At 38.3% G+C, this 72,089-nt stretch overlaps 1 protein-coding gene across 1 annotated transcript; it reads right to left on the bottom strand.

Annotated features, from left to right (window-relative positions):
• Positions 1–29,022: 29,022 nt before the first annotated feature.
• On the bottom strand, positions 29,023–71,026 carry ADAM7 (ADAM metallopeptidase domain 7). The gene is made up of 24 exons (XM_047761382.1): positions 71,000–71,026; positions 69,709–69,964; positions 68,253–68,356; positions 63,209–63,285; positions 58,623–58,701; positions 57,206–57,282; positions 55,989–56,181; positions 54,511–54,564; positions 50,384–50,449; positions 49,278–49,447; positions 48,393–48,477; positions 47,063–47,193; positions 45,285–45,459; positions 43,048–43,137; positions 41,787–41,982; positions 41,200–41,302; positions 39,901–40,087; positions 35,617–35,697; positions 34,435–34,513; positions 33,562–33,667; positions 33,098–33,197; positions 31,859–31,924; positions 30,333–30,389; positions 29,023–29,306 (listed from the first exon to the last, which is right to left on the bottom strand). Exons 1-24 carry the CDS (start codon positions 71,024–71,026, stop codon positions 29,262–29,264), a joined length of 2,604 nt encoding a protein of 867 aa, XP_047617338.1. The 3' UTR covers positions 29,023–29,261.
• Between the last annotated feature and the right edge of the window lie 1,063 nt (positions 71,027–72,089).

Here is a 72,089-nt window from a genome sequence, read left to right as displayed (position 1 = left end):
GTAAAATGGGACCATTTTGGAGGATTTGGAGGAAGGGCGTGGCATAGCTGCCTTCTTTTTAAAAACAATTGCTCAAATTGTTGTGTGAAAAACAGACTTTATGAGGACAAAGCCATGAACAAAGAGAATAGTTAGTAGGTTACTGCAATAATCCTGAGGAAAAATGACAGCAATTTTTACTAGTACCATGGCCAAAGAAATAGTGAAAAGGAGCTGGATTGTGGATATATATTGCTGATAGATTCACAGTTGGGAGAAGGAAAAAAAAAGAAAAGAAAGAAACAAGGATGCTTCCAAAGTGTTTTGTCTTAACAATGTAAAGACTAAGATTACCACTTTTTAAGATGGGAGAAGTGGCGATTGTGGAATGTGGGAGTTGGGTAGTAAAGATAACAGGAATTTGCTTTTGAATGTGTTAAAAATCTATAACCAGTGCTGTCTCTTAGAAAAGAAATCTGTTGCATTTTTTTTTCTTGCCAAGATAGCAAGAGACTTAAAGCTGCAGATGTGCCTATGCAGTATAGTGCACACTTAGATGGTTAGGCATTATAATGCGAAGTGGGCTCCTTGCCTCAAAACCCGGTGGATTTGAAGGTGAAAGTTAAGTGTCCCAGTGTCACAGACAGCCCTTCCGTATTTTACAAAGATGAAAGTGGTTTTCTAAATAGATAATTAAGCCCCAAAGCAGTTTGGCTTAGATAAAATTCTGTCCAAAGAAAGCCTGCATCTTTCTCCCTAGCATTAAAACACAGACAGCTTTCTCAGCTCTGGGGATTCTTCAACATATGGAAGTACCACTTCTAGCCAGGTTTTCTGTGCTTGCTTATAAAGGCTAATATTGCCCGAAACAAAAGAAATTATCAGTGTTGTCTTCCTTAAAATGATAGGCAAGTCTGGAAGTTGAGGTAGAAATTTACATCTTTTAGAATTCTTGCACATACAGTAATTAGATGTTCTTGCATGTAAAAACTCTATGAAGTAGATTGGACTAACACAATTATTATCATTGTCAGCTAAGAAATCCAAAGTCCAAATAAAAAAGAGGAAGGAAAGAAGGAAGGGAGGGGCCAAGGGAGGGAGGAAAGAAGGAAGGAGGGAAGGAAGGAAGGAACAATAAAAAACAAACAAACAAACAAACAAAAAAACACTGTGTTCTAGAAGTAGTAAGTAGCAGCCCAAGGTTGCAAAGGTGATTTTATCAGAACTGAGATGATGAAAAGGTATCTTAACTTCTGGTGCAGTATTCTTTACACTATAGCACACAAATATAATCGCTGAGCATTTAACTCTGCATTTCTTTTTCTCTTATGTAGGTTTTCTTTTGGACCCAGCAAAAATTCCTGCAGTCTAGTTTATGTATGAATGCTGTTAGGAAATAATTCAGAGGAAGCTAATGGCAAGTTGAGGAGGGACTTGCTTTTATTGAGTGATCATAAAATATCTTATATAAGCAATTGGAGACTATCCAGTTCTTCCTGGTTGCAGAGAAACTTACCCTTCAACTCCTGGAAACAGAAATATTAGACTCAACCAATGAAGCTCAAGCAAATAGCATTACCTCATCCAAAGAATATTTCATTGGCTGTTCACTTTCAAGTTGCTTAAAGATAGTTTCTAATACTTTAACCCTTGTGTTTATAAACCCTATGCAATGAGTGCAGTGTTGGAGCTATCTCTTGATACTAAAGGCATTCTATGTGATATATGTATATAAACCATATGGTTGGATTAAAGAAGCAAGTGCCACATTTCCATTAAAAACATGTTATAATTCTGTTGGTCAATTTGACCAAAAAAATACCCTAATTTTATTTCTTGCTGAATCATAATATCTCTATTTGCATGCTACAAAAATATCAGTCCTTGGAAAAAAAGAGCAAAGAAAATCGTGGGTGGTTTGCTCTGTGCACCATACCCCATGACTTCTGAAATAGCCAGTATTTTCCATGGATTATACTTTTTGATACATTTGTCTTTGGCAAGTTGGGGGTTAGAATTGGGTTAAGTGCTGGAGAGGGGAGTATGCAGGAAGAGATGATGAAAACAGCTAAGGGATAGGAGGAGCTTTAAAGAGGTCCAGGCAGACGGAGGCTCATATCATGTTTATCATGAGCACATACTTGCTCTTCTCTGTTCAAGAAACATCCTCCCCATTATCTCTCTTCCTCTTCATTCTGATCCTTTAAGCAAAAGTAAAATCCCATTTATTTTATTTAGAGCAGTTCTAACTAGTCTTACCTTATATCTGACCCCGTACATAGTTCTTTTGTCCTGTTTCATTACAGTTATATATTAGTATTTTGACCTAGGACATTGTTGTCTAACCATTTTTTATCTCATGTTGTTGATTAGATTGTAAATTCTATGAGGTCAAGGTGTAGGAGTTACAATTTTTTACATCTTGCTAAGAACCTGGCACAATAAACATATGAAGACTAGTTAATACAGTGATGATCTGAGTCAGAACTTTGGAGTAAGCACCTGACCATAATTCTCAATAGCTAATAGGATCAGGAAAGTTCACTCCAGAAAAGAAGACATGAGTCATTTGTCTCTTTTGCAGTTCACATACCTAAGTTCCTCCAAGTTTTAAGGAAGCTGAAGGTGTAATAATCTTGGAAAAGATGGAGATTTGACCTCTAGTTGTGTCACTTTCTGTGTCATAATTTCAGATATGCTATTTAAATTACACAAGCTTCAGTTTCCTTGTCTGGAAAACCAGGAGAATTTGGAAGTTCATTTACAAACAGTTGTAGGGGTTACAAGAAGTTGCACAGATCCTTCCAGCTTGCCATCTTCTTTACCATCTTCCCTTTGTCCTGGGCGAGATGTATTCATTCTGGATGATAAGAATTTTGTTCTTAGCAGGAATTTCGTGGTATCATCTCCTACATTACCCATCCCTGCTCAGCTTTGAGATAAAACTTTTACTTGTGGTTTAACTACTTTCTAGATCTCTAGCCAATCTCCATCAAGACAGAAAAACATTGACAGCATCCAACTTCTATACTAATGGATAGCAAATTGAATTTGTTGTCATTTATCTGCTTCGCCACTGATAAACCTCAAGCATCTGAATGTCACAGGGCTACAAGCTTTCAGCTTTACTTCTGAAGTATACCTCTTTGTTCCAGATGGCTGTATCTTATCTTACTGTTCAACGCTTCAGAGTCTCATTGCTGACTCTTAGGCATTGTTGCTGGCACCTGCCTTTCCTTAAGAATGACCTATCATCTCAAACAATAGAGACTCATGTCATGAACTGCAGGCTTGACCTGGTTCTGTGTTATCATTGCTAATAGTAGCCTATTTGTCTTGATCTCTTTGGACTTGAATTTGGATCACAGGGCAACCAATTAGCATACATATCCCTCAAGATTAGTTAATTCGTTCACTCTTTCATTTTCTCATTCATTCTCTCATCCATTTTCTGAACATGTCAACTCCACTTGAGACCCTTTCCTAAGTTCTAGGTTGCAGAGTTAAATATAATAGTGTTAGTTCCATTGGTCTCGATCAGACCATGTCTCAGCTTCACCTCCTTCTGCACTTATCCCAACATGACTCATAGCTGAGCCTGAATTATCCTTAAATGCTCCATTTTACTATTTATAGGAAAAGATGTTCAAATGGGAAATGAAAAAAATGTTGTTAACAGATCCAAATGCATATCAAATTGTTTGGATGTTTCCTGAAGTCTTTAATTGACCTCAAAGCAAATAAGAAAATGGTCTTTTCTAAGTAGAATTATTTACATTAAAAATAGATTAGAAACACACAAATCATTAGAAGTATTTTTAAATAACACACTGTCCTTGCCTAGGGAGAGGCAGAGCAGGAGACAAAACAAATTTAATGTGGGACTCTGTCTTCTCTACACAAATGCTCTAATCCTAATAATGGGCTGATTTGTTATAGTCCTAATAAAGTTGTCCTAATAAAGTTAATGGAAATGATCAAAATCTTTCCAAGTATTTCTTGCTTTTATTTAAAAAAAAAAATCAATACCCAGCTTTCCACTAAATTGCAATAAAGAATGAAGCCAGTATGTAGACTTTACAGAGTCTGCCAGAAATGTCTATTTTAAATGACCCAATGCAAGGACAAATACTCTAATGCCTTTGTGATTCTCCAGTGGTTGATCCACTGGCAGCCTGACTTGGTGTTCTCTTAGCCAGTCCTATAAGAACAGGGGTTGTCTATGGCAGTTGCTCCTTTTTGGTCAGACTTGGGATTACATCATCGTATCCTTCAGTCTGAATTTTAGTGGTCCCATGGGGGAATCTCTTTTTCGGAAAAGTTGACTTTGGATTTTGTATGTGGAGGTGAGTGCATACCACAGCCAGAGTTTCAGACTGGCCCCTTGGACTCCAAACTTGATTTTCCTGTTACAGTTTTCTCTCCCTGAATTGTCAGTTCCCTTCTGAAATGGTTTTTCTTCTTCTATCCTGTCTAGTTTCCATGGTTAAGATTCTCTTGTTCTATGTAGCTTTTCAATTCATTTATTTTTGCTTTTCAATTCATTTAAATATTGACTGAACCCTTATAATATGCCAGCTAAGTAGTAGATTATAGCAGAGACAAGGTGAGTTTTCCCCTACCTTCATAGAGTTTATAGTCTATTGAGGCAATAGCTGTTTAACAAGATATTATTATAAAATGTATTATCTCCCCTGCTGGCTCAATCTTGAATTCTGCCCAATGAGGAAATTTTCTAGAATCATCACAATAGTTTACCTAGTTGTCAGGAGTCCTGCCCCTCTCCCCTTTGATTTTTCCCATACCATGTCCTCCCTACCTGATTCTGTTCCTCAACACTAATACTTAGAAACTCATAATTGAGTCCTGTTTCACTCTGTCACTATGCTTGGAGCTGCCTGGCTAGCTCCTGGGCCCGCCTTAGTTGCAAGATCTGTTCCTTATAGCAGGGTTGTGGCACTTTGCCTTGGGCTAGCTGCTGTGTCTCACTTTCCCTCCCAGCTCTACAAGCAAAAGTCCCAGAATTCTATGCATATCAGCATATATATGCAAACTGATTTGGAACTGACTTTCTCTATAGTTAAACCATGTCAGCGTCTTAAGATACAGTGCAATGTTTCTTTAGGGAACTTGCAGTCTCTAACAGAGTCTGATTCATTTTAAGGCCACTGCTGTACTTTATACTTCCTTAATGAGGTATGCACTGTTTTCTCATGTGCAAAATGGAAGTAATGGGTGTTGAGTTGAGGATTAAAAAGAGATAATACATGGGAAAATACTTGTAATTTCCATGTGTCATACCCATGTGAAGTATTTTATAGCATTTACTAAGGAATACCTTAGTAAGATGAAAGCAGCATTATAACCATCAAAATTGGTTTACTTATGCCCAAGAGAGTAAAATTTTTTCCTTTCTGGGTGTTAGTTTTCTCTTATGTTCAATGAAGGGATTGGACTGAATGACTTTCTAGCATTAATATTGATTGCATGATATAGTTTTCTATCTTATTGATTCTTAAATATTTAAGATAAATCAATAGAAAAATCCATTATCAGCAAACATTTATTACACAAAGAGTGAGTACAAGGAAGCATATTGAGTGCTTGGGACATACAACAATTTCACATCTCATCATGACTACTGAGGAACTTCTCTGATCTGGAAGAGAAGCAGCATGCTTGGAAAGGTATAATGGTCAGTAGGCAGCTACATGTTAACTAAGAATGATACCAGAAGTGAAGAAAGGAAACAAACTTTACCAGTAGCCGGTGGTTCTCCATTACTTGACTCTCATGTAACTGTGCAAGATTTACATTGGTATCCCTATTTTACAAATGAAAGATATGAGACTGACATAACACTCATAATTTAATCAAGCTCAAAGAACTGGTAGCTAGAAACCACACTTGTCACTTTTATAACAAAGTATAAGGTTTTACACTAAGTCAAAGGCTTTGGTAGCTCAGAAACTATGAGTTCCTGACCATATAATCTACTACTGAAATTGGGAAGCTTTTGAGAGTGAAAGGGATACTGTTAATAGTTACTCAGAAACAAAAAACATAAAACAGGAGTGATCTGGGCACACTGAGGTGTCTGGTCCTCCTAGCTACCATGTTTTATTTAAACAATGTCATTGGGGGTGGGGGTGGGGATATTTTAGAGCAGAATTGAAAGCAAGAATCCTAATCAGCAACTTGAGGAAAGGGCCATCTCTGCTCTCCCACCATCCTCAGATAGGATATCAGACCTCAGATGGGGTACCAGACCTCTCTGCTCTAGCAAGCATCCTCAAATGGGGTATCAGACCTCTAGTACCTGAGTTTAATATTCTTTAGCTGCATAGTCTTGATAGCTTATAATGATTCTTCTTTCATGAACCCAACAGTTATTTACTATGATAATGACCTGGGGAGTCACAGGATGGGTCCCCAAATGAACCCGTGACCTTGCATAGTCACCCCGTCCCTTATTGCTGGCTTGCTGCCTTATACTTGTTACATCAAACCAGGAGTGTTTAGGAGTCACCAGCTGGTCTAGACATGAATCTTCACTTTCCCTCTTAGGAGTGTGGTATTTGGCAAGTTACTTAACTTGTCTTTCCTGAGTTTCCTCATCAGCAAAAAGGGGCCTATGTGATAAAACATGGCTTCCAAAAGTATTAGCTACTTTTAGTATTATATTAGATAATTAGAATGATCACTTCTTTCTACCAAGTAGAGGATGGGAGTAAATAGCTCAATAAGTATAATTTACTGACACTCGATAAAGAGAAGCATTGGATTTGAAGTTGTAAGTCTCAGTCCCAGATTTTCCATAGAATGCTTTTGGGCAAGTCATGTTACTCTCTGTGTCTCAGTTCCCTCATCTGTATAAAATGTAGCTAGGGCTTACCTTCACAGAGTGATGTCTACCTCACAGGGTCATTATGAATTTCAAAATGAAATATTTTATATTTTGAAAAGTGTTACATACAACTAAATGGTTATAACTTTAATTCTAACATGTTTTATTACAAATGATTTAATAATTTGTTCAATAAAATGCATACGACATTTGGACACTTTCAAATATTTTTAAGTATAAAAATAGTCTTAGTGCTTTTATCACTTGTAACTTAACAGGTGATTTATCACTGGCATAGTTGGATTAAGATCTTTTAAAAAAAATGATCAGTTTTTGGTGAAATAAACAATGTCCAGAGTTTGCCTTTTGGACAAGAGTTGTCAGGAGAGCAGTTGGGTACAGTCTGTTCATCCTTTCCAAGGCTTTTAAGAACAGCAGACTGCATCTTCTTAACATGTGGTCCAACATTCCCAAACCAAAGTATATTATACATTAAAAATACAGAAATGAAACATTACCAAGATTAGGGCTAGCTCTGCCTGGAAGAGATTTTTGTGGTGCACTGCAGACAAACAGGAGCAGCAGTGCTGAATCTAGTTATAGAATCAGCTTCGATTTCCACTTGCTACCTTGGTCAAGCTGCAAAGACACTAAGAGAATGAGAGTTCAGCAGTGGGCCAGAAGGGGTCCTGGGGCCATTTTCCAGGGAAAGCCGATAAATCAGGTGAGAGAGAAAGGCCTCTATACTGTTTTAAGTTGCTATAAAAATCAGATTAAAAGTGGAACATTCCAAGTGAAAATGCTGTTAAGGAAAATAATTTCAACAAACGTATTTTTTAAAATCTGTATTCTAGAAGGATATCCTGAGATTAATACTTACTCACTGCCTTTGAAAGAGATGTGAGTGCTTCAGTCAGCTTTCCAGGGCATGTGTGGACTCTGAGTGTCTGGTGTTGTAATGTCATTACCCTGCTCATCATTTCCAACAGGCAGGATGGTCCCATTTTCTAGTTGGAGAGATGGATTGGATTTACCTGCCCTAAGCTCACAGTTGCTGGTTTCCAGGCTTGCTCTTTCTCACCACTAAGCTCCACCATCATTCAAATCTGTCAAGTGGAGAAATTTTATAAAATGCACTTAAAACTTAAGTGGTTGAGAGAGAGCTCATGGTTGCCTAGCAACGGAGCTTCCAGAGGTAAGCAATGTGACAAGCCGAAGAAATCTCTAGAGGAGAGAGGAAACCTTGCTTTTAGCTGTAGCTTTCTTGCTACATTAAGTGGGGAAGGCATTTCAGCACTTGAGGGAACTCACATATAAAATGACGTGCTTGAGCTAGATGATCGCTCGAGTTCCTTACACTCTTTTATCTGTGATTGGATGAACTATCAAGTTATTACAGTCTCAGGCTCTGAGACCTGATACCTGGATTTAAATCCTGATTTTTATCAGTAATTACAGCACTTTTTACTATTCCCAATCAAGTTCCTTACTCTCTATATAGGATACTGTCCTGCCAATATATGGTTCTTTTACATGATTTATTTAACTATTTCTTGAGCAAGTATAGTATGTAAGGCACTGTTCTTGTGCTAAGGGAGTAAACATGTAAATCACAAACTCCATTTTCTAGTAACTGTGCAGAGGGTAGGGTAATGTATACAAACATCCATAAAACATGGAGAAGTTGATGAACCTTGGAATGACCCTAGAGATCACTTAAAAAGTGTCCTTTATTCAGCTCCCATGACTCCCTAGAGATGGGGAAGGTTTTTATTTTATGATAAAGTTTACATTGTGGTGCATCCTGGAAAATCTTAAGCATCTTTCATGTCTTGACAAAAAAGGACAGTGAGGCTCCAGTTCAATGACTTGTCCCAAATCACACAGCTAATAAGTGGCAATGGTCAGATTCAAACTCATGTTTTCTGATTACGCATTTGGTATTTTTATGCATGTTAGGCCCTTAATGTAAAATGAAATTTGATAGATGCACATAGATGCACACAAGAAATATGGAAATAAAGTGATAATATTTGAAAAGAAGGAGAAGTTACGTCAGGAATGAGTTAGAAAACAAATTTCATGGAAGAGGTGGCGTTTGACTGAGACATTGTAGATCATATTAACTTGGGTCTCTGAAGTTGGTAGGAAAGAAGTTCTTGGCAGAGGAATTTTTATGAACAAAGGAAACAACAAATAGATAGTAAGGCCATATCATTCAGAGGCCTTAGTTTCATTCAATAGGCAGGAATGAAAAGTTTTCATTTTGCTACTCACTGGAGGAATTTGTGTAGAACTGACACGATTAATTATTAAATATTTGGTAGAACTCATTGCTATTGCTTCTGGAACTGAGGTCTGCTTTGTGGAAAGTGTTGGGTTTTTTAACTATAGTTTTAATATTTTAAGGTACCAAAGATTATCCATATTTTTTATTTCTTCTTATGTTGGACCATGTATCCTTGATCTTTGATTCTTCCCCTATTTTCCAGTACCTGGCATAATGCATTTGCTCAAATAATGTGTATTGAATGAGTAAATTAGTAAATGACTTAGAAGTAGATTTGGCATATGAATTCATGAGAAAATATCTCCTAATAACCCAGATTGTGTATGTGTGTACATATGTACATGTGTAAACATACACACATATACATGTGCACGTATCTAATTCTTGTGTTGGATGAAGTTTGGCTACGGGAGGCTCTGCGGTGGGGCATGATAAATCCCTTACAGCTGCTCAGTGAAGAACAGTAAATAAGCAGACGCTGGGCCAAATCTAACAAACTTAAATGTAGTGCTAACCTCTGAGAGCGTACATAAACCTGGGTGAATTTATCTACAAACAACATTAATCATATCTAGATCTTGATTGTCATTTAAACACAAGAGAGTCTGATCTGATGGAGAGTGCAAAATAAGGAGAACCTCCAGATAGTAGAGATACACCTACCTCGTCAAGTGAAATCCATATTTTGATTGCAGGTGGTCCATTTAGTTTAGAACAAAATAGAAACCAACAAAGGAAGCAGAGAAAACAAATATAATCCCCCAAGTAAATGCCAGTTTATAAGTCCTACTACTACTACTACTACTGCCAATAATAATAATAGTACTTGAGGTGGGCTTCAGTTTCCAAGGCCACCAGTAATTGGAGTGTCAATCAGGAAATAGAGACAGAAGCCCAGGCTTGAGGCCTGGAAACTGATGGTAGAGGCTAATGCAAGACTGTAGCACAACTTGCAAGCAGATGCCTATGAATAACCACAGAAGAAACAGACCCTGGACTTGCTGAAGACCAATACTTGACCCTAAAAGTTGCAGCTAGTGTCCTTATAGGCTTTTTTGGTTTTGTCTAACTTGGCTCAGAGGTGAGTCTTCACTTGGTAGGCCCATGAGCTACAGTTAGGCCTGCATGACTGGGGCAGGAATGGACTCAGAACCATGATCTTGTAAAGGCTTTCAAGGAAGTTCCACTCTAAGTCGATGACCTATGTGTTTTAAGGACAAAATTAGAAATTGTATTGCCTATTCCTTTGGAAACAATTCCCTTTTCTCAGTGGAATGTGAAAATAAGACTGATAAAAACTCTAAGTTATGTGTAAGATGTAGAATCTGAAATAGTGCTTCCCCAGGAGGACTGTAATGAGTATACATGAGTAGGAAGTGCCAGCAAATTAATGGCCTCAAAAACAAAGTGTGTAAAAAACATCTTATGTGCAGGATATTCAAGTCAAAAAGAATGCAAACAGTAATACTGAATTCAAGCAAAGGAGTTAGATAGCAAATATGCCCTCTAGTCCTCTTTTCTAGTTGAAATAAGATGCCTTTTATTTTCCATCACCTACGTTAATGAGTAATACATTGTGTTTTATAAAAGAGTAATTGTTAAAATCCTTTATTTGTTTGTACTCTAGGACATGAGAGCAATCTGGGGGGTCTGGGATGTGGAGGATGTTTATTTGTGCTTACTCTCTGATTATTAATCATTGCCTTCACTTTCCCTTGTTCTTCACTGGGCATTTCAGTATCCATAAACATCTTTAGTAGAATATTATAAAATAGGATACAAGGATGCATAGAGTTAATGAAGCTATTTTTAACATGGTAATATTGCTGACATGCACTAACATTTTCCATGTGCAGGTTCTGTCCTAATTTCTTTACATATATTAACTCCTTTAATCATTATAACAACTTTATGAGGTGGGGACTGTTACATTTTGCATTTGAAGAAAGTCAAATATAGAAAGGTTTTAGAACTTGACCAGGTTTACATGTGTAAAGGAGTTTAATTAAGACTCAAACATAGGATTTATGAGCCCAGTCTGTGTACTTACCCACCAAACTGTGCTGCTCCTTGATGTTGCTGTGTGCTGTAGGCAAGCAGAATATCAAACTTGAAATTATTTGTAACCCTAACTCTAGTATCATGTATGAATTAGACAGTGCTGTGCTCTAGATGTGATGAATATGAGTAAGACATGTTGTCAGCAGGGCAGAAAGATATGTGCCCCAAACTACAGATGTGGAAATAGGTACCCCCATTCAGATTTTATGTTTAGGATTACTCAAAAAAAAAAAAAATCAGTGCTGAACTAGCATTAAGTTCATCTTCTTCTAGTGCCTGCTTCAGGCTTGAGTTGTAGCCCTGTAGATTTTAGCCACAATGTTTCACAATAGAATTTGTTCCTGCAACCTTTTCATACCTGCTGGTAAAATCCCTTTTTATCACTATTCCATTTCTTGTTTTTCTTTCTGCTTATGATCTAAATCGTCTTCCACAGTCTATTTCCGTGGCTGGAGGTGGGTGGGAAGACTAACTCCCACATCTTAGTTCAACCTTGCAGCACCTCAATTTTGCTTAAATATACTATTCTCAAATATTCAGGGCTGGGAACTCTGAGAATTGTGTTCCTAAGCAGAGGTCACCACAGTATAAACCAGACTAGCATCTCTGCTTTGTTTATGCAAATTCATACAGCATAATCAATAGAGCCAAAAAAAAAAAAAAAATGGATGGGAAAGCAGTCAGTGTATTGGCCACTTCATAGAAATCTTGTAACACAGTGACACCATCTCCTGCTTCCCCACCACCACCAGTGGATTTGTAATGTTAGGTGTACGGTTGATGGCTCATTAGATTCCATGGAGTCACAGTCACTGATGTATCAGTGGTGGCAAAGGGACTTCTACAAATCACAACCACGAATTTCTGTGACTCCCAGATCTATCTGTAATATTTTTCATTTTTCTAACAGAGAGACCTGGTATTTTAGGGACTAGTTCTCAGTGGCCCTGGCAATCCTGTACCAATTCTGGACTTGAAACTGATGGGCTTATCAATCTAAGACATTAACAACACGCAGGGAACTTTAAAAGTTGTAATCCGTCTCTGGCTCTGAGACCATGGAATGCCAAAACCATCCCTGCTCAGGGCTCCTACTCCTCACTTTTTTTTAAACCTCTATGACTTGCAAAAATCACTTATAAAGATTTTCCCCATCCAGCAAGCAATAAAAAAGGATGCAAAGCCTTTGGGATATAAAACATGCTATGGAAATTCAAGCACGGTTCTGTTCATTGTAAACCCAGAACCGTAAACACCTGATTACCTTGCATGAAAGCGAATATTACTTTTGCTTAATTTAGGGGCAGAATTGATGCATTCAATAAGGAAACTGGTGCAGTGGAAAGAGCATGGATTTGGGTTCAGAGAAAGCAGAGTTTGCTTTCAGCCTTGCTAATTACTAGGTATGGGACCTGGAGCAGATCAAACTCTCAGAGCTTCAGTTTTCTAATCTACATAATAAAGATAAACACAACACGCGCGCGCGCGCGCACACACACACGCACCCTCCCTCAGAGATTTGTGAGAATTGAATTAGATAACAGGCAAAGTGTCCAGCAGAATCCCTATCTTACAGTCTTCCTAATGTTTTGAATGTTAAATCACTAGAGCAAGCTTTTCAATAGAGAGGCCAAAAAGTGGTGCATGCAGTGAATTTGCCAAAAAAGGAAGAGGAAACCCTGTTGATGTCTCCTTCTTTTTCATCCTAACTGTTCTGCTTGGAATAAAAATCCATACAGACCCAGAATACTGTTGAGTGAATAGAGGAAACATTTCCTGACACCGCTCCTTGAAGAATCATCACAAGTTCACTAACAATGGAGAAGGCATCAAGAAGCATGGTGCAGCAGAGCAGTTCTGGATATGTGCCAGGTGTTGTAGAACCTGGTTCCGCTTGGTTGCAGGCTAGCCAGTTACCTAGCCTCTGTACGTGTCAGTCTCCTCACCTGAAAAAATAAGGAAAATGGCCCAGTGGACTTTGATAGCCTGAGCTGCTTTTCCAATCCATGAAATGAAATTCCTTCATGAAAGAGAGATTTTCTGCAGTTCAGCAAATGGGCCGGCTGCTAAAGCAAAGCTATAAGCTTTGCTCTAAAAAGAGCAGGAAAGAAACCTATCTCTATCATTTCCTGGATAGAAATTTAGTTTCAGCCATCTCTGGAGCACTGGCTTTGGCAAAGCCATGGGCTCTGTCACTGAGGAGTAGAGCACAAATGACCTTAGTTCAAGTGAGAATGCTGCCTGTAGATATGGCATTTTCTAACAGAATCATTAAGGGAGTTTCAGACCTGGAGGATTTTACAACAAAGTGAAAAGCTTAAAAAAAATTTTTTTTTTAAAAAGAAGAAAAACCTCTCTTAGTTTGAGCATCCTCTTTGACAAATGAGAGAACGGAACAAAGTGATTTTAAAAGCATCTTCCATTTTTAAATCTGTTTTTATTCTATGTACATAATGGAATTCTTTATAATCTCACAGTTGTTTTTGGAAATGACACAGATTTAAGGCATGCTAAAATCACTTTTTTTGCTCAAAAATATAAAATGACTCTTCAGTGTCTAGATAAATTTCAAGTTCCTGAAACCTGGTATTCCAATCCTTCATAATATACAACTTATCATAATATACAACTTATCACTTCAACATATTCTGTTTTCCAGAGAGAGTTACTTTCATTTTCATCTCTTTGCCCTTTTCTACATTATTGCTTCTTATGGGCTGCAAATCAATCTATATATACAATCTTAGAGGATCAATAGTGTTTCTTGTTACACTTGCCCATTCCTTAAATCATTTTTAAAAAAACTTCTGAATAAAAGATTGAAGTTTCAGTTTTCTTTTAGTTCTTATTAATGCCTTGCATATAGGAGGTGATAAAATCTATAACAATATAAATGAATAAATGACATAAATCTTTTCTTTTTGGAGTTCCCAGGTGGCCTAGTAATTAAGGATCCAGCATTGTCGCTGCTGTGGTTTTGTTTCAGTCCCTGGCCTGGGATATTCCAAATGACACAGGTTTTTTTTTGGTCAAGCACAAAATCAAAGAACATAGAAAGGAAAGAGGGAAGAAAGGAAATGAAGGAAGGAAATCCAGTGGAAGTGTCAGGAAAGGAATAGAGAGTGAATCTTCTTTAACTAGAGGCTTAATTTAGATCAGAGAGATAATAGGACTGATTGTAAGCAGGCAAAGACTTGGCTCTGCAGCATACCTGTTTGAAAATACTTGGAAGAAAAGTCAGATCTATTGAGTTGAGCATGCATAGACTCAAACAAACTATTTCTGCTCAGTTATACCAGATGAAAAGCACAAAAAAGGCATTGATTGTTGAAGATGGCACATCCTAATTTTAAAGCTGGTGCTGTGTGATCCTGAACAAACTATTTAACACTGCTGGGCTTAATAAAGCTGATGTTAAATGAGAAAATGCAAAGAACATAACAAAGAGCTCAACCCTTCTTAAATGTTCAGAAAGATGCTAGTTTTTCCCCACCTCCACTAATTTTGTATTTCGGATCCTTCTCTGTGATATTAAAATGAAAAAGTCATGTGCAGCCATTTAGGTGATCAAAAAGCATAGGCCACTTTATAACCTGTAATCTTACTGGGGTCCATGCCAAATTCTGGTCATTTTCATCTCTTTGCCCTTTTCTACATTATTGCTTCTTTTGGGCTGCAAATCAAACAATGTGTCATAATAGATGTAGCATGAACCTAAAGAATTATTGACTCATTTTTTTCAGAAATGGAAATTGGGAAACTTTGCTGTGCGGCAATCACTTTTGGATGAGTTTCTGGACACTTTGACAGCTTTGCAGTTTCCAAGCTCAAAATTGTGTCCAGGCCTATTTATCTGTCACCTCTCCTCTAACTGAGCAGAGACTTAGCAAAAATGCCATAACTCTCTTAAAGTGCCATAACTCTCTTACCTAAAGATTTCAGGATTTTTGGGAGTTCCCATCGTGGCTTAGCGGTAATGAGCCTGACTAGCAACCATGAGGATGCGGGTTCGATGACTGGCCTTGTTCAGTGGGTTAAGGATCTGGCGTTGCCATGAGCCATAGTGTAGGTCTCAAATGCGGCTTGGATCCAGCATTGCTGTGGCTGTGGTGTAGGCCAGCAGCTGCAGCTCTGATTCAACCCCTGCCTGGAAACTTCCATATGATGTGGGTGCAGCCCTAAAAAAAAAATAAAAGATTTCAGGATTTTCAAAAGGGCCATTATTGAAGAATTGGCTTGGCTTCTATTGGTTCCCACCTGTTCCTAAAATTTTAATACAGTGGTTCTGAAAATAGCACTGCCAAAACTCCAAAATCCTATTGAATTAACCAAAATTGCTAAAACAGAATTCCTCCGAGTGGTCTGGTCATGTTTAGATTATAACTTCCATGTTTTCCTGTTGCTGATCACATCAAATTTAAATATTTCTACCTCGCTTTCAGGCTTTTCTATTGAGTGGCTTCATCTACCCATTCAACTCCATCTTCCCTTACTCCCCAGCATCTGCTGCCCACGATCTGTACATGTTCTACCTTGTTATAGTTACATGAATTTGACCTTCCCCCAAAGTGCACGCCACACCCCCTAATCCCACATCTTTTTTTCTCTTTCAAGGGCAAGTTGGCCTTATCTTGTCCATGAGAGTTTTTCTGATTGGTCCAACGTTTGTAATTATGAGTCTCTAACCTCCCCTGCTAACATCCTCTCCCCCTCAACATGCACACTTTTATGCTGGAGAATGTGCTCCTTAGATCCAGGCCAAGCCTTCCCGCCTCATAACTCTTTCAGCCATGTCTCTTTGTATCCATATTTTGTGCCTGAAAGAGGTGCTGTGAATAGGAGCAGGGCCTGACAAGAAGGATGGGGAGAATGATTTGTTTATTTATTTATTTTGCCTGTTTTCCTAAGATCATAGGGAACTGAATTTCAAGAGATTTGCATGACTTAACTAGATATAAGCTGATCTGTTTAGGGTCCATGTCGTTGCATGTGGCACCAAATGAGGAAGAAGAATGACTATTCTTCCTACCTCTGCATGAAGCTGAGCAGAATTTTGACATCATAGCCAGCAGGGTCTAGGCTGATCAGATGCCACACTCAAATGGGGAAAATTGGTGAGTATCAACAGAAAGCATAGCAAGAGGAGAATTTGCTATTTTGGAAAAAGGTGTGATTAGGGTTTCAGGAGAGTCAAAAAAGATGGTAAGGCATTGAAAATATATTTAGTGTCCTCCCAAATTTTTTTAAAGCTAGGATTTCACTCTCGTATTAAATATTCAATACAAAGGCTGGGGACACGATGCCCTTGTTACAGAAGAGAATTATTTGTCCTGATTCTGACTCTGCTTTAGGACATGGACAAGCCATTTTCTATGCTGAGAATGAAGATGGGAAGTCAGGCATGCTTCATTTTTCTCTCTTAAAAATCTATTATTTCTTTTGAAATTACAAAAAGTAATCTCCATTGGTTTTAACTAGTAAACAATGCAAACTTATAAAGAGGAACTTAATTACCTGCTTTATTTTTCTCTTTCCCCACAATAACCAAAGCTTAGAGCCTGAAACACAGTCCTTTGCAAGGTCTTTTAGGTTCAAACCCATACATGCTCACATGTGTGGTAGTTTACTCTGTGTTCCTGGTCTATCCAAGGTTAGTGCTTGCCACTTAACATGAGATTTTGCTCTTGGCATATCATCTTTTATTCCCAAGCTATTATAAGTGACTTGAGAACAAGGAGGGATTCAAGTATCTTTTATTTCCTATCAGATATACCCTCACCTCTCAAGCCAACCCAAACCCACGCAGTACCAAGGTGCACCACAGACCATGTCTTGGTCTTTTCCACTGTTGTCTGGTTGCCTTAGAAATACCAGTTTCCTTGGCTGTCATTGGATTTATAAAAAATACTAACTAAACCAAAACAAAACTTGTAGTTCTTTTACTTCTTGCACCTTGCCAAAATGCAAATGCCTTAAGGAACAACTTGTAGCTCTTTTAATTAGGGGGGAAAATTATACACTTAATATGCATACATGAAAACGTTGGAATGAAAAAGGCAAGGATTTTAATCATAGGAATGCAAGTATTACCATAATTAGCTCAGTGTATTTTAAATATTTTCTGGTGACGTAGCTATTCCTCTTCTAAAAACCATCTCTGCTATACATATGTGCATCCTCTGTATCTGCTAATAAAAATTATTCACAGCGATAGGAAAAAAATTACGCTATCATCTTCTAAGTACTGTAATGTAAGGCAAGAGAGTCTAATCACCTCCACATCTAATTAAAATAGTAAATCACTTTTAAAAATTCTTGTGCTATTATTGAAGACTTGATTATAACAGTCCTGTGTCAGCAGTGCCCCTTAAAGCAAAGAAGTAAGTAAAGCTATTACCCAGAAGAAACAAGACCTCAGTGCTAGACCTTGTAGTCAAAAGCAGGATGTTCTGTCAAGCCAGTCAGATTTCTAGTGAAACTGTCATCCTGATTTGCAGCAAAGAGTTCTTTCTTAATCACTTGTAAACTGGTAATCTTATCTATTTCATTAATTTATGGTGGCTTACAGAGGCCATGCACACAATAAGAGAGCAGTTTACTCTGTGTGTGTGTGTGTGTGTGTGTGTGTGTGTGTGTGTGTGTGTGTGTGTGTGTTAAATTTCTGAGCCCTCCCCCATAGGATAGTCTGAACTTCTTTTCTATTCCATCCTCTTGGATTCCACGCCACCCAGGATAAACATCCAGGATTCCCCTCCATCCTGAATAAACTCACAGATGCTGAGGTAGATGGAAAATTCACACAAGCCTAGTGGCAGACATGGGCTTCTATCTCTAATTATCCCAAACCATCTTCTCTTCCACTCATTCCAGCCAATGCTCCCCAAACTGCCTAGCTCTGCAATTCTAGTTGGTTTCTTTTCCTTTTTTTTTTTTTTGTCTTTTTAGGGCCACACCCATGGCCTATAGAAGTTCCCAGGCTAGAAGTCCAAAAGGAGCCGAAGCCCCTGGCCTACGCCACAGCCATAATAATTCGGGATCTGAGCTGCGTCTTTGACCTATACCACACCTCACGGTTTCTAGTCAGATTCGTTTCCACTGTGCCACGTCAGAAACTCCTCATTGGTTTCAATATTAAGGATCCACTTGCCCAGGTCTCTTGGGCTCAGTCTCAGTTTTGTCTCTTAGTCACAATTTCACATTATCCCTCTTGCAGGATGGTGGTGGAACGGTCTTGGTACTTGGTGCTTTTCAAATCTTTAAGTTCTGGTCCCTTTTTGCTTAACAATGACTTCTTCACATACTCTTTCTCAGCCTTCACCAGAATCATCTTTAATGTCCATATTTCTATCAACCATCTCTTCAAGGCAATATATATGCCTTTCTAACATGTATTAAAACTTGTTCATTGCCCATTTCCAAAGCCACTTCCACACTTTTAGGTATTTATTGCAGCAGCACACCACTTCCAGGCACCAAAATCTGTATTAGTTTCCTAGGGCTTCAATAACACATACCACATGAACAACAAAAATGTATTTCTTCACATGTCTAGAAGCTAGAAGTGGAAGATCTTTGTGGGCTCATGATTCAGCCCATAACACAAATACCCAGTACACATGCAAGGCTGGGAGTAGTGCCTGCTCCCACTGGCTAGGCTGGATGCTTCGTCATTGGTAGGGGACTCAGTATTTCTCAGCAGCAAGGAATCAATAGCCCCAGACTGAATGCAACTCTGGTCCCGCTTATGATCTTAAAATCAAGACCTGAAAGGGTCAGGTTGTTTCCGAATATCTAACTGCTTTTCAGAACACAGTTCAATAACATTTATTAGAATATCATAAAACCCAGTACCAACAAAGGTGGGATCCAGATTGTATGCCATCTATTCAAACAATGATGGTGTATTAAAGAAACAGGAAAGTATGACCCTTGATGGGCAGGAAACTCCATCAAAACCAAACTAGAACAGACACAGATCTCTGAGCAGGCTAGGATACTGCAGTATTTATTATGACTATATTCCACACATTCAAAGGTGTAAGTGGAGACACAGAATATACAAAAGATGTTAAATGTTAGAGTTGTTCAGATGGAGAGACAAGAACATTGTCCTGGACAGAACTGGTTAAAGATGTCCTTCAAACAGAATACCTCTTCTCCCTTGCCTTTCTCCCTTTTTATGCTCTTATGGGGGCTTAGAGTAAGTTGTAGTTTAGTAAGGAGGATCATAGAGTCTGTGGAGTTTGGAGGAGAATTTTTGGAGTAGCTTTGTAAGTTCCTCTGATCCAGCAGTGCATCTGAGGATGAGCAGGGATTATGTAGTACATGAGCATCCAGGGAAACTGGGTCCTAGCCCCAGAACTATCACTACCTCAGTTATTTTTCACTGATTACCCAGCTACATTGGGCTTTATTTTTATTCCCTAAAAAAAGTAACACAACCCTTTTTAATCGAAATCAGTATTTGATGAGCATGTCTTATATTCAGCCCTGTGGTACCAGTCCAGGGTTCTGCTGGAGGTAACCAGCTTGTAGCACAATAATTGAGTAAATTGAATAAATATTTTTAAGTCATCTTTTTTTTTGTCTTTTTGTCTTTTCTAGGGCTGCACCTGCAGCATATGGAGGTTCCCAGGCTAGGGGTCCAATCAGAGCTGTAGCTGCCAGCCTATACCAGAGCCACACCAATGACAGATCAGAGCCACGTCTCCACCTACACCGCAGCTCACGGCAATGTGGGATCCTTAACCCGCTGAGCAAAGCCAGGGATTGAACCTGCAACCTCATGGTTCCTCATGGATTCATTAACCACTGAGCCACAGCAGGAACTCCTAAGTCATCTTTTTTTAAGGAAAACTGAGTAATTTTTCCCAGCTTTCTCTTGTTATCATATTAATTCACTATATTTATTTACATAGGAGATAGTTTTAAAAAATGTTTCCAACTTAACTCATTATTATCTCCAGTCTAAGCTGGTTTTCCCACTTACATCCTCTTTCTTGGCAAAGGAACTTATAAAGCCTCATATGTACAAGACAGAACCTATAAGCCAATATCATTTTTTCCCTCTACTTCATCCTTGTTCACTCATTCAGTAAGAAAAATGTTTTGTGCAGCCCAAATGTCCATCAACAGATGATTAAGAAGATGTGATACATATACCCAGTGCACTACTATTCAGCCATAAAACAGAACAAAATAATGCCATTTGTAGCAGCATGGATGCAGCTAGAGATTCTCAGTCTGGGAGTTCCATTGTGGCTCAGCAGTAATGAACCCGACTAGTATCTATGGGTATTCAGGTTCAATCCCTGGCCTTGCTCAGTGGGTTAAGTATCTGGAATTACCATGAGCTGTGGTGTAGGTCACAGATGCAGCTCAGATCCTGCGTTGCTGTGGCTGTGGTATAGGCCTGCAGCTGCAGCTCCGATTCAACCCCTATCCTGGGAACTTCCATATGCTGCACATGTGGCCCTGAGAGGGAGAGAGAGAGAGAGAGAGAGAGAGAGAGAGAGAGAGAGAGAGAGAGAGAAATTCTCACATGAAGCGAAGTAAGTCAGAAAGAGAAAGACAAATACCATATGACATCATTATATGTGTAATCAAATATAGTACAAATGAACCTATCTACAGAACAGAAATGTACTCACAGACATAGAGAACAGACTTGTGGTTGTCAAGAGGAAGGTGGAGGGAGTGGGATGGACTGGGTTAGAAGATGCAAACTATGACATTTGGAATGGATACTGTATAGCACAGAGAACTCTATCCAGTCTCTTGGGATAGACCCTTATGGAAGATAGTATGAGAAAAAGATTGTGTATATAAGAATGACTGGGTCTCTATGCTGTGCAGCAGAAACTGGCACAACCCTGTAAATCAAATATACTTTAAAAATTAATTAAAATGAAAATCTAAAAAAAAAGAAAAAAGTTTTGTGAAACCATCCTCTTCCCTCTATCCCTGCCATCCCCAGTATCTATAAGCTTGGTATCTTCTAATTTGGACAGTCCAGGTAGTTTCTCTCTAATCCACCTTTCATAATTATGACTGTCTTTCTCTTTTCCATAAAGATGCGTTTGACCATGTCATGTCGCTTTCGTTTAAATCTCTTTAATAAGTTCCATGGTCTTTAAGATACAATCAGCACAGATCACCCTCTACAGCCTGCCTTCAGCCTCACATCATGCTTTCTATACACCTTATAATTCAGCTTCACTAGACACTGACTGTGAAGGGACCCATTAGACTCTGGTGTCCGTAGACTCACCAGTTCTTCCGGGAATCCTGGAATGCTGATTCTCTGCTTGGCATGCCTTTGGGGATTTGTTAAGATCTTTATAAAAATGTGCCTCTTTGAAGGCTTCTCAAATCTCCCAGACAGTGTACACTTCCTCTTCCTTCCCCCAGGCAAGCCCATCAAATGCCTTCCTCCTTTGTGCCTTTCGTCACACTTTATAATCATCCACTTAGAAGCCTGTTTTGCTTTCCCATGAGGCTTGGGTTTTTTAGGGCAGAGCTTGATACATCTGTATATCTTCATGGACATTAAAAAATACCTCCAGTACAACAAGTTTGTGTGCAATGAAACCGTGTTGAAAAATGAAATAAATGGATCATTAAACAAGCAGAACATAAATGGTATCGATCCATAATTGTTATTTATTTTGTTATTTTTATGCCATTTTCCCTCTGACGTCTACAAGTATTATTGGTCTCTGCTTCTCGTTTTTGCTTGTTTGCTTTCAGAAGCGTCATGGGGCTGGGATGAGGGTTGGGGGCCAGGAAGGATCTTATAATAGATTACGTCTTGGCTCTTCTGTGATTCCGGAAATGATGTTCATTGGTCCTTCTTCTTTCTGAGTGTTCTCTCACTTGAAGATCCAGGTGAACTCAGGGAGGACTATGAATCAGGTTGGGTTGTGCCTGGTAATTCATTTCTGAAAGTAGGCTATTGAGTGGCACAGAGTCCAGCTGGCGATATTATTAGCATAGGAACCTGTTGAACCACCGGGGCAGCATTGATGAGATGGAATGAATTGATTCCTCTTTTGAATGGCTTGGCAATGCCTGAGGATAGAGGCATCCAGTTAGCTCAGTGTGCTACTTGAAAGACCACTTCTCCCTTCCCTCATCAGCCTAAAGCCTGCAGTAGCTCTTAAACTATGTCCTGCTTCAGAAAGAGCATCACACACACTTCTGGGATCGAATTAATCTCCAGCTACTTTCCCTGGAGGACCTGAAGAAGCACACCCTGAGTGAGGACCTGAGGTTTCTTTTTCTTTTTTTAATTTCACCAGCATAAACTTTTATATCAAGAGGCTGATCCTGATAAGGTGAGCAAATGGAAGAGAGTAAATAGGGAGTGAAAATTACTTTTAAATGCTGGAGGATTTGCCTAAAATCATTTGTGAGTTTTTGTTTTGTTTTGTTTTTGTCTAGTGATTTCTTTTTTGAGTCCTGTTGGAATGGCAAAAGACCTTTGAATATTCTCTTCACTGTAACTATTCATTTCATGTGCAAATGAAATCAGTATCTTCTGCTTTATAGCAAAAAGCAGAGCCATGAACTCCACTTTGATGGCCAACCCCTTTCTATTTTTTTTTTTTTGCTTTTTCTACTTATTTATTTATGTATTATTAGAGTATAGTTTGATCTACAATGTTGTGCCAATTTCTGCTGTACAGCAAAGTGACCCAGTCATGCATATATATATAATATATAATATAATATAACCTTGCTTTTATTATTTTCCAACATGGTCTGTCCCAAGAAACTAGATATAGTTCCCTGTGCTATACAGCAAGACCTCATTGCTTATTCATTCTAAATGTAATAGTTTGCATTGCCAGCCCCTTTCTAGATCAAAGTTGTCTTTCCCAGGAATAAACTTAGTCATTCAGTGGCCACCTGTGATATTGCTGTCATATTGGTGAGTGAATGGTCAGCCTCAAAACTGGAATGGGTAACAGTTCAGCTCATGGCTTTGGTATGAGGCCTATGATCAGATTCCTGCTTTGCCATTTACAGCTTTGTGTCTGAGGACCTCTCATCCTTAGTTTCCTTGTCTGTAAAATAATCCTTATCCCAGAGTCTTGCAATGGACAGCACAGGAGAAATGTATAAAGGTCCAGCAGGTGCCTGGAGTCTGAAAGGTGCCCTCTCTCCCTGCCTGTTAAAGGTGACCACTCACCTGCCATCCCCTGACCCACTGGCTGCTGCCCCGTGTCAATCATCCTGCTGGTATCCTTCCTTGCACATGGATGGTGGGGGCAGCATCAGACAGCTGTCCTAGGCACGTTAAACTGAATTGAAACATCACCCAGGGAGAGCCCTGTTTTGTTGAGAAAGCATCTTACAGAACCTGAAGTAGATGCAAAGCAGAGCAAAGATTCTAGGATCACGAGCACCCCCTATGGAAAGGCCAGGAGAACCGTAGAAGGTATTAAAGTCCCAGCTGCTTCCCGAGACATAGCTCTCCCATGGACAACAGCATCTCAACTAGGGCCTGGCTAAATTGGGAGGCAACCGTGCCTGACTTATATGGTATCACTTATATGTGGAATCTAATGAGAATGATACAAAAGAACTTATTTATGAAACAGAAACAAACTCACAGATTTCAAAACTAATCTTATGATTACCATAAGTAAAACTGTTGGGAGGGAGAAATTAGAAGGGTGGAAATAACATATACATACTACTGCATAAAATAGATTAACAGGAATCTACTGTATAGCACAGGAAAATCTACTCAATAGTTTGTAATAACCTACATGGAAAAAAAAAAAGAATAGATCTAATTTATAAGTGTAACTGAGCCACTTTGCTGTACACCTGAAACTAATACCACATTGTCAGTCAGTTATACTCCAGTTGTATTAAAATATAATAAAGTGGCATAATAAAATTAAAACAACCCCACCAAAATCCACAATAATATATGAAACTAGTTTATTTTCTTTCTTTTCCCATCATCACATGAAATACATGTGTTGATTTTATGTTTAAGAAAAGTGAATATTGTAATAAAGTGAGCCCATGGAAAAAATAAGAATGGGAATGAGATATATTTATTTTCTTTACAGGAGTCTGAACTTGGGGGGAAGCCTGGGCTTTTTCACTATCAAAATGATATTTCTGCCAGCAGCACGGCAGTGATTGAAAGTATGCTCTATGTAGTTAGAGTTCCAGGGTTGATGTCCTGACTGTGTTATTTAATCAGCTATCTCTCTTTCAGTGGATTATTTGACTTTTGACTTTGATTTTCTCAAACTGTAAAATGAGGATAATATTAGTTGACTCACAGAACTGTTTTAATTTCAAATGAAATTATACATAGGAAGTGCTTAGAATAATGCTTAACAAATCGTGTGCACTCAATAGAGGCCATATTTGCTCTCCGTGTAAGAAATCACTGGGAATAGGGGCGCTGGCTTCTGAATTCACTTATCTAAGATTCTCTAAGACACCTCTGGCATAGTTTCTCCCAAACTAGTGTGCCTGTGATGCTAAAGCCCTCCTTTTCTATGTCTTTCATCCTTGGAGACCCCCAAGGTTTAAAGTTATATGTATCTTCTTCTCTTGGCAATCAATATCCATTACGTATAGCTCACAATTGCAGCTTTTCCTGGAGCAAGATGTTAATGGATTCTGTCGAGGCCACGAGGCAGCCACTTCCTTACATAAGGGCTTTTGAGTTTCCTAAAAGCCTGACCTTCAGTTTGAAAGTGATCAGGAAGCTTCCAATAATCTCAGGAGCCTAATCAGTATTTTTCACTTCTTGGTGATGATTAATTGTCATCAGGAGTCCCTAACAAAGTCATATAAGTCATACAGGCTGCAGCCTTTCCTGACATTTACTATCCATTAGGTGTCCCTGGGAAGAGGGAAGCTCTATAAGTTTCCATGGCAACAGTGGCTAATCAGCTGGCCTTCAAAAAATAAACAGATAATATAAAATTAAAAAACAAAAAGCAGAGTAGTTTTCAGGATCCTGGGTCACTTGGGTCTGTTGACAGAGCAACTTCAAGAAGAATGGATTTCAGAACTGAGAATAAATAGGATTTGTCTTTCCAATTTAAAATCTCCAATTGAAGCTTTCAGGCTGCCACCAGTTCCCCTTTGTTCAGTGATACAGTCCTTACTTTTCTATCTCAATCCACGACCCTGCAGACAGGGAAGTTGTGTATGGAAAAATTCACCCAGAGTTACCTCCTTAACAATCAGGAGCAGGACTTTAACAAATTTCTTAATAAGTTTATTTAAAGTCGCGACTTTGACCGCCTGGTGTTGGCTGACAAAGGGACGAAACCATCCAGCAGTTTGCCAGCTCACAGGCGATTTAGCTTCCTATGTCGCCACCTACTGACTCTTCTAGGAACTTCCCCGATGGATTGTCAGGTACAGACAGACCTGCCACAGGTGCACTGGGTAAGAAAGTTATTAACTTTCTTTAGAATAATTTCCAAGTTTTAGCACATTAAGTATGCATTTTTAGACTGCATAATCACATGTAAGTACAACTGCCTTGAACAAAAGGCAAAGGGGCTACGTGGAGCTGGTTGATATTTGAGAATATAGTCAGCCCTCTGTAATCAGGAGTTCCCCGTCCAAGGATTCAACCAACTGCAGAAAAAGTATTTTTTTAAAAGTCCAGAAAGTTCCAAAAAGCAAAAGTTGAATTAGCTACATCCTATCTACTATTTACATGGCAATTGCAACTATTTACAAAGCTACTATTTCCATTGTATTATGTAGTTTAAGTAACCTAGAAATGACAATATAAGCAGGTGGACGTATAGGTTATATGCAGATTTTAGCCATTTTGGGTAAGGGACTTGAGCATGGGGGGTTGGTATTTGCAGGGGTCTTGGAACCAATTCTCCGTTGATACGCAGGCAGGACTGTAATAGATGTATTGAAAATGCTGGTTTTATTTTGTTTTATTTTGGGTCATTATCACTGTATGCCTGGCAGAACTGATATAAAAATATGCTTGAGATTCCTTGGCACAGTCGCATTTGAATAATATATTGCAACAAATACAGACTATGATTTATTTTTGGAGAATCTTTTTAAAGTGATTTGCAGTAACTTGAACCGCAGAATCGATCAACTGCCCTCCCTCCACCCCCTGTGAGGTACGGCCACTAATGTCTCTGCTCAGTTTGACTTCTTTTTATATTTCATATCATTTTCTATGGGTTTTCCTGGTTCTGCATCACTCATCAGTCAGAGGTTTTGGGCCTTGAGCAGAGGTTTTGGTCAGACTCTGGGAGCCCATAACCCTTTGGCCTTCAGCTGTTTAATCTGTCTATGGTTTGAGGAGCATAGTCAAAGTTCAGCTTGATTTCACTTTTGTTTTGGATTTTCTTCTCCACGCCACTCTCTAAGGTACTCATCCCCAGGCAGGTCTTTCCCTGGTCAGCTGGGAAGTTGAGAGGGGCTCATCAAACCTTCCATGCTTCTCTCAGGCCCACATGGCCCTCGACCCATTTCACTCTGGTGCATTCTTGCCCTCCCTGTGACTATAGCCTCAACCTAACAAAGATGCGTCCCTATCCTCTTTGTTTCCTATACTTCTCCTGATAAATTGTTTGAGCTCCCCAACCCAAACCAGTCCACCGATGTCATTAAAAAATGTAAATACAAAATTAGATAAAAGGTCCTGGAAGGAGCAGTATGTGTGATGGGCCCTAAAACCCCAGCTTCATGAGTTTCCAGAAACATCTGCTTCTGTTCAGGGCAGAGGGCACATGACCTGGCTGTAGAGGACGACCCAACACCCCAAGACACAGCATCCCAAGCTGTACCAGACTCCATGTAAGTCGAGGCAAATACCAGCACTAGGAAGTGTTATTTATTCACAGCTGGGCATCCATGGGGTCTGAGGTGGAAGGCAGGTGGGTCCATTCCTAAAAGGAGTCCTGCCAGTGGATGTGGGTTCAAGGGGAAGGATTCAAACCCTGGCAAGTGACAAAAGCCAAAAACATTTGGTCTATGAAATCATAATTGGCTTTTTAACCAGGGACAAAACTAGGCCAACAAGGGGACCACTATGGGGGTAGCTGTGAAGATGCTTCCTAATCTATAGACAGTACTGGAACCTTGAGTGATGATCTAGGCAGGAAGCAATGAAGCAGGGGGCCTTAGGGAATCTGAGACATGTTTATAATTGGAGAGAGAGAGAAGAAATTAAAAAAAAAAAAATCATTGGACGTTAGTAGTTAAATGATGTGAAGCCGAAGGTGGAGAAAGTGAGTGATGATGGGAAGTTTTCTGAAAGAGATATGGGAACGATAAGGAAAATAACAATTCAAGGAAATAATTCTTTTAAAAGGGGACTAAAGTATCACCAAAATGTATGTTGTTCATCAGCACATGTACTGTTCGGGTGACTACAGATAGGTGAACAAGTCTTCATTTTGGATGTCAGAGGGTTATTGTTTGCTTTCATGAGGCTGGTATAGATGATATGGAATTTCTTTTTTCAAAAATTTACATAAAGTATTTCAAGTAGCATATTTTACTTTATGCATGCATTTATCAGTATCCTTTCTTAAAGGAGTGGTTTTAATTAGAACCTCGGAGGCTTATCAAAAGCACACCAGGTCTAAAGTGCTGAGTCACTGCTGTCCTTTGTGGATTTCATTCCCTCCTCCCATCGACCAGTCAGCATAGCAGCAATAATACACCAAGAACAACGAGCTTTCTTCCTTGATTTGCAGCCTTTATTTAATTGAATCAGGAAATTTGCATTTAGCACTTGAAAACTTTACTTCAGTAAATGAAAAAATAATTGCAGGTAGCTTTGGCAGTGAACAAAAAAGAACATAGAGAACACAAGAGAACACTCTGAGAAGCACCCAAATAAGAAAGAGCTAAAAGCATTCCCAGGACAGCCCCAGGCATCATAACCACCTGACAGGGAGGGGTGGAGCCAGCATAGAAATTGCCCAGGAAGTGCTCCAACCCAAATATTGCAAGCATCTCAAAAGCCCTATGTGGGAATCATATTTCTTCTCTGCTGAAGTTAATTTTCTGAAATTCTTGTAACTCTGACTTTTCTGAAAAGCTCTTGAGGAATTCTAAAAATTTAGGATTTTGGAATTAAATTCTAGGCATTTAGAATTACTAGGAGCATTTCATGTCCTCTCTTGCTGCCACCAAAAGTGTAAGAAACTTTGTAGTTAAGGTGATTATTTTTTTGTTTTGTTTTGTTTTTATTTTTTCTATTATAGTTGACTTATATTGTTTTGTCAATTTCATATATATGTTTTGTCAATTACATATGTATGTATATTCATTCACATTCTTTTTCTCACATTATCATTCATCATGTTCCATCATAAGTGACTAGATATAGTCTCCTGTTGTATACAAGCAGGATCTCATTGCTTATCCATTCCAAATGCAATAGTTTGCATCTACTAACCCAAAAAAAGGTGACTATTGTTTTGCCTCCTTCACTACATTTCACTAGTAGGAAATGTACGGGACAGCCATTTACCTTTTAATTAACTGGTAGAATCTGATGCTTCCTGAACAGATTTCCTTGGCATTTCTTCAGGAGAGAATGTCATTTAAACCATACTTAATGGTAATTACATCAGGTTCAAATTAAGGTAAGCCTTTTTATGCTCCTAAGGAAATAACCTCTTATAAGAGATATTTTGATTCTTAGACTCAAGGTTGTAATTTACCATCCTCTAAGTTTTGACTCTTTTTGTGTGTGTGTGTGTGTGTGTGTGTGTGTGTATGTCTTTTCAGGGTCGCACCTGTGGCAAAAGTTTGGGCTTTTTTTTTTTTTTGACTCTTTTTTTAAATAATTAACATTATGTAAGAAAACTATGCAAGGAGACTGTTTATTTTTATTTTAAGCTAAAAAGCATTTGAAAAACGACAGACTTTTCTTGTAGCATATGTCTGCCCCATAGATTGTGAATTCTACAGGTAAATTTTTCAGGAAGATGTGGTTTCTCTTTAGCATTTTCTGTCTAGATAAAGAACATTTGAAAAACGACTAGAAATTTGTGTGGAAGATATCAAGAGAAGGTTACAAAGATTTTACATCCAGAATCTTCAGCTTAGCCTTGCACGGCCATTTTGAATATCCAGTTTCAAGCTCTAAATGAAAACAGATGGTTAAAAGTAAATTGTTTCCTGTAAAATCTATAAGCACGTTATATTTCAGTGACTCATTTATATCTACTAATTACAGTAACCTTTCTGGATTCTGTTGTACTACGTTTATCCACACTTCTCAGATCTCATCAGCCATGGCTAATTACCCAATTATTATAGAATCGACAAGCCTATCACAAAAGAAAGGAAATCGTTTTGTTTTTCATTACAGGAAGCCAGACCCTTTGCTTGAACTAAGGTGCATCTTTTCTACTCCCCATCCTTGTGGAGTGGGGGGGACCACTAGAAATGCCTTTCCTCCTCCATCCCAATAGGGAAAGTGTGTCGGGCAGGACTTCTTGAAAGAATGCCTTGTGGGGGAAAGCTTCCTATTAACCTGGTACATTTTAGGGACTCAAAAAAAGTCAATGAACGGATGAATGAAGGAATGAAAACAAAAACTCTGAAATGTAGCCAAACAGTGCTCATTGCATCTCTCTTTGGCAAAAAAAAAAAAAAAAAATCAATTTTTTTGATCAAATTTCTACCATTAGATATAATACTTCAAAAGTAAAATCATCCCTCGAATATAGTCAGTTATTGATGCATTAGTAACAAACTTTGGTAAACCAATTATGAAAAAAAAACTATCCTATTAGAAATGATACCTTTTCACTATTACCAATGCAATTATGTCCTTTAAAATACCTCATGAGAATCCGTGGGTATTATCCTCTAGCCAAGAAAAGCTTGAGAAAGAAATTTTATTTTTGTTGTTATTTCTAAAATCTATCCAGACTCTGACACCGTTGAATTCTAGCTTGCTCCTTTGATGGGGTTGAAAACTCTTGGACTAAAACATGCACTGCTGAGTTATCTGTTAGAAATGTAATCAGATCAAACAATGTCAAGCACCCTCATCTTTTAATGGGAACAGAGGATCTCACCAATCAATGAGTAGATAAAAACACAAAAGGAGACTAGTATTTAAAAACTTTTCAAAGGAGATCATCAGTCATAGAAACCTACCACTTTAGCACTTGGATTGGGATCTGCAGTTCCTCTTGGTTCTTTACTTGCAGGTTTCTATAATAAATAGATTTTGCTATTTCAGGAACAGAACTAGACATCGTACATAGACACACATATGCATGAGCACATATACACACAGACCACCTCTTCTCGATGCATGAAAACTCTTAAGACTGTAGATAGCTAGGGGATGGAGGGGGCGTGGCTGGGGGGATGGAGAAAGTTCTGATTAGGTCAAGTTTGTCAGAAATGATTTTTTCTTGTTAGCCTTGTTGTGACTCTCTCCAACACTGTATTTGGCAAAAGATTTCCAAATATTTTTCAAGTACTAGAGCTTATATTAAAAAAAAAATCTCAGTTGAAATCCCAGTAAAATCCTGGGAGTTCTTGTCATGGCTCAGCAGGAACAAACTGGAGGTGTATCCTTGAGGGCGAGGCCTTGATCCCTGGCCTCACTCCATGGGTTAAGGATCTGGTGTTGCTGTGAGCTGTGGTGTAGGTTGCAGACACATCTCAGATCTGGTGTTGCTGTAGATGTGATGTATACTGGTAGCTGTAGCTCTGATTTGGCCCCTAACCTGGGAACTTCCATATGCAGCAGGTGTAGCCCTAAAAAGACCAAAAAAAAAAAAAAAAAAAGGAGAGAGAGAGATCAGCCTGTACTAGCTGAGCAGGGCATTCCACGCCACCCTGATTGTATAGCACATTCTGAGATCCTTTTGTTCTGGAGGAGGATTCTGTGGAACCACAGACTGAAAACTGTCTTAATCACAGCCTTCTCACCATTTATAAAAAAGCATAATGAGAAATGCTGATTTTACAAGGATAAAGCTGAGAATCTTGGTGCTTTCACCTCTGTGACCTTGGGGCTACAGATGTAGATAGAGATTCAGGTGATTTTAGAGACCCTGTGATATCTTTTTTGTTTGGCTCCATTGCTCATGCAAGTGTGTGTTAAGTTAGCGAGTTTATTTCTCTCCCATCAATATTGATATAGGGAACATACCTCCTCTGCTGATCAAGGAAGCCATCACTGGGTTTGATGCCCAAGAACCGGGGCAGGGAGGAGGATGAGGTGAGGGAGACTTTGGTCTCAGGGGAAACATTTAAGGGGTACAGACTCTGTAATCACAGTAAATAATATGTAAATGTGTTGGTTTTTTAAAAAAAAATCAGAACTGGATTTCCCTGGTGGCCTAGTAGGTTAAAGATCTGGCCCAAGATCTTCCACATACCATGGGCACAGCCAAAAAAAATTTTTTTGAAGTCAGGACTAATTACCAGGAATTCATGATGAACACTCACTATTTCACATAAAGACAGTATCTGACTGAGCACTCACAAGACTCACTGATCACCCTAATCCCTGCCCTGCTGAGAAGAAGTTCCTATTTGTGTCTCAGATCGGAGAGCTGGGTTCTCTGATTGGACCTTTTCAAGGAAATGAGGAGCGGTTTGGATGATCAGTGGACTGGACACAGACTCATACAACCAACACAAAGGGGCCCAGGGACCGTCCTTACCAGCGTGATGTAGTGCGGACTCGAGAAGCTGGTTGGAAGTCTCGCCAGGGAATCCGCGGTTCTTCGCTGGGGAAAAAAAAGATACTATCAACCTGTAGTTAGTTCTCAAACAAATATGACCATTTCTCAAGCCTACACAATAAGTTTTCTTGGTCTTCTCTAGTATACAGTCCTAGTAAATGTGCAAATATTGAAACTCATGAAGACCATGTTGTTGCCTGGGCTGTTCTGTGATGGATGAGCCTGAGAACTTACCTCTACGGCAACATGCATGGGAGAAGAGTGGGAGTTTCTTCACAGGTTATGATCTGAGGAGCACAAGTCCAGTCTGCTAGCCTCCAAATTTTAGTATCTCTAATGGTCTGCATGCCTGAAATTCCACAACCAGCTACATCCCTTTGGATCCTGGCAGTCTTTGAGGATTTCCAGAACTCACTATTGTAATACAGATATGCCTGGCTGAAGTTACTCTCTTTGAAATGTTTTCTGCTAACCCCCATTAGATGTCAATACAACCAGAAAGCATGGTTCAGGGGAAACAGGATCCAGGAGAAGCACTGGGTGCCAGAGGGAAAAACTAACCAAGCATCCTAATTGCAACCGGGAGAGGACACCAAACACGGTTTTCTCAAACCACAGTTTTGCTGAGAACTGGCCTTTGACAGGTAACTAATGTAACAAACCGGCATCAGCTAAATCATTATTACTTCTATAATTTCATGCCAAATAATACAAAAAACATCAACAAGAGATTTGAGGACCCAAACTCTCCTAAACTGTCTATATTTATAATACAGTATATGGTGAATTAAATTCATTCATGTACTTAACAAATATTCAGTAAGCTTATTTTCTGAGTTCCCTCATTTAACTAAAGTCAAAAGCCCTTCAGGATTTTGTGTTTTAGAAGTAACACATATGCCCCAGGCTCTATAAATCTCTGGTGACAATTTATCATTGATCGCATGCTCAGGCTACCTTCACTTGTCTCCTTTCTCTGGGAGTGCAACTGTTTTGCATATTAATTTAAAGAAAATGTAATTAGGAAAGAAACTGCGACAGTGCAGCGCACGAGGCATAGTAGATAATTAACACATATTAAGTGCTAAATATATTCCAAACACTGTGCTAAATGCATTTACATACATTTTCTTATTTAAACCTGATATTAGCATTCTGCGTTTTCATATGGGGAAATCTCAGGGTAAGCTGAAAAAGTTATAAATGATATTTTCTTACATGTAGGGGATGAATGTCAGGTAAGATGGGCTCAGTTCTTGTCTGCTGCTCATCACCAGTGTATCCTTTATTTTCCACTCCCAGTGCTTCGCTAGGCGGTCTGTTAAGAAGGAAACTGAATATCGACACTGGCTATGGGATAAGCCTAGGGTTAATATTATATCGGCTAGGAGATTTTTAAAAGACAGATACTCATTTATACCCTGTAACAATTAAATCTGAGGGAGGAACCAAAATTAGTATTTAAAAAAAATCCCCTGTGATTCCAAGGTGCAGCAAAGTTTGGGAGCCTTTGGGATAAGCATTTGAATGAGAACAAAGTATGTAAAATCTAGACTTACTACTCCTCATACTTGATCTTCAGTAAGAGCATCTACTTTTCTCCCATCAAGCATCCTCTATGGCCACCAAGCTTACGCAGTCTCACTATCGGTCCCTTCAACACATATAGAATATAGACCTACCTTTGAACTTGCTTCAACTTAATACATTTTTGGTAACGAATTAATAATACAGCAGACAGAACACCAATAATAACCAGGATGAGTACAACCACCAGGATGGAGATATCTGCAAATTAAAAAACATGAGCTGCAGCCAGGACAGCAACTTCAGGGCCATAGAATAATAACATTTAACTGGTGATACAATCCTGCTTCTTCTTTCCTGAAAGAACTTTGATTCCCCCTCCTCCATTTTTTTTTTTTTTCTTTTTAGGGCAGCACCTGCAGCATATGGAAGTTCTCAGGCTAGGAGTCAAATTGGATCTGTAGCTGCTGGCCTATGCCACAGCCACAGCAACACCAGATCTGAGCTGTGTCTGGGACCTACACCATAGCTTGTGGCAATGCCGGATCCTTAATCAACTGAGCACATCCTCATGGATACTAGTCAGGTTCTTAGCTTGCTGAGCCACAACAGGAACTCCCCGCCGCCCACAGTTATTTTTTTTAAATAGGGTAAAAGACCAAAATACTGTACAAATTATTATCTATATTGGCAATTGACCATCCATACAAGATTCCATTATGTTTAAGGGAATCACAATCAGCAGGAGAATTTGTCCATTGTTGACTGTCTATAGAAAAGGCCGTACTGTGTTATGGGTTCTTAGAAGAACTCGTCTAACTTTAACTAGAAGAAGACACATTCATTCTAAAAAGCCATTGTAGTAAATTCAAACTTGGGTATTTAAATATGCAAAACAACAAAAAGACCATACACATTCATACAGAAATATAACATATATGTGGTAGAATTAGCATATAAGCAAAAAGCATTCTCACTGGCTAGGCTTTTGATACATGCAAGATATTATATTAATCTAGGATGCTCACTGGTAACATTTAAGGTTTCCTCCCAGTCCACAGATGCCTGTACTCCTTCACACTGGCACCCGAGATCACCGTCATCCACCTGGAAAAGCCATCAATCCTATCATTTATCAAATGACTGACACGAGTTGTGTTTTGCACCTCATTTAGCTTGTATTAGCTTTTCATCAAATGCACACACATAGATACACACACCCGCACACTCATGAACTTTTTATTAATTAATTCACAAAACTGCCTACCAGAATCGATGTTGGGAACAATAAGCAGACAAAAATGCAAGGAGCAGCTATGTTTGAAGATGGCCTTTGAACAAGAGAATGCTTCTGACAAATTCAAAACCAGATGAATCAAATGGTGTGATTTTTCTTTCCAGGAGCCGCTAATACTATTATATGCACAGACCCTGCTAGAGTTGGACATATCATAGCCACGGAGGAGACTCAAATAAGGCTTAGTAATAGTGGGATAATAATAATGTGGGAAAAAGGGGGTGGCATCATGTTTAGTTCAGCAAGGTCCATTGTGTAATAGTTAGGAACTCAAACTCTTTGTGTATTGAAATCTCAGCGTTTCCTTGCACATATCATCAGTGTGACTAATTCACCACTAGTAGTCATCTTTTAAGGTTGTTATGAAACTTTTAAAATTTAATATATCCATAAAGTATCTAAGGAGTACCACTCTATATGAGTGTTACTGATTCATTTGGCTTAGGAAAGATGTTACCCACAAAAGCAAACAGCTAGGTGTCGCTAGTATTGAACAGTGTTAACTGAGTGAAAAAAAAAATTTGTCTTTATTGCTCTTCTCAAAAGCTTTAGGTGAATGTTGATATTGGTATAGTTTAACTGTAAATGCAATTATGATAGATCCAATTTTAAACTTTAGGTTTAAACTTCATATTTACATAAGTTGCTGGGTTTCCAGATTACCAGTCCAATGATAAGACATGTACTTGCAGTACTGGCATTATCTATGTATAATACTTGGTTTGGCTCTTTGGATCAATGATGAGAGGGCAAAAAAAATGGACCCATAACACACATTTGATTAAAAAAAATCACTGTACATACATACATACACCACCGTCATGTGCCTGCACATGAACACAGGCTCAGGAAGGAAGTCTTATGTAAATAAATGACTGATAAAACATTAATTGAAAAAGGAGTCAAACCTTACAGCATTCTCATTGCACGGAGAGGGACAATCGGTTGAATTGTAGGCTTTTTCAATAGTCACGCATTCACTGTTGCTGCACACCTAGAAATGAAGTACCAATATGAACTAGAATGACTTGCTTTTAGAACTTACATCATTTATTCTGTTGTAAAAAACCACAAGTAGAATCTTCTGTGGAAGAAGGAATCCTCTGTAAATGTTCAATGGATATTTGAAAATGGTACTCTATATCAGAAATCGTTATATAAACATATTATTTATTTTATTTGTCTAGGTCCTTATTCATTCTTCCAAGTGTTAATCTATCCACAGTTCTGCCACTGTAATTGCAGCAATTTCTTCTATTATTTCTATCAGGTTTTCTTCTGACTTGATAAGGATCCATGTTTGTTATGCTACAGTTGCTGATTGGGCGTTTTGTCAATATCAATTCATCTTATTTGTACTTGTCACCTTTGTTTCAAATATTGCCCGCTTTTTTTTTTTTTTTTAATTTTGGTGAGTTTTACGACCAACTTACTGTTGGTTTTTTCTTGTGGTTATTGCCTGGCTTATCTGAGTTCATTTATTTGTTAGCTACTTCTAAAAAAGCTAACTCTAGAAATGTTTTTCCAACTCTGTCGAGATATAATTGACAAATATTGTATGTATTTAAAGGATATATCGTAATGATTTTACGTACTTATGCACTGTGAAGTGACTACCACAAACAACCTAATTAACACATCCATCACCCCAAATAGTTACTTTTTTTTGTCATGAGAACACCTAAGATCTACTGTCTCAGCAAATTTCAAGTACACATTATTGTGTTGTTAGCTATAGTCACCATGCTTTACATTAGATCTCCAGAATTTATTCATTTTATAATGGAAAGTTTGTACCCTTTAACCAACATCTCCCTGTTTTCCCTACCCCCAACCCCCACCCTGGCAACCATCACTCTACTTACTTCCTACTTCTGTGACTTGATTCTTATAGATTTCACGTATAAGTGAGATTATACAGTCTTTGTCTTTCTGTATTAGGCTTATTTTGCTTAGCGTTAAGTGAAATCTCCAAGTTTATCCACGTTCTTGAAAATGACAGGATTTCCTTTTTTTGAGACTAGATAATATTCATTTATATAATATATAAAATATATATGTCACATTTGTATATATATATGTGTGTACATATATAATATATATGAAATCACATTTTCTTTATCCATTCACCTATTTGAGGACATTTAAGTTGTTTCCTTATCTTGGTTATTGTGACTAATGTTGCAGTAAATATGAAAGTGCAGATATTACTTCAATTAAATTCATTTTTTTCAGTTGGCCGGAGTGCTTGACTATTTTTCCTTTTTAAAATATTTTATTGCAGTTGACTTAATGTTGTATTAGTTTCAAGTGTACAGCAAAGTGAATTCGCCATATATATATATATATATATATATATATATACACACATCCATTCTTTTTTCCCATATAACTTACTGCAAACTATGACGAAGATTTCCCTGAGCTATACAGTAGGTACTTGTTAATCATCTATTTTATACAGTAGCATGTATAGGCTTTTTTCTTTTCAGAAAATAAATGCTGTCTAATTTTACTGATATTGTCTTTTTTTTTTTTTTAGGGCCACACACACCGCATATGGAAATTCGCAGGCTAGGGGTCAAATTGGAGCTACAGCTGCTGGCCTACGCCACAGCCACAGCAACACAAGATCCAAGCTGAGTCTGTGACCTACATACACCACAGCTCATGGCAACACCAGATCCTTAACCCACTGGGCAAAGCCAGGGATCGAACCCGCATCCTCATGGATATTAGGTTCATTAACCACTGAGCCTTGACAGAAACTCCCTGATATTGTCTTAATCATAAGGTGTGTGAGAGTGTCATTCTATTACTTCACTGTCTGAATGATAGCTTGGTTATATTGTATGGTTCTAAGGTCCCCACATTTCTGTTTTCCAGAACTCTGTGGGTTTTGCTGCATTATCTTCTGGTATTTTTTTTGTTGAAGATAAATATCATGGTAACTTGATAATTTTTTTATTGAAAAATAATACTTGACTTCTTTTGTACTTATGGAACATTTTCTTTATTGTTGACTTCATAGTATGAGGTAAGGCTAAATACTCATTTAATTTTATGTTTTTTTCCTGGTACTGAGTTTTTATGTTATGCATTTCTCAGCTCAGAGACATTTTGATTATTATTTCTTTAATTATATTTTAAATCTTATTCTGTTTTCTTTACCTATCAGATTTCTTAGGACTGTTTTTCTTGCTTTTACTCATTTTCTTTCATTAAAAAAAAAACTTCATCTGATTTTTCCATGTTAAGAAGTTTGGCTTCCAATTTACTATTTTTTTTGTAGTTTCTATTCCATGGCTTACTGCCAAATTGCATATAAACCAGCAGTTATGATTCGTTTTGTTCTTTGAAGGCAGCACCTCTTGATTTCAAAGTATATCACCTTTATAGATTTAATATCCTTCTAAATAGTATTCAAATGTAAATTTAACCTTTTTTTTTCTAAAGGATTTTGTTCTTTTTAAAAATGGGAGACTACCATCTTTGATTTCTTAGACTGGTTTCCTTTGTTCACCACATTGAATTCTCATTGCCTTTTTTCCTTATGCTTATAGAAGGAGGTTTCTGAGTTTTCTCTATGCATGATTAAACACTGAGAAACATTGTTTTAAAACCCATGTAGACCTCTCTTCAAGTATTTCAGGCTCAACTAAAGGAAAAATACTGAAAAGTTTCTTATTTTGATTTTGCTCTTTTGTATGTTTAATGAAGAGATATCTGCAGAGACAGTTTTTGAGCAATTCTGTACCAGAGAATGAATGAGCAAATGAATTTCCTTCCTTTCTCCTCTTCTCTCCTCTGCTCTTATTCTCTCTACACGCTACTCTTTTTTCCTTCTCTTATTTCTCTCTTCTTTTTTTTTCCATTTTCTTTTTCTTATCTCTGTTGTAAGTTCTGTAGTATAACTAAGGAAAGTGGCACCCAGGGTAATGGAATATGTTTGCCCTTTTTTCCTATGCCAAAGTAAAATTTACCCAGAAAAAATAACTACTAAGAGAAATTAAAATGTTTTAATGCATTTTAAGTTCCTTGTGTCTACAAAATAGTATCTCAATGTAAATATGGGATGACAGATTCTGTAAGGAGTGTCTCTGTGATACGTCTGTAGGCTGGCATTTGCTAGGCATAGAGTCACTCATGAGGAACTAGGTTAAGAAGCGGCACCATTGTGAGTGGTGCGCGTCTGTAGTAAGATTTCTCTTAAAAGAATAGGCATCGATGTGGTGGTCCATGATCACAGCATGTCTTCGCACACTCAAGAAGTGAGCTTTAACAGCTCCCTTGTCAACTGCCTTGTTTAACCCTGCCACTCTATGAAAGGGATGTCATGCTTTTGCTTTGTACCTCTGGCTGATTTTCCTTACCTGAAGTGAATAGAAAATTATTTGGTATTTTCTTCAAACTGATGCCTGATACACCATCTTACTGAAAATCCTTGAACTTTCTAGCTTGTGGTTGATACATATATAGCCAAATTTTCACAAATATTTATTCCTCACTATTTATATATTTATTTGGTCATTTTAATGGGAAACTGTATGGTTAAATACATGGATTTGAAATATAGGTCTCAAAAATTATTAAATTCTTATTCCTATTTATTATTATTATTATTATTATTATCTTCTTTTGGCCTTTCCCAAGGCATGAGGAAGTTCCCAGGCCAGGGACTGAACCTGAACCACATCAATAACCAGAGCCACAGCAGTGACAATGCTAGATCCTTAGCCCACTGAGCTACCAAGGAATTCCTGATTCCTTTTTACATGCTGAATTTTTACTTTCCAATTCATTTCTTTATCTCATTACATCTTTCCATCATCTGTGTCCCACACAGTCACTGGCATCATGGTACATGACCAGTGAATATATCTGAATGAATAAAATAAATGAAGACTGTATGACTCCTGCAAATAAATTTTAAAAAATGTCTATAATTTCATTAAACATCTACTATAAGATACTAAGTAAGCATCTTTATAACATTTATAAGATTTGTATAATAAACATTAAGCAACATGAATATTTATTATAGTGCTATTGCTACTCTGTTCAATTTAAAAAAATGTTGCAGACTTTTTTTCTTCATTCCCATGTATGGGCCCTCTGGAACCAATTATAGAATCCAAAGAGATTTTAAAGTGGCTGAACCAAGAAGTTGTAATAAAACAAAGGGCTTTCATCTTACCTTTCCTTCTCCACATTTTGTTCCAGGAGCAACCAAACCAAAATCCTTAGATTTGTGATATAAAAAAAAGGTTTTGCATTCAGTGACATTCTGCGTCAGAGGCTTCTTAAGGTGATAGACCTTTTCTTCTCCAAGGATGGAAGCATGCTTCCCACCTGTGCAGAATATCTTTCCGCATTTGACATCTCTGAAGGGAAGGAAAGCAGAAGTATATTCTCACATTTGGGATCAGTAGAACTTTAGCGACTAGGCTAGCGGTGAAGTGGCCTGGGTAGTTTTTTCTAGATTCAGGCTTGTCAGAGGCCAGGAGAAGCCGGGGAAACTGCAGACAAAGTCCAGACACTGGGAACTGAGCTGTGTAGGCAAAGGTGTAAAATGATTGTATTTCTTTGTGATATATCTATAAGTCTCACAAGTCAGTATTACCTCGAGTTTACAGAAGAGTTTCTTCTTAGTATTGGTATAACTTTCATCGGGACATTCAGATTTCTTATTCTTATTCTTTCTTGCATAGAGCAGGTCGGTTTATTCTGACAAAATTATTATTATAACAGCCCCCCTTTTTTGGCTGCACCCATAGCATGCAGAAGTTCCTGGGCCAGGGATCGAACCCATACCACACAGTAACCAAGCCATAGCAATGATAATGCCTTAACTGCTAGGCTACCAGGGAACTCCTGATATAACCCCCTTTTTACAGAGTAGGCAGCAATTGGAAATAAGAGGAGTTCAGCAACTACCCATTTGTTGGAGTACATTTTAGAGGCATATTTGAACTTGACTCTAGATTTTCATTACTGTGGTTTTCAGTCTAAATCCTGTTTGGGGGCACATAGAAGCCCTTGCCCAATGTCAGTAACAAACCTGGAAATAGGGTTCAGCCTGTGTCTTTTAAAAAACAGACCTAACACCCAATTCTGCCATTCTGCCTTCAATTTTGACTTCTACCTTTCCTTCTTTTTATGGCTTTCCTTCTTTCTTCCTCCTTTCCCCTTTTATACTTATTCTCCCCCCGCCATTTGATACTTTCTCTTTTTTTGTAGTTTCTTTCCCTCCCTTTCTTCTAAAGAATCTTAACTCTTTCTCATCTTTCTTCCTTGTTTTCCATGACTTTCAATGACAAAATACAGAACATAAATGCTGGTTGATTCCATTCAGGCTCTTTGCTCACTTCCTTCTTGCTTCCCTTGCTTCCTAATCTCCTCAATAGGAAGAGGCTGGCAGCTGTCTGAAGAAGAGCTATTCTGATTTTGCAAAACACTCTTAGAGGGCATTGACTTTTCTTTGAAAGGCACTTACTTTTCTTCACAAGGAATTAATATCTGTTCTTCATTTTTGCAGTATCCAAATTTGTTTCCATTTTTATTCATCTTGTAACAGATATCAGAACTGTCTTTTGCCTCTGGAAGCCAAAAATGGAATGATAAAAATAAAACAAGGAAAGCACAAATATTACAAATCCTAAAGTGCCTTACTTTTCTAATATAATTGAAATTTCAATATTGTGTAGTGGTGAAGCACAATGGGATAAATAAATGATTTTTAAAACTACCCCATGGCCTCAGGAAGATATTTTAGAAAGGAAGATGAAAATAAAAAAGAAACATACCTTAACCCACATACTGAGTTAATCAATTAAGGAATATTCAATTAAGGAAAATTGACTAAATATTAAAGTCAATTAATAAAGTCAATTAATATTAAATTACTATTAAAGTTAAAATCAATGAATATTGAAGGTGTTATTCAGAAAGGTGCCAGGTGATATCTTGGAAGAATGCCACAGACGGCATTATCTCCACGCTTTCCCCCCAATCCTTAAAGGATAATAACAGAGAAATAATGGCTATTATCTTGATCAGTCCTTCGGTGTGACTGTTTCTCACCATTATCAAACCATTCAGAGCACTGATCATCCCGGCTGGGACAGTTCCCCATAAAGCAGTAGCCTTTTGCATCCTTGCAAGGAAATCCATTGACTTGGAACTGGTCCTTAGGACACGCAGGAGAGTGGCCAGTACACGTTTCAGGAAAATCACATTCATCTTTTGCTGGTCGGCAGAGAGAGCCTGCTTTTTTCACCTGTTGAAGAAAAATGAAGAGACTGAATCTTAGACACAGGCAGGTGAGGTTCAGTAAGTAGGAAGAAGTAAGTAGGTTGACCCATTTCATTTACCTGAAATAAGGTTATCAGGATGAATCAGGACTTCCTTCTCCATTCCACTGGGAATTATTAGAATTATTGCCTTTTATGTAATTTTAGGAATGACAGGCTGGTGTTTGTAGTATGAGACTAGCACTGGGGCAGAACTGGAATGGACTTAGAATGGGGAAATGAGCATGGGTTCTCTTCGTTTTGCCTTCTTCATCCCTTGCGTTAGTACTTCCCTTTCTCCCACCCCCACCCCCACCACACACACACACACACACACACACACACAGAGGGAATGTACTGGGAACCCCTGACTGTAATGAAGAATCTCCACTCCCAGGAAATCAGCTCTCTCCTGATGAACTAACAAAATATGCTGACTCTCATTGCTCGAGGGTTGGAGGGCACTGCATGGGACTAGTCTCTTTCAGCCATTCAATATGCATTTAATTGTGCTGGGTTTTGGAAAGAGTCAAAGATGAATAAGGCACACTTCCTTTCCTTTGTGAGTTTATAAGCCAGTGGCAGAAGAAGTGTCAATAAACCCTTGGACAGAAGAATTTGAATTTTCAGTCATCTTTCCTAGGAATCTATCTCCATGTACTAGTCAGTATGGGGTTTCAACTCCAGTGTAGCCTTTTCACCTTTTAGTTCACTGTTGTTGGGATGCCAGTCCTCCCCACCCCCCGCCCCCAGTGACGTGAAATGGGTTGGAAATGATTTACAAAAGAGCAAGAAATAATGTTAGTCCATGTATCTCTACTCCTAAGAGTCCAAGCACTGCTTCCCTGCTTCTCCATTCCCCAGACCATAGCACTGGCCAGTGCTTAGAAGTCAGAGCATCTCAGAAGAGCTCTGTTGAGTACAGGGAAGCCTAGCCCTGATGTAAGGGCATTATGTGATGTAAGGTCATTCAGTGGTCAACTGGTTCTTGGGTCATAAATATATTGAATAAACTAAAAAGAGAGAAATCCAGTCCTGGCAAGGGATCTTACCTGGCAAGATTCACAGCATTCTCCTTCCGCACAAGTAAATTCTGGCTTCAGCATACATTTGCGTGCATCACAGCAAGGATTAGTGCACTCCTGGCAATAATCAGAAATTAAAGATCAGAAGCAGTTTGTATTTTGGCTCCTGTTTGAAGAGATAATTTGTTGTGCTTCTGTGGAACTTAGCCTTAATTGTTTTGCAGAGTTAAGTCCAAATGCACGGTGCTTGGTTATGAAGTGTAGATAAAGACTACTGCTTGCCACTGGTGTTTGGGGCTTTTACTTGGTTTCCTTCCCTTGCGCTGTTCAGGACTCCACAGGTAATGAATTCTCAATGGTAGCAGACAAAGTCCAAAGTTTGTGCCCATTCATTCCCCTGACGACTTCCTTCTCTGGAGGAGTCCTGCTGCTTCTCATGCTAAAGGTGTGATGTGAGATAATACAACTTCTGAAGATCTGATGTTATATTTCCCTCAAGATGCTAAATATTTCAGGCTGAACTTTTTTTGGCCACACCCACAGCATGTGGAAGTTCCCACAGAAGGGATGAAACCGTGGCCACAGCAGCAACCCAAGCCACTGCAGTGACAATGCCAAACCCTTCAGTGCTGTGCCACAAGGGAACTTCCAGACAAAACTTAAAAAAAAAAAATCACATTAGATAATAACAGCAGGATGGACCTTATCTACTCAAACAAAATTAAAACTGCAGAAAAATGGTCTGCATGCTGTCATGTAAGGTACTTCAAATGTTAGAACGAAACTGTAGAACCATTGTAAAACATTACATGGCAAAAGCGTCACTTTCCAAAGTTAACATTCTTGGAGTTCCTGTTGGGACTCAGCAGGTTAAGAACCTGACATGTGTCCATGAGGATAAGGGTTCAATTCTTGACTTCGATCAATGGTTTAAGAATCTGACATTGCCGCAAGCTGTAGCATAGGTCTCAGATATGGCTTGGAGCTGGTGTTGCTGTGACTGTGGTGTAGGTCGGCAACCAGCTCGGATTTGACTCCTAACCTGGGAACTTCCATATACTGCAGGTGCAGCCCTAAAAAGAAAAAAAAAAGTTAAGATTCTCTTCCTGTTTAACCTGAAAGGTTTGAAAACTAGAAGCCATAACCTCTGGACCTGTCTACCGTCTCCACACTGATCATGAAGTCTCTTCATGGCCATCCTATTAGACTTCTTTTGAATTGTGCGATGTCTAGAGCATAGGTGGTCTTTATGTGGTTCTTGGATTCGCAGCATCAGCACAACTTTGCAAGTTGGTAGGGACAAGATCTCAGCTCCACTCTAGGCCTACTGAATGAGCATCCACACTTGAACAACATGCTCAGGTGATTTATGAGCACTCGATTACTCGAGAAGCAGTTTATCTAGGACACTTACCTATAGGATGAGCGCTTGAAAGAAAGAGCTTCTATGTTGAAGAACATCAGATTAAGAATTAATTGAAAATATGCCTCAAAGGCTCACTTTGAATGTTCCAGAGACTGCAATAAATATGTGTAAGTTTAGAAGGTTTCTGCTCAATTAAGTTTTCTAATAATGTGAACTGGCCAACTGGGATAGAGACCAGCCTCAAAAGTGCTGAGTAAAACTCGGCTGACTGACTGTGGGGGATTTTGTATAACAGATTCCTACTGTGCATGAGAGATCAGACTTAACAACACCTACGGGCCCTTCTCGAAGAAAAGCCAATTAATATATAAACCAGGCTAATGTGATGCTTTGGACCTTCAGCAAGATCATTACACACGATTCACAACTTGGTAAGAAGCCTTGTAATGAAGCTGCACAATAGCTTGTTTCCAATTTAAAAAAAAAAAAAAAATCACAGCTCTTCAGGTTTTACCAGGCATACCACAGTTGATTGATGGCTGCATCCCTGTCTAGGTTCTAGCTGATCTAGCTGAGTTTAAACTCTGGAATTTATTTATTTATTTTTCTTTTTAGGGCCCCACCTGCAGCATGTGGATGTTCCTGGGCTAGGGGTCAAATCGGAGCTACAGCTGCCAGCCTGCACCACAGCCACAGCAACGCCACAGCCACAGAAATGCCGGATCTGAGCCACATCTGCAATCTATGCCACATATTTTGGCAACACCGGATCCTTAACTGAGTGAGGGCAGGAGTCAAACCTGCATCTTCATGAATGCTGTGTCAGGTTCTTAATCTGCTGAGCCGCAACAGGAATGTCTAAATTCTGAAACTTGAAGACGACATCACTTGCAAATACCTGCACGGGGCCACAGTCACACTCTTCTCCATCATCCAGCTTCTTGTTTCCACAATATGGGTAATCACTTAGTTTCTCAGAAAATGGAATATCGAACATGCATGTAGGCTTGAAGTCCTTCAGATATTGCTGGTACTGAGTTCTGCTACATTTACTGAATTTTAGTGCAGGAATGCTAGAGATAGGATAAATTAAAAATAAATATTAAGCCTATCAATGCCTAGTGGTAGGACAGTTCTGAGAGTTCTACGAAGAACTTAGGGGAAAAAAATATAAATGAGGGGAGGGATTCCAAGTCCATTTACTTTTCTTACTCTTGCCTTACTGTTACAGCGGAATGATAACAGGGCTCTTTATTATATAAAATGTCTTATTGACACACAGCCAACATAGGCTGAAGCCCATAGTTTATACCCATCATGTCTGCTGCTCCTATCTCACTTTTTATTTGTTCCACTTGAAATAATCTGTATGTTTGCCTGTCATCCATGTGAGATTGCAAGCTTCTCAATACAAGGACTGAATCATGTTCACATTAAAAACAAAACAAACAAAACAAGCACTAGTTAACGCAGCACCTGGCACAAAGTAGTTCTCAAGAAACATTTTTGGAAACTATTTAGCACTATCTTAAACAACTAGGGATGCGATATATTTCTCTTCAAATGGAAACTCACCTGCATTCTATCTTCCATTTGTTTTGACTCTCTCGTCATTATTATTGATAGAATGGTCGGGTACAGGCGGACTTTTAAAGCCTTGGCAACATCTGAGTGGGATTGTGTGCCCCCCACCCCGATATTGCTAATTATGTAGGTAATGATGTAAAGTTAGACATCAGTTACTGAGATCTTACTCTGTGCCAGTCACTGTACTTGGATGCTTTAGCTACTTTAATTCATTACTATATAAGAGCAATACCTTTATATAATATTATATAAAATACTTTTATATTATATTTTATATAATACTTTTATATAGTATTATATAATACTCATCTATCAATACTTTTCTTACTATCTACAAGGCACTGTGTGTACCCCCTATAAAGAAGTCCAAAGATGCGTAAGGCTTAGGATCTGAGCACATGTGATTCACAGCATGATGAAGAAATGTTGTACATTCACTCCCTCTGGAACCATTGATGAGGTGCCTAGTGTGTGTCTGGAACTTTTCTTGACTGTCTTTGTATAACAGTGAACAAAACAGACAAAACCTTCTGACCGCACGAAGCTCCCCTTCTAGTGGGGGAGTAAAATACTTCACAAGCTAAGTAAAACATAGACTTTGTTAGATTAGAATAAGTGCTAAGGAGGAAAAACAAATCAAAGAGAGAAGGGGAGGTGGATAAAGCCAGAGTATGTGTGCAAGAGGATGGGATTAAAAAATTGGCTGGGGTGGCTGGGTGGGCTTTCCTGAGCATGACATTTGAGTCGAGATTTGAAGTAAATGACAGCTTATAGCAAAGGTGATAAAACAAGGTATGTAGAGTGTATTCCTCTCCTGAGATCCCTGGTACAATACTAATTGGTTGTCATGTATCGTTGCAATATGGAATTTTAGAATTTCTCTCACCATATCACTAGGAGAGAAACTGCCAGCTGGTTAGATTCAGTCACAAATAGGAAACTCCTTACCATGCCTGCTTTTAGACTAGACCTTTCAGAGTATATTAGAAGAGTTCCACATAATAACAGCATGGCCCTACAACACTAAGTTTTAATCAAAAGCCACTCCCCCAATACTGAAATGTATTCTCTGTATTGTTTGAGCCTCACCTTCCACCACTATCCATCACACACTTTCCCAAAGTACAGGTACATGGGTAGTCATCATGCTTCATTCCAAGACTGTGCCCCAACTGATGTGCCATTCTGCTCGCAATTGTATTTAGGTCAGGTAAAAGGTCCTGATGCCAAAAAACATGTGCATTAGAAATGTCTGTAAGATATCACACTGCAGTACATAAGGCTGTGAACTAGTGGTTGAGACCTGGTTTCTAACTTCTGGTAAACCAGTAATTTATCTGAGAGGTCGTGGTCTTTGTTGTCTTCTGTTCTTGTATCTTAGTTTATTCAGTTATATAATGAGGTGAACAAATAACCTTTTGGATATCTCTAACATTTTGAATTTTTTTAATATTTTTGTGGTCTAGTAATAGCCGTTGCATTTCTATAGACTCATTCTTACAAATAGCTAAAATTTATTAACATCCCACACACAAAAATAAAGATTCTTTATTGTTTTCTACTACTGGATTTTCAAAGGGAGTAAAAATAAAAATATGTGAGGTTCAGGTTTTCAATTTATAGTCTCACATTAGGCAATAATGTTATTTAATCATGAGGAGGGGGTTTCCACCATGACAAAGACCAGAAGATCAGGGATGTAAAATCCAAGGCAGAGTTGGCTGTTACCTCTGTTCTTAGTTCTGTTTCATGTTTTGATCTCTGTATTAATGAAAACAATCAATTCTCCAAAGAGGAGTGGGCTCTCAGGCTACTATAAAGGTAAAACATCCCTAACTTGGTAATTTCCTCTTACTCATATGATGTTTAAAATGTGTCCTGGAGGGGTTATAATGATAATTGCAGTGGACAGCCTATATTAGTTTAATGTGATTCTGTTTTGGGGGAAGGGAATCTGATAAGCAAAGAGAGTCAGCAATTCATAGGTTTGATGCTTTCTGAAAGTGAGTGGTAAGGTCATCTCTGCTGTATTTGAAGTGGTTTATACACTTTCTTATCAGCATAAGAACTACTATCCTCACTTGCAAAACTTGCCATCAAGTTTTGGGTATATCACATGTCCTTAAAAATAACTATATAATACTATACGAAAGAGCTTTCCTATTCTGTGTATGTTAATTCACATCTGATGTTCTTTTACACTCTGAAAAACGCTGGTTTATATTCATTATTTATCTATAGATTTAATAAAACAAAGGAAACATGACAGTTTCATCATGACATTTTGGTGGGAATGCATTTGTGGTCCTTTTCAATAGGACATAGGAAATTACAGAAATTAAAAAAAAAAGAAAATTATAGAAATTTAAGGTAAATTTTTGGATGAAGTAATATATGACATAAATAAAACACAGCTCACCTTAACGACACTGGAGGAATAATAGGGCAGGCACATGCCCCCTGGATAGGAAGTTCCTTGTGCAGATGTGTAGAGCCACTTCCCACTATAAACAAGATGTAAAAAACGCTAGTTCAATTGCCACAAAGACTGAACTACAGTGAACCCCACAATGCTAGTGCCTTTTATTGTCCCTGGAGTTCTGGGCTTAAGGATGACTTTAGTTGATACCAAGCTCATTTTCAACCTGTGGTATTTCAGAGGCATTGAAAAAGTCAGTGCAATCTTAAGTTGAAATCCTAAAAAAGTACTTTCTAAAAAGCAATAAATAAAAGGATTAGAATCCCTTTGATTTGACTTTTGTTTACCCTGCACTCAACTTTGGATAAAACCACTTAAACGATGAAAAAATTTACAAGTGTTCAGAGGGGAAAATGTAACATAGTGAGTGGACTCAACACTGTGATTCATTTGCTGTGGTTGAAAATTTTTAAAAATTTAATCAACCATAGAAACTCATGGAGGATTTGAGAACTGTAATTAAGCATTTAAAACACTTGTCATGTGAAAACAGATCTATTCCTGGATTACCTAAAAAGACAGATGTAGATGTGTACATCAAAGGGATCCAAATTTGATATGCTTTCAGGAAGATCATTTAGGAGTTCCCCTGTGAGGCAGGAGGGGCACTGCTGTGATGCAGGTTTGAGCCCTGGCCTGGGAACCTCCAGAAGCCCTGGATGTGGCAAAAAAAAAAAAAAAAAAAAAAATTTATAGTTGGACCACTTTAAAAAGAACAGCTACGGCTCCAATTTGACCCCTAGCCTAGGAACTTCCATATGCCGTGGGTGCAGCCCTAAAAAGCAAATAAAATAAAATAGGCGGGAAAATAGAGCAGCTACATACCTGAGTAATACAACATGATCAAAATTCTTCCTTTTTTTAAGGATTATTTCTTGCCAAGCTGAAAAACGCTTTAAGGTAGTTTCTATATTTGAATCTATTTCTATTTTGTCTCCATTTGTCCATGTTTCAAGGCCAACCAATGTCACATGAATGTCCAAGGTTTTATAAATCTGGTCAAATGAGAAATAATTTTTTACAATGTGAAGTTGCAGAAGGATCCTTTATCACAACTATATTCCTTTACATTTAAAAAAAGTAATTTTAATGTGTGAAGTACATAAGCAAACGGTCCAGCCTCATTTTATAAACAGTTGTATTGAAACAGAATTTTAGGGTGACTCATCCAGAGTATTGGGTAAATTGCCATGATCAACAAAGAAACTTGATGAAAAACCTCTGATTCTTCTCTGATTCGACCCCAAGGCTGGGAACTTCCACATGCCACAGGTGTGGCTCTTAAAAAAAAGTATACAGTTCACAGTATTGCTTCTCTAACAGGATTATAGTATTCACTTTACTGAACGTTTTCTCCTGATTTCTCTCTCAGAACATGGGCAGTAAATTATAGCTTGAAAGCTTTTTTGCTATGCAAGGTCATGGTACAGTGATTTTAAAAAGTGGATTGATTTATTCATGATGGATAATCAAATCTTCATACATTGCTTTATAAATTTTGTGATTAGTGACCCATATTTAAAACTTATTTAAATGTCACTTACTTAGAAAATCAAAAGCTTAGAGCTGTGATTCATTTTGTTGCTGTGACTTTTTTCAATAGAATTTTTCTAATTAGTTGACTTAGTGAATTTTTGTGTTCTAGGCTGCTCAATATCTTGATTACTACAAACATCCATCTATCCTAAGAGTTTCTTTCCTCTGTGGCACAGTGGGTTAAGAACCTGTCTGCAGTGGCTCAGGTCACTGTGGAAGCATGGGTTCCATCCCCAGCCCAGTGCAGTAGGTTAAAGGATCCCACATTGTCCCAGCTGTGGCTCAATTCAGTCCCTGGCCCAGCAACTTCCATATGCCACAGGTGCGGCCATTAAGAATAAAAAGTTTCTTTCCAGTTGTGTTTTTGGTTTGACTCAAACTGTATCAGATCTTACCATGTTGACAAAATTGACCATTCCCCAAACGCGATTCCTCAGTTTACTGTTAGGATTCCTGTGATACTGGAAATATAAACATAAGATCAACATTTATCAATCATAAGAGTTGAATAAAAATTCAACAAAATTATTCCCATCATGAGATATTTCAAAGAAAAAAAATTCACTGGCTTTCCTTCCCCCTTTTTTATATATAAAATAACTAGATTAGCAGTTTCTAAAGACACGCTTCAACCCGGCACTACTTTAAGGTTTTCTTTATAATTTGATTCCCTTTTCACAGTACGTTATATTACATTGATTTATTATACCAACTCATAAATGTTCTTTAGAGTCCATATTTATAACAAAACGTATTAGAGCTCCATAGCAACCATTATATTGCAAAAAACAGTTTTATCAGCCTTCCTGTATCCATGGCAGTCACAAAGTAAGGAGAATAGAATCAAGGATCATTCTGGAGACAGATATATGATGGAGAGAACAAAAACTTGTGCCCCTCCTTCTCTCCAGGAAAAGGCTAAGCAGTTTCCTACTTGTTTTGTATTTTGTCCTCTTCTTACAAATAGATATCCTATTTGTACTTGTTTTCAGCATTATCAATTTAGACCTAATAAAATACACTTAATATAACATAAGGCCTCCCAAGCTTTTTTCATGATAAAAATAAAAGTGCCTTTCCTGAGTCCTGCAGCATCCTATAGTTAATCTTCCATTGCTCTCCTGTTATCTTAAATATCTAAATACCTCAAAGATATTACATTAGAATCCCTTTAATTTTCATTTCCTACCCACTCTTCAACCTACCACTTATTGATTTTACTGCCACTATTCCATTGAAATTATTTCTGATAGGCCCATAAATGTTCTCTTATCAAATCCATTGCATTATTAGAATAAACCTTCATTGTGATGCACTCTTTTTTGATATGTGCAGGATTGAGTTTGCAAATAATTTAAAGATATTTGCAATTGTATTTGTAAGTGAAACTGGCTAATCATTTTACTTTCTTGTCTGGATCTCTTAGCAACATCATCATAGATTTTTATAGTAATGACCCTTAAGAAATCACTTTTCCAGGGAACTGTACCCTTGTGTACTTCCCTCCAACACTGATTCTAGGCTTGGCCATTTGACTTACTTTGGCTAATGAGATATTAACAAATGTTGTAGAAGCAGAAGCTTGAAAAGATACTGTGGGAGTTCCCATCGTGGCTCAACAGAAAGGAATCTGACTAGCATCCATGAGGATACAGGTTCACTTCTTGGCCTCACTCAGCAGGTTAAGGATCTGGCATTGCCATGAGCTGTGGTGTAGGTCACAGACTCGGCTTGGATCTGGCGTGGCTGTGGCATAGGCAGGCAGCTTCAGCTCCGTTCCAACCCTTAGCCTGGGAGCCTCCATGTGCCATGGGTGCAGCCCTAAAAAGACAAAGATAAATAAATAAAAAGAAAAAAGAAAAGATCTCTTAATGTTTTGATGCCCAGGTATAATATGAGAAGAAACATGGGCTTGCCTACTGGAGACACATGAGCCAAGCCCAACACTACATACCAGACAAGTGGCTAAGGCCATTTTGCACCAGCCAGGCAGCCCAGTAGAACAACTACATTGCTGTAACTGCATAAATGACCCATACTAACTTTGGGGTAATTTGTTACACAGCATCAGATAACTAACACAAACTTTCAATAAATAAAAATGTGTGAAGAATTTTTCCTGTTCTTGAAAGCAGTTTATAAAAGATAGGGCTTTCGGTTATAACAAATCTTGGTGAAATTTGTCTTTAAATTCATCTAAGGCTGGCGTCTTTATTGGTTACTAGATTGTGGACTACTTATTTGATTTTAAAAATTCATTATATTCCTTTTGGGTTTTCCTGTTTCTTCTCAAGTAGGCATCATAACAGTTTATTATATGCTTTTGCTCATAAAAGTATTGGCACAAGATTGTACATATATTTTTAATGATATATAACCTTTCCTATGTTTATAGTTATGTTTTTCTTTCATTTATAATTTTATTTATACTTCTATTTCTGTCATAACAAATACTGTCTGAAGTTTCTCTATGTCATGAATCTTTCCACGGGACTAGCATTTGGCTTTGTTTCTTTTTGGCTTGTGCCTTTTATTAATTTTACTCATTGTTAAAATTATTTTTTCCTTCTATCTTTTTTGGTTTTATTTTGTTTATGTTCTAACTATTCCAGTTAGACTCTTAATTCATTAAATTTCTTTCTTTTTTAATAGAAATTTTTAAGTCTACAAATGTCCTTCTAATTACTGCTAAGCCACCAGCATTTAAAAATTTTTATCTATACTAATATTTTATTTTTGCTGTTATAAATATTTCATAAATTCGGATTTGAGTTCTTTAGTCAGTTAATACTTGGCAGTATATTTTGATTTTAGTTTCCAAACCAGTGTTCTTTTAGAGGTTCAGTTTAACAGTCTTTTGTTATATCTTCCAATTGGGTTGTGGTTGTTTGTTTGTTTTTTTTAAAGAGTGATCTTTATCATATCTGGGTTTTTTTCCCCAATTTTTTTAAACTTCCTTTGTGGTCAGATATGTTTAATTTTTGAAAATGTTTTATTTGTGCTTGAATACATATTGTCTATTTTTTGGTTGCAGTATACTCCATCAGTTGGTTTAAATCAAAGCTGTATTTATGTGATTCAAATTTTTTCTATATTTGTTGAATATTTTCCCTGCCTAACCTAAATTTTTCTGACAGAGGAGAAGTAAAAACAACCCTTCTCACCCTTTAGCCCTGTTATTTTTTTATTGCATATCTTTTTCTACCCTGTTGTAAGGTGTGTAACCTGAAGTATTGCTGGCTGATTTACAGATCTTGGAGAGCTCATTCTTTTCATTTATGTTGGTTGACTTTTCCTCGTTAATTACGATAATAAGGCGTTTTTCACCTGGGATCTGGTGGTTTATTAAGTTTTTAAGCAGTTTTTGTGTGGAAAGCTTGGCTTGGCATTTCTGTATCTGGAGAAGAGCAAGATACCAGCCCCATATCAGTGCAGGACACAGACTTGGGAGGATTTTTGCCCCTTTATGCATAATATTTTCCCTGCCCATTGCAACAGGTAGAAAAACAGAATATTTGCTTTCTCTTTGCAGTTTCCCTAGAGAGCTTTTCCCGTTTCCTTTTCAGGGATGGAATAGCCCTTTATGGCTCTGGGCCTTACACAATGCATTCTATGTATTATGTGCCACCAAGACTTGGAATTTTACTTAACTGTTTTTTTTTCTTTTCTTTTCTTTTTGTCTTTTCGAGGGCCACACCCACAGCATATGGAGGTTCCCAGGCTAGGGGTTTAATCGGAGCTGTAGCCGCTGGCCTACGCCACAGCAATGAGGGATCCGAGCTGTGTCTGTGGCCTACATCACAGCTCACAGCAATGCCAGATCCTTAACCCAATGAGCAAGGCCAGGGATCAAAAACCTGCAACCTCATGGTTCCTAGTCGGATTCGTTAACCACTGAGCCACGATGAGAACTCCTACTTAACTGTTTTGACAGAGATTCTTTTCCTCATTTTTAGCACTTGGAGATTTCCTGTGTTTTCTTTTGAGCTCAAGTATAAATTGTGAACATATGTTCAATTTTTTGTAAGTTGCTCATCATTTCCATATGTTCATAATGAAGAGGATTCTATTTTGGCTTCGTCTCCTATGCCGCCAAGGAACTTTATCAGCCCTTATATATGTCTTCTTGGGGAAGCTAAAAATAGGACATTGAACCTGGAATGGAATTCTGATTAAAACACTATTTCCTGGAGTTGCCTTTGTGGCTCAGCAGAAACGAACCTGACTAGTATCTATGAGGACTTGGGTTAAATCCCTGGCCCTGCTCAGTGGGTTAAGGATCTGTGAGCTGTGGTGTAGGTCACAGATGCAGCTTAGATCCTGCATTGCTGTGGCTGTGGCGTAGGTCAACAGCTGCAGCTCAGATTCAACCCCTAGCCTGGGAACTTCCCTATAGTGAGGGTGTGGCCCTAAAAAAAAAAAAAAAAAAGCAAAAAGATAAAATACTATTTTCTCTTTGTTAAAATCACATCTATAGTTTTATAAGGATGAATAGAGAGCAAATGTTTATCTGAAAACTTACCACATTATTATCAGCAACAATGAACAGTTCAATATGCTTTTCTTTTTCGATGCTCTTGAAATGTATGGAAAAGTTAATGAAGTATGGTTAATATTTCTCATTTTAACATTTTAAGTTACATTTTCAAGGTAAGGCATGTTAGTATTATTGGAATGTGAGGTATAAGATTATATCTAATGACTCCAGAAATTTATGCAAATAAAATCCACTATATTATTAAAACGCATGGACCTGTGCATCAGTTTTTGGTAAACCCGAAACAACAGTCCATATTTTATTATCCTTCTTTTCTTTGTGTAGTCTTTCAGGTAAAATAAGAATTATAAATAAAGAATCGTGAATCCAGTTTTAAGATTAATTTTTTTTTCATTTACAAAGTAAATGCTTACTAAGTAAGCTCATGTAAAAAGGACAGATCTCTGGTTGACAGCCAGACATAAAACTGGCTAATAGGACCGACTAAATTTCTTCTACCCCTCTTCTGTCTCTCAGTCTCTCACTTTGCAGTAATCTCATTCCAAGGAAATGTGTAAATGTTGCTAATTATAGATCTTTTGTTTTATAAAACACCAGCCCCAGGAAATTCTAAGTTTTCAGATTTCAGTGTCATGTGTTGAGGTATAAACCTGTGGCTCACGGGGTTAAGGATCCAGCATGGTCACTGCAGCAGCTCAGGTCATGGCTGTGGCACAAATTAGATCCCTGGCCAGGGAACTTCCACATGCTTCAGGTGCAACCAAAAACAAACACAAAAACCAGAGGAATCTTGTTCAAATATTTGACTAAGTCATTCTTTACTGAACTAAGTTATTGTTTGATTCAATCAGAGATATCTGTGAGGCATCTAGTAAGTTTCAGACACAGTCTAGACTACGGATATGTGAAGAAGATAAACACTCATAGATCTTAAAGGCTGACACCGAGTGGGGATTTAAGATGATGTGAACCAGGACAGAAAAGCCCAGAACACAGAGGGCTATCACTGTACAATCCTTCACCAGAAATCCCACCTGAACAATTAGAGTATTTGTTGCGATGAAAGGATAACCTGCTTATCATCAACTCCCCCCCCCCAAAAAAAAAAAGTTGCAGGGAAGACAAGAGAAGAAAAGACATTATCTTGGGGAGATTTCAAGATACAAATTTCATTCTTTCCAACCACTTGTAGCCCTCATGTTATGAATCCCTCTCTAGGGTTGTAGACATCCCCCTTCTTTGAAACTGAACAGAAAAATTGAGGTTAACTGCCAAGGATGAACACTTTCTATAGAGATAACAGACACAAAAGCTTGACATTTCAGATTTCAAGTTATATTTTCAAGGTAAGGCATGTTAGTGCCTTACCTTGAAGGCATGTTTCAGATTTCAGGTAGCATATACACTTCATTAATTGGGCTCGTAGTCTCTCTCTTGAGATCAGAAAGAAAAGAAGAGATGTTTCACCTGGGATAAAGATGATTTAAAAATAAAGCACTCACTTCCATTTTGGAGTCTTCCATGGATTTAGTATTATCCTTCAGAACAGCTGTCCTGGTGAAATTGAGCTCCGTGCAAGAATAATTGGCAGCGTGCTGCACCTTGGGGTTATATCTGAAGACCAAGTGTTCACCCTCATCTGAATATTTCACTGGTTCAATAAGGTACCTTTGGTCATTCACCCTGAAGAACCCCCTGTGGATTGGGAATATGATGTCTGTTTAAGGTGCATTCCATTTTACTACTACATGACTGCACACTCTTTCTCTGTTCCATTTTATAGATGTTGCCTTTTTAAAAAAGGGAAACTGTGAGGTCAGGGCTACCTGAGCATGTAGCCAGGTGTTCTGAGTGATAAAGAGGTGAGGTGACATACAAACTTTGACTCAATGGATAACTGCTAAGCGTTAACTCATCTGGATTTTCAGAAGTGTGATGGTCCCACCTCTACTTTGAAGCCTAAATAGAGCAGCAATTCCCACTTGGGGTTGAGGACCCCTTGCAAAAATTTTGTGAATTTTTATGTCCATCAAGTATTAATTACACAGTAAATACTTGAAAGTACAGACACTATCATGTGGTAATTTTGTCAGTAAAGGGTTTCTCAGTCTTGAAAATATTGAGAACTACTCAAAGTCCTCATAAATCAAAACACAAGTTCCTTGTTCTTCTGCCCTTGGCTTCCCCATATCTTCTGCCTTTGTCCTAGAGCCCAAGTTCTCTAGAGAAAACTTTAGGCTTTTCTTCTGACGGTTTTTTTTTTTTTGGTTTGTGTGTTTGTTTTGTTTTTTACTTTCTGGAGACTGGAAACACTGCCTAATTTAGTAAAAAGCTTTGTGGTGTGTGAGTTGGGAATTCACAGGCCTAGAAGCCAGGGGGCCTGGTTTAGGGGCCAAATTCAACCACTAGCATAGGGAGTGTCCAGAAGTAAGTCTCTGATGTCAGTATCCTGATCTGTAACACGAAGGCTGGATGACTTCTAATAGTCTTCCAGCTCTGAATCCCTTGATCACATATCGAAAAACATGTCTTCCTGGGGGCTGTGTCTTAGCCATCTTTTTGTTGAAAATGAACATAAACAATGGGCTGGGGTGGATACTCGGTACTGAAGATATACAGCATCTCTTTTTTCCATTAACTTTTCTCTTTAAGGGATCTTAGAAAAGAAAGAAGTGCATGTCTTTGAAAATTCAGAAGGTAGACAGATATGGTGCATTACCTTAGACCACTACACGTGCTAATACTGGCAGCAGAATCAAATTCATGTATGATAGATCCTTGGTAAAAACAGTGATCCTAAAAGAGATGAAGAGGCTATTGATATAAGTATATGTATTGATATTACAGCAATGTTAAAATCTACATATTTTATGCTCACAATGTATCTTTATTTCCTTTTCACAAATAACACATATTCATTTATATATCCATTCATGCACTCATTCATTGCATTCTTTCACTGGAAAATTTTGAATTTACTTCAGAGTAAGATTCCTTTGTGGAAAGCAGTATAAGAATTCTTCCCTCACAAATTTAAGTCTGTTAGTTTACGCCAGCCTCAGAAATGTGACCCTTTTCCTTATTAATTTTACTGCTTTAATCCACCTCAAAAATCTCCATCAAACTACCTCTCCTGTGTTATTATTATAAAAAAATTTCCCAGTTGCCTGTGAAGTCAAGTCAAAGTTTTTGATGATGGTAAAAATTAGGTCTCGCTCTCCAGCCAGATCCTTCATTCCTTTTCTGCCTCTCTGTCTTGATCAAGTCAGTCTCTTCATCACTTCCCACTTTGTGCTCTATCCATGGTGATTCCATCAGGTAATTCCTCTTTCCATATAATCCATCTGTTCAATCCCTGCCTATGTGTGGCCGTTTCCAAGGCCCTGGACCTCAGACCCTTACAGACTAATAACCACTCTCTGTGTGAAAGAATGTTACCCAGGTTTCGTACTCTTCTATTTTACAGAGAGTGCGTGATACCTAAGATTTCATGGATGACAGCTGCCCTAAACAGGGGAAATATGGTTTAAAAGGTATATATTTGGTAGAAGAGAATAAAGTCATCCTCGGCTGGAAGACTGCAGTGGGCGTGTTCTGGAAAGGGGAATAAGGTTATAAAAACAGGACTTGTATCCACTGAAATAATACTCATGATAAATGAACAAGGATTCATTTGGAGAGTGAAGGCAAGGGCTTGAGGCTGGTGCATCAGAAGGACTGGGCAATGGGATATGACTCACACAGGGTCAGTTAGGTGGAGTTTTAAAACTGTCTCACATGTCTCTGAGTTTGGTCCTTTAGCTTAATTACTCCTCCATCAGGGTACCTTACACTTCTTTGGTGTCCTGCTTTTCCCTTCCTGCAGACTTAACACCATTTTGGGTACATAGAAGTCAGTGGGTAAAGGAAAACCCACTAGCAGTCATTGACTTGCTTATTAGGCAGTGAGTAACTGCCTTTCCAGGTCAGACGGTCATGATTTCTACTCTAGGCTCATTCAGTGATGGTAGTCAATGCAGGATTCATTTCTGATGTAACGCTTTCTGAAGCTGCGGGGAAACCAGGACAGGGTTTCAAAAGCACACAGAAAAATAAGTTTCAGAGAAGAGACATTAGAAGGTTCTGTTAAGATATACCATGATCGGAGGGTGCGTGGTGACCTCCTCTCCTTTGGTGGAGTAATACGTCTCACTGTAATTTGAGGCGAGGAACTCCCTGGAAAAGAGGGCAGAGAGATAGTGAGATTTGCTCATTCTAAAAGTTAACAGATGAAACCTGTTATGTGAGAGAGACACCTCTGGGCTGCTTTCAAGTCTCAGCAAGGTCTTCTTACACTAAAAACAGAAAAGCAAAATCAATTCCACACACAGAAAAGTCTTTCCACCTAGATTTCATGGTTTGGTAGAGACTGTACAAGAGACAGAAGGAGTTTCTGGCGGTTTTAACAAGGAATTATTTCGTGAAGAACCTGGAAAAAATATTATCTAAGTAAAAATGTCTTGCCTTAAGTGCCAAAATTACTGCAAAAATTTTGATAGGTCCATCATATGTATCATATATATAATATATCTTTATCTAAATATATAGCTATTGGGTTAATATGTGTTAGGATATATATATGTGTGTGTGTGTCCATGATGCATACATCCTGTGTATCATAAATATATTTATACATACAAATATATTTGATGTATACATCTTCTCTGATGATGTATTTTTAACAAGTTAGAACATAGGTATGGGCATAAAACAAATTACAATACATTTTTAAAAATATATCATACAAAGTTTGACAAAGGTTGTGCAAAAAAAAACCTACCGAACATTGGAAATATTGGAAAAACACTCTTAAATAATCTATGAGTCAAAGAAGAAATCTCAAAAGAAATTAGAAAATATTTTGAAAGGAATGATAATAAAACACATCGAGTTTTTTAAAATACATCTAAATTAATGGAGAAAATGTCATGATTCTAAATACTTTAAATATTTATGACAGAAAAGGTGAAATGTTTCTATAAAAACAGAAGAGTAAACAATAAAGTAGAATAAATTAAATAGTAAAGATAATAGAAAGAATCAGTGAAAGAGACAAATAGCAACAATTAATTCAAATTTTAGTTATTTGAAAAGATCATCAGATTGATAAATCTCTTCATATTTGTCAAGAAAAAAAGAGGAAGAACTCAAATTACCAATATTAGAAATTATAAAGGGTTATCCTCACTCAAGTTACTACAGACATTAAAAGAATAAGAGAATATTACAAGACACTATACCAAAAATTTGACAACTTACATGATATATACATTTCCTTATAAATTACAATTTTAAACTGGCACAAAATGAAATACAAAATCCAAATAACCCTCTCTTAATAAGATTGAATTTGTAATCATAAAACTTTCTCCCCGCTCCTGTGAAACAGGAGGGAAAGGGTCAGGGCACAACCTTTAAAAGAATGACATAACCATTGTAGAGATGCCATAAACTGGTTAAAATCAGCTAGGTCTAAGATGGGAGAAGATTTGACTTCCAGTGGACCTTGAGCCTCATTATAGGCTCATTGTAATACATTAGCTAAGTGACATGCCCACTGGTGCCATAATAGTTCCAAGGCCAACCATAAAAGGCCAATGGCTTTTTATGGTTGGACAGTAGCTCAATTTCTGGAAATCCTTGCCCCTTCCCCTGACATAGTGGGAATGATAGTCCCCTTCACTAGCCTATGAAATTACCCACTCCATAAAAACTCAACCACCCCATATTTTGAGGCCTCTTGCCTTTTGAGACTGCCCACACTCTATCTCTCAAGAAAACCACTTCTTACCTATTACTTTGCCCCTCGCTGAATACCTTCTGTGCTGATACTTAGAGAACCTGAACTGCAGTAAGTCCTGAGACAAGGTGTGTGATTTGAATTAAAAAAAGAATGAGTTGTTTTTTTTGTTTCTTTAACTTTTTTTTAACAGATATACACATTTTATTACAGCAAACCTGTTTACTTAAATGGTTATAAAACCAGATGTTGAACAAATGTCTATGACAATTAAAAACAGGGTGTAAGTTCATAAACCACATTTATATAAATCTCTAGAATGGACAGAATAATCCGTAGTGAGTAAAACCTCTGTGAGCAGGTTTTGAGGGGAGCTGACTATGAAGGAGCAGATGGAAATTTTTAGTGTCAGTCCTTTCCTAGTTCGTTTTTATAGAAATTTGGGTAACACGGATACCTGCGTTTATCAAAATTCAGTGAATGAACATTTAAGATTTGTGCATTTCATCTTATGAAAATTTTACATCAAAAGAAAAACATTGCAGATGTATTTGTTTTTTTTGGTGGGACGGGGGAGACCCATGGCATGTGGAGGTTCCCAGGCTAGAGGTCGAATCAGAGCTCTAGCTGCCAGCCTACACCACAGCCACAGCAATGCCAGATCCAAGCCACGTCTTCGACCTATACCACAGCTCACAGCAATGCCGGGATTCTTAATTCACTGAGAAAGGCCATGGATCAAACTCACATCCTCATGGATACTAGTTGGGTTCATTACCGTTGAGCCACAATGGAACTCCCAGACATATTTAAACTCTAATGATGTGCTTGTTGAAGCCCTTAGGTAGATATTGATGACTATGATATAAATTGAAATGTATAAAAATAGGCTGGATGAATGGACGGATGGATAAATGGATAGATAGAGGAGTGGATAGATAAAGAAACATGATGTAAAACAAATATAGCAAAATGTTAGCAAACATTTATATTTGTATACCTTGATGGGATTATGGGTATATGTATATATAAATGGCTATATACATGGTCACTATAAAATTCCCTCAACCTTGCTCTATGTGAAAATTTTTTTAATAATAAACTGTTGGTAAAAATGAAAGAGATTGCAAAAATAAATAGACTACAATTATTTTTGTGGTTATTTTGCAATAGCATGTACAAAGCTTCTAGTTAAGTATTTGGCTGTGTAGTATATGCTAAAATAATGGGGTTTTTCCTCAAACATACAAATAAATGTAACTTTTTACCTATTATGGATAAGTTATAGTCAAAACGAAGTTGACCCAATATTTCCACTAGATGAATAAACAGTTGGATTTAACATAGTTTGCCTCTTCACCTCAGTTTCTCAACCTCAGTTTATACAGTAGATATTCAATGCAGTTAAAAACCAAGCCAAATGAAAATCATAGGCGAAGTATGGAAAAACGAGGCGATGGAGAAGGAGACATAAAAATCTCAATTAGTGAGATCAACTTTTTATTTGTTACCATAACATATGAAAACATCTGAATAATATTCACAGATTTGGGAGTCTCTACGGTATGCACTAAATTCACTTACTTCATAGAGCTGAGGGAAGGAGGGTAAGGTTGCCCCCTGGAGATATCAACATCAGTGAAACTGCTTTGCCTGTCTGCAGTTCTAGAATACGCCACTCCAGGCTGATGCACAGAATTGAACAATGTTTCATACAATACGATTGGCTACTTGAGGCATAGACAGCGTGGGGTCGTTTTGAAAGCAGGCAGATCTGAGTTAGAGTATCAGCCCTGTCACCTGCATTGTGGCCTTGGACAAGTTATTATTTCAGTGAACCTAGGATTCTTCCTCAGTGAGATGGAACTAAAACAATCTCTGCTTTACATGGATGTTGTCAGGATCAAGAAAGAACTTTGAGGCTGAGCACAGAAATTGCTCAATAAGTGTCAGCTTCATTCCATCCTGAGACTATTAGAATATGCAGATTTTGAATAAGTTATCGATATTATGTTACTAGGTTCATATTTCTGCACATTTAGTGAAATGGAAATAAGACAATCTCTACTTCATATGATGTTGTCAGGATCAAGAGAGAACTTTGAGGCAAGGCACATAGAAATTGCTCAATAAATGTCCATCCCGAGACTATTAGAATATGCAGATTTTGAACAAATTGTCAATAGAATTGTGTTACTAGGTTCATATTTCTGAACATTTGTCCAGTGGGGGACTCAAGGAGGATGGAGAGGTTTTTTTTTTGTTTGTTTTTTATTTTGGTTGTTTTTAGTTAATAGGCCAGACTTTCAATTCTTCAGTAGAGTTATCCTTGTATTTTACTTAGTGTTTGACAATTCCTCATGATTTTAATGTTTGGGGCTGGGAGACAGAGCTATTGTGTGTAGGGTCCAGTCCAAGGGAAAACAGTGGAGATTCAAGAACAGCAAAGGCTGTAAAGTATGCTGATTAGAATTAGAATTATTAGAATTGTATTACTATTATTTAGAATTATTAAAAAGGCATTAGAATTATTTAGCCTACACAAAATAACTTGATAAATTCTTCCCAGTCTTTAGCTTACTCTCCAACAGAACTTGGTTTGATATGTATTTTCAAGAAGTCACTTTAAAAACAATGGTTTTCACATTTCTTTGCTCCACTGATTCACAAAACAGTAGCTGTGACCTCTCAGAGGGAGTGTATGGAGTTAACAGAACTCCGAGTACCCCAAATAGGGAGTCATTTCAGAACTAGAAAGCAGGGCCTATAGTTGTTGTTAAGGTGTTGAAATGAGATGGGCGTATTTTAGAAGGATAAGAATTCAGATTATGTACAACAAGGCCTTGAATTCAATTATCTGAAAGGTTTGTTTTTTTTTTTAATGAAAACTAGAATATTATAGGCTGATAAACCTGTAAGTTACTGAATCATTATAGAACTTACCTTGATTTTAAAAGATGGAGTATTAAGGTTTTTCTATTTAGGCTCAGTTCATACAACAATTCTTCTTCATAAGCTTCCTGAAAAACAACATCCATCATGTGAATTAAACATGTGCTCGATTAGTGTGTGTTGGCGGTGGGTAAAGGAGTGAGTGGAGGGGAAAATTACAGACCTTTCACAGTCTACCCAGCAGCCCAGCAGTCCTTTCAGGCAAAATGATAGATACTGATAACACTTTTAGGTTGTGCATATTTTTTTAGTCGACATATCCATTAGTTAGGGCTTTTTTTTATTGTAAATGTAACATAAAATTAGGACTTTATTATAAAAAAATAGAATTGTTAGATGATCAGGCAAGAAATGAGGTGCTCGATCAAATAAAAAGGGATGAGTCCCATCTTACAACATGATGAACAATATGTGTAGATGTACATGCGTGCACATTTGTGTGTGTATGTGTAACAAGATGTTGTGATGGGACTTTTCTGAAATTTGAATGTTTGAATATGGATTTTATATTAGGTAATATTAGGAAACTATTGTTGGGAGTTCCTGTCATGGCTCAGTGGTTAATGAACCCAACAAGTATCCTTGAGGACATGGGTTGGATCCCTGGCCTTGCTCAGTGGGTTAAAGATCCAGTGTTGCTGTGAGCTGTGGTGTAGGTCGCAGATATCTCTCGGACCCTGTGTTGCTGTGGCTGTGGTAGGCCAGCAGCTACAGCTCTGATTCGACCCCTAGCCTGGGAAGCTTCATATGCTGTGAGTGTGGCCCTAGAAAGACAAAAAAAAAAAAAAAAAGAAAAAGAAAAAAGAAACTATTGTTAATATTTTTAATATGATAATATTTTGTCTTTCATTAACAGTATTTTTAATAAATAGAATTATTTTTATTTAAGAATTTGATTTATTTTTAATTTTTAAATGAATTTCTATTTTAGAATCATTTTAGACTTGGAGGACAGTTGAAAAGATGATTAACAGAGAATCTGTATAGACCCCATAACTTTGTTGTATTCTGTTCTGTTTATGGCTTACAGCTGCAGCCCTCTCTCTGTATACCTGGTGCCTTATGCTTTGAGTGTCAGAGTGAGTCACCAGCAAGCTGCTTTTCTTACGTCCATACTTGGGGTGATTATGGGCAATATAACGTTTGGATGGGCTCTGCTTCCTCTGCCTCCCGATGCTTCGAAGTCTCCCCCTGCTTGTGCCTTTCGCTTGTACCTTTGGCTACTTTAATGGTGCCTACATGACTTTGATCCAAATAGCGACTGCCGAAATAGTGGGGACCACCTCTTTATCATAGGCACTCACTTGGTGTGGTGTATTTCCTTCACGCAGTGCCCTATTTGGTGAGCCTGCCCATCGCAGGATGTGCTTGTAGATATAACTGGCAACTACATTTTCTATAATCTTTAGTTCTGTGTTGCTTGCCTTTGCTATACTTATAAAGAAGATGAAAAAAAAAAAAAAAAAAAAAAACAGCTCCAGTTCCTTGCCAAAGAATCTGATCCTGGAGTTCCCATCGTGGCTCAGTGGTTAACAAATCCAACTAGGGACCATGAGGTTGCGGGTTCGATCCTGGCCTTGCTCAGAGGGTTGAGGATCCGGTGTTGCCATTAGCTGTGGTGTAGGTTGCAGATGCGGCTCGGATCCTGTGTTGCTGTGGCTATAGCATAGGCTGGCAGCTACAGCTCCGACTAGACCCCTAACCTGGGAACCTCCATATGCCGCATGGGAGTGACCCTAGAAAAGGCAAAAAGACAAAAAGACAAAAAAAAAAAAGAATCTGATCCTGAGCTGCACCTTTGGACCAATGGCTCAGTGGCTTATTCTGCTGTAGCAAGAGAATTGGATCAGACAGATGGGGAATCTGTGACTACAGTGATGCTTGGATCCAACCTCACATGACCAATGGCCTTGAGCCTGGGAATTTCCAGGGCTGAAAAAGGAGGGACCACTGGATTGTACATGTTTCTGAAGCATTTTGTCTTGGCAGAAGCATTGCCCTCCAAGGAAATTTATTGTACTATTAATATGTTTCTAGGGGAAAATAGCAAATAACAAAGCAAGCTGGACCGGCTTAGAATTTCCTCATTTGGGATTTGTACTCATAATTGAACTCAGATCTTTTGGGCAATGAGCAGCACACCTTGGAGAATGTTAGGACTGGGCTGATATAATTAGCTGTAAATAAGGGTAATTTCAAGGCATGACTCAAACAGATGACATGGGGAGTAGCTTTCTCCCAAACTCTGTTCCCCTCCATCTTCCTTCCTCACTAGAAGATAAAGAAAAACATTGACATGTAAAAAAAAAAAAAGAAACTATTTTTAATATTTTAAAATGTGATAATACTACTTTTAAGTCTTTAACAGTATATATATATATATATATGTGTATATATATATATATATATATATATATATATATATATATTTGTCTTTTTGCCTTTTCTTGGGCTGCTTCCATGGCATGCGGAGGTTCCCAGGCTAGGGGTCAAATTGGAACTGTAGCTGCTGGCCTACACCAGAGCCACAGCAACACGGGATCCGAGCCGCATCTGCAACCTACACCACAGCTCACGGCAATGCCGGATCCTTAACCCACTGAGCGAGGCCAGGGATCAAACCTGCAACCTCATGGTTCCTAGTCAGATTCATTAACCTCTGCGCTACGACAGGAACTCCAAAGTCTTTAACAATATTTTTAATAAATAGAATTATTTTTATTTTAGAATTTGATTTATTTTTAGTTTTTAAATGAATTTTTATTTTAGAATCATTTTAGACTTGGAGGACAGTTGAAAAGATGATAACACAGAATCTGCATAGACTCCGTAACTTAGGTTTCCTTGTGTTAACCCTTATATATTACTGTGGTATATTTGTCACAACTAATGAACCAAGATTGATACTATCAATTAAAGTTTACATTTAGCCAGATTTCTATAGCTTTTTTTTCTTTTTTTTTTGGCTTCACCCTTGCCTTGTGGAAGTTCCTGAGCCGGGGGTCGAACCCAAGCCATAGCTGTGACAATGCTGGATCTTTAACTGCTAGGCCGCCAGGGAATTCCTGGATTTCCACAGATTTTTGTCTAATGTCCTTTTACTGTTTTAAGATTCCAGCCAGGATACCACATTACATATGGTTGTCATTTCTCCGTAAGTTCCTCTAGATTGGAATAATTTCTTAAACTTCATTTATTTTTGATGACTTTGACAGTTTTGAAGAGTGTTAGTCAAATCCTGATGAGATATTTTGTAGGTTGTCCCTCGATTTAGTTTCCTGATGTTTTTCTCATGCTTAGACTGGAGTTATAGAGACCTGATAGAAAATGAAAAAATCAACTGCGATTTTTCATTGCATCGTATCAGGAGCGCATTCTATCACCATGACTTATTACTGATATTAACTTGGACCACCTTGCTGAGGTAGCATTTGTCAGATTTCTCCATCATAAATATGTACTTTTTCCTCCTTCCATATTATTCTCTTCTTTGGAAGGAAGTCACTATGCACAGCCCATGCTTACAGGGTAGGATGTTATGCTCCACCTCCTGGGGAGGCGAGAGTCACATCAATCTTCTGACTCTTCTTTATGGGAGATTTGTCTATTCTCCCTCTTTTATTCACTTGTTCAGTCATTTATTTATATCAATCTGGGTTTATGGATATTAATCTATACTTTGTGTTGTGGTCCAAAGCTATGTTATTGATTTTGTTGCTCAAATTTTCTGTTTGGCCACTGGGAAATCTTTCACTTGGCCCCTGTGTTCTTTTGCCATATTCCCATCAACATGGGTTTAGGTTTCTTTGCTTGTTTGAGAACACTCTTACTTTCTAGTGCTCCCAAATGCTCCAAACTCATTTTTTATATTTCCTGCCCCAGCCCTGGCTCATCTTGTATATACCAGGACTTTTCATCTTGATGAAGTCTTAAGAGAATAGACGCCAAAAGAGCCACTGGCTTTTGCACAAGGGGTGGCAGAAAACTGGTTTTGACCTCTTAGCTAAATATCAATGTCCAACCAGTAAAAGGTTTGAGAAGGTGAAAAAAAGAATTGGAGATCAAGAGAGAATCTACTTGCAAAGAGATTATTAGAGAAAAATGGTTAGGCATTATTTCCAAATGGTAGCAGATGGAGAGCTGCTTTTTTTTTTTTTTTTTTTTTTTTTAAATCATCTCAAGCCATGGGAAAGAAGCCTCAATGGGACCATTTGGAAAGTTGAAGTGTATCTTCCTTTTGACTGAGAAACCTCCAAAGTGAGAGCCTGGAAGCCTGGCTCCTGTAATGGTGGAGGGAACTCAGGTCAGTGCATTAGGCAAGGTCTGCCTTCTCAAGGAGTATTGGCGTCAGGCTGCTCCATGGGCCAAATTAAAAGCCTAAGGCTCAAAATGCAGATGCCTGGTGATAAGTATCTAAGAACAGTCATTTAGTGTCTTTTAGAATGGTGGACATTGAAAATAATCTAATTTTGAAGCGTCTTCCCCATTAGGTGTGTTATATATTTTCTACATAAATATTTATTATTGGGGGAAAGAAAATTTTAAATGTTTTTAAATTTGAACACCTGAGTAAACACTCTTCTGACTCCCAGGCCATCTAGACCTTTGTGTTCCTGTGCAAGTTGTTCAGCTTTGCTGTGGAATCTGAGAGGTCAATAAACCTGCATAAGGTCCCTGGGAAGGCTAAGTGCTCAGAGATTACATTCTGTAGGTACCGGATCGGAATGCATGAGGCTGCTTTAAATCAGCCTGGAAAGCTGTTAGTGGAACTCCTCACATAAACTGGGAGATTTTAAATGCCCTCCCCTCTAAAACCTAAACTTTCTTCTTTTTCGTTTCCTCATCCATCAAAGGATTGCTTTTTCCACCAGCCTCTACTTGTCCCCCTCCCCTGCAAGAGGATACTGTAAACCGAATAGGAGTCCTTGGAAAAAATCAAGACACCTCCCTTGTTTGCTTCTAATTGGAGACAAAGGTTGCTTTCTTCATGCCTATGAAAGCAACACATCTTATTTATTAAAGCAAAGCTGCGTACCTGTATATCATCCTCATGGATGTGCCAAACATTTCGCTTCTGTATCAGAGGAAGCTTTTTAGGATAAACCAGTTCTTGACCCTTTACTCCAAAGATTACCTTCTCTGAAAGGAAACATAACGGGGAAAATACAGCTGGGATTAACACTCACCCACCATAATTGGATAACAGAATTATTTTCAGAGTTCACTTGCTCCTAATTAGCAGCCAGGTATAGTAGCATCCACACTTTACAGGTAAAGAAACTGAGATGGATGTTTCTGACTTAGGAAAATATAAACAAAATTGGAGAGGAGGGAAAGAAATCAGGGTCCTTCAACTTCATTTTTTTCACCTTGTTCTGCAGTTGTCAATTTTGTCACCTTATTCTCCTCATGCCTGTCTCTGGATTCCACCACTGGATGGAAGGGGCTGTTTCAATGTAAATTGCTGATTTTATCTCCAAGGGACATTTGCATTTGCTGTCTTAACTCTCCCGGCTAAATACAAGCCTTTCCTCTGTTGGAGGGATTTTCAATCCTTTTGAATCAGTGTTAGGCAGGACCTTCTACACATTACCTGTCACATTGGTAGTCGACTATGAGGTGAACCCTGCCAACCTCATTCCAGAGTGATTCAGAGGAAAGAGAGTAGGATTTTGGAAACTGCTCTTATTTGAGCCAAACTTTTACTAGCTTATTAGCAATATGACCATAAATACCGTATCTAATTCCCCTGATCTGTAGCAATTAGTCTTGATTTCCTTACTTGTAAAGCAGAGATAATAATATAGAATTTTGGAGTTCCCGTCGTGGTTTGGCAGAGACAAATCTGACTAGTATCCATGAGGACACAGGTTTGATCCCTGGCCTCACTCAGTGGGTTAAGGATCTGACATTGCCATGAGCTGTGGTGTAGGTTGCAGAGGTGGCTCAGATCTGGCGTGGCTGTGGCTGTGGTGTAGGCCAGCTGCTACAGCTCCCATTCAACCCCTAGCCTGGGAACCTCCATGTGCCACAGGTGCAGCCCTAAAATAAATAAATAAATAAATAAAAATTAAAAAATATTAATAATAATACAGAATTTTAAGCATGCTAAGGGCCTATAAATTGGTTGACGACTAACGTGATGTCTGCTGCCTTGCAGCTAGTCCGTAAAATCCTCTCCTTCCTCCTTCTCACTATCCATCAATGTATTTAAGTGACATGGCATTTCATAGATTTATAGAATCTCAAGAGTAGCCATAATCTAGTCCAAATCCAATGTTATGTTCTCAGCAAAATCATGAATGGATCCTCATGTTTTTATCATTTATCATTTCAAATATGAACTTTGTGCCTAGAGAAACCTTACCTCATAAGCACCCTAAGACAACCCTCCTAAAAAAGATTGACATACCTTTAATCTGAGGAATGAGTAAAATCATGAAAAATAAACTCCCGGGAAACATTCTGAGTGATTCTGGGAGAAGAGGGGCGCGTGTGCCTGATAAAAGTTGTGCACCGTCTGCGCTTCCACAGCGACGATGACGAGATGAAGACCCTACAGACAGACGGGCGGTTTTGATCCAGCACAAGGAGTGTTCCTCGGCCGTGTTGCACAATCCGTGAGGTGCTTGAGGCTAAAGCCTGGAAGATGGACATCATGTACCAATTAAGGACAACCACGGAGATGGTGGTGGTGGTGGAGGAAGTGGGCTGGGCCGAGATTCCTACTTTCTGCCTAATATGAATCTGATTCCAGAGGTATTAGAAATTTAGGAGGGAAACATATCACGTATGTCTTGGGAAAAAAAAGTCATTGAAGGATGTTTCTATAAATGTTGGTGGAAGACGATCTTTCTATGCTGAGAGCCACACGAAGAAACTGTCGAGGAAAGTGTGAGAAAACACACTAGACAGGAATATTGAGAACGTATTTTTTTCCCCTGCTAAATAAAGGCTTGGGCCATGTGGGGACACGAGGAGGGTGGCCTTTAGAGTGCTGTATGAAACACAAGATATTCACCCACATTCCACCCCTACCCTGATCAAAGAAACCAGGGAGTCCCTGGGGTAAGAGGGGGAAGTGAAGAGACATAACTGCGGTTTTCATTCCGTTTTATTGAGATGTAATTGACTGCAGCACTGTTTAACTTGTACAGCATAGTGATGTGACTATATATACTAGGTAACGATTATCATAATAAGTCTAATTTGCATCTATCTCTCATACAGATACCCACTAGCTTTTTTTCCCCTGTGATGAGAACTCTTAGGATCTACTGTCTTAACTTTCAAATATACCACCCAACCCTGTTCCCACTAGTCATCATGATGTATTTTATATCTGCAGTGCTTATTTTTCCTAGAACCAGAACTTTGTACCTTTTGACCACTTTCATCCAAACTTATTTATGAAAATGTGTTTATGTCATAAACCACAAATTAATGGCAATTAAAAGGCAAGTAAACACTCCAGAAATATATGCAATACACATAAGATAAAGTGAGGGCAGGAGTTCCCTGGTGGCCCAGTGGATTAAGGATCTGGAGTTGTCACTGTTGTGGTGCAGGTTCAATTCCTGGCTTGGGAACTTCTGCATGACACAGACACAGCCAGAAAAAAAACAGTGAGGGTATATATCTTTATAATGTAGAACTCTTTCAAATCAATACAAAAATAAACTATTAGCAAACAAATGTGCAAAGGACCCGTGAAACCTATCTATATGCATGTGTTCTCTCATTATATGAGAAGAGATATCTCTTGGCAGTACAATCCCTTACCTGTTCAGGATTCTGTTCTTTCCCCATCTCACGTTATTACATTCCCATAAACTGAACCAATCTACCATAACCAGAAGCTTTCTTTTGATATTTAAATAATCTAAAATCTCTCCCTTTCACAAAAACCCATATTCCAAAGAACCCCACCATCACCCTCTTTTTCATTCCCTTTTCAGTTAAACTTCTCACAAAGTTTATCTATATTTCTCGTGGCAATTTTCTCCTCTCCAACTCATCCTAACACATTCCACTTGCATCTGCCTTTGTCATCCTGATACTGCGAAATGCCTCTGATGATTTCACAATTTCTTAAAAAAAAATTTTTTTTTTTCTTTTTACAGCTGCACGTGCAACCTATGGAAGTTTCCAGACTAGGGGTCAAATCGGAGCTCCAGCTGCTGGCCTACACCACAGCCACAGCAACCTGGGATCTGAGTCACATCTGCGACCTACATCACAGCTTGTGGCAACGCCAGATCCTTAACCCACTGAGTGAGGCCAGGAATTGAACCCACATCCTCACAGACACTATGGAAGGTCTTAACTTCCTTAATGGGAACTCCTCCTTCAGGGGTTTTGAGATTGTAGATGCTTGTGTCCCATCCTTGTTGTCACTAGGAACAACCCTTTAACAGGTAGTCGACCAGGAGACTGTGTCTTGGAGGCCTCCCAGCTTTGTGCAGAACGTGTCTGCTCTCTCCCTTTGACCTTGCTCACAGTCCAGATTCCTCTTCAGCTTTGCCTTCCTGAGCTTCCTCCCCTGCTTCTTTCCCTCAATCCTGCTCCTCTCTCCTATCTGGCAACTTGGGGTGCAACCCCTCACCTCTTCTTAAGGACTTAACAAAGTGAATTCACAAAAGTGGGGGCCTAGGAAGGGTGATGGATGATAAAGAATATATTCTAAGTCAGAAATGAGAGGCAGCCCCCTCTGCAGACTCAAAATGTTTGTTCTTGCATGTCCTTTGCCAAGAGAAACATGAAGAAAAGGGGTAATAAGTTCAAGTGAATGAGTAGAATGAAGTGAATTTTGAAAATCCTGTTTGTATTATGATAGTGATGGCAAAAGTTTGACATGGAAATAACTGGAATA

This window comes from Phacochoerus africanus, chromosome 15 (assembly GCF_016906955.1).
Source record: "Phacochoerus africanus isolate WHEZ1 chromosome 15, ROS_Pafr_v1, whole genome shotgun sequence".
In the NCBI taxonomy this organism is placed as follows: Eukaryota; Metazoa; Chordata; class Mammalia; order Artiodactyla; family Suidae; genus Phacochoerus; species Phacochoerus africanus.
This window is presented reverse-complemented; position numbering and strand designations above follow the sequence as displayed.

Bases quoted from the DNA above. Each gene is read 5' to 3' on its own strand.
- ADAM7 (XM_047761382.1), bottom strand. From the start codon at position 71,026: ATGGGGAAAGAACAGAATCCTGAACAG. The intron at 68,357-69,708 runs GCCCCTCTTCTC...GTTTCCTTTCAG, and splicing joins AACTTTTATCAGGCACACGC to AGAAGGTAATCTTTGGAGTA. The intron at 41,303-41,786 runs GTGAGAAACAGT...TTTGGCTTCCAG, and splicing joins CTCTGAATGGTTTGATAATG to AGGCAAAAGACAGTTCTGAT.